A 60,948-nucleotide genomic window follows, 5' to 3' on the forward strand; every position below is an offset into this window, starting at 1 on the left:
TCGTATTGTGTTTGATGCCCCGGGTCGGGTCACTAATGCCCCTTCTCGTCTTCTGCAACTCCGGCAGGGAAACCGCAGTGTCAGTGACTATGCTATTGACTTTAGAACTCTGATGGCTGAGACTTCCTGGAATGACGATGCCTATAAGGCCGTATTCTATCAAGGTCTGTCTATTCGCATTAAAGATGATCTTGTCTCTAGGGAGTTCCCTGACCTCTTGGAAGATCTGATTGCACTATCCATTAAGGTGGACACTCGTCTCAGAGAGCATCAAGTAGAGAAGGAGCGTGGTAAAAGATTTCAACCCTTGTTGGCTCCCCGCTTCCAAAGACCTCTCTTGCATACTCCAGCTACTCAAGCTTCTACTTCTCCTCCGGAGGAACCGATGCAAGTTGGAAGTTCTCGTCTCTCTGAACAAGAAAGGTTCCGTAGACGGATGGCTGGCTTATGTCTGTATTGTGGCGGACAGTCTCACTTTGCGAACTCTTGTCCGGTGAAACCCACGAGTTCTGTTCCCCGAGGTATATCTAGGGTAACTCATGTAGGGGGCACTACTCCGAAGTCTCAAGAGAACACTCACAGGTTTCTCCTTCGTCTAGCCACTAAAACCATTGTCGGCTCAGCTTTCATTGACTCTGGAGCTGCTGGGAACTTCATGGACGCTCTTTTTGCCAAATACATGGAAGTACCCTTATTCCCATTGTCTACTCCTCTTCGTGTCACTGCCATTGTCGACAGACCCCTGGAGGCTGAATTTATCTCTATGACGACTGGGGAATTGCCTGTGCAGGTTGGGACGCTGCATAAAGAAAGACTATCGTTCCTAATTATTTCCTGCCCTTCTGTACCAATTGTTTTGGGTCTCCCTTGGCTACGCCTGCATAATCCCACCATTGATTGGTCCCCAGGACAGATTTTTCGTTGGAGCCCATTTTGCCAGCAGCACTGTCTTCCTGCTGAACCCCTCCAGAGGTTGAATATTTCTATGTCTGATCTGAAGACTCTACCTTCCTTTTACAGGGAATTCTCTGATGTATTCTGTAAGAAGTCTGCAGAATTCCTTCCTCCACATCGACAATACGATTGTCCTGTCGACCTTCTACCTGGAACCATGCCCCCTAGAGGTCGTACTTATCCTCTCTCTCCAGCAGAGACCACTGCCATGAAGCAATATATCCAAGAGAATCTCCAGCGGGGGTTTATTCGCCCTTCTTCTTCTCCTGCCGGGGCTGGATTCTTCTTCGTGGAAAAGAAGGATGGGGGCCTACGTCCTTGTATTGACTACCGGGGTCTTAATAAAATCACCGTTAAGAACCGGTATCCCTTGCCCCTGATTGCTGAACTCTTTGACCAACTGAAGGGGGCTACAATCTTCACTAAGTTGGATCTCCGTGGGGCGTATAACCTTATCCGCATCCGGGAAGGTGACGAATGGAAGACAGCATTCAACACTTGTGATGGGCACTATGAGTACCTAGTAATGCCCTTTGGTCTCTGCAATGCCCCCGCTGTCTTTCAAGAATTCGTGAACGACATTTTCCGGGATCTCTTGGGAAAGTTTGTGGTCGTGTACCTAGATGACATCTTGATTTTCTCCAAGGACCTTGCAAGCCATCGCTCTCAGGTGAAGGAAGTACTCTCTCGTTTGAGGAAGAACTCTCTCTTTGCCAAACTGGAGAAATGTGTGTTTGAAGTGTCCAAGATTCCTTTTCTGGGCTATATCATCTCCCCAGAGGGTTTCGAGATGGATCCTGTGAAAGTGTCTGCAATCCAAGAATGGCCCCTACCGCTGAGCACTAAGGCAATCCAGAGATTCATTGGGTTTGCTAATTACTATCGGCAATTCATTAAGGGATTCTCTTCTCGTATTGCTCCTATCCTAGCCCTCATCCGAAAAGGGGGTAAACCCAGCTCATGGCCCCCGCCTGCTATTAAAGCTTTTCAATCCTTGAAGGATGCCTTCACTTCTGCTTCGGTTCTCCGCCATCCTGATCCGGAGTTACCTTTCTTCATCGAGGTGGATGCTTCTGAAGTTGGAGCTGGAGCTATCTTGTCCCAAAGACATCCCTCTGATGGGAAGCTGCACCCATGTGCGTATTTCTCTAAGAAGTTCTCTCCTGCGGAGCAAAATTATGATGTAGGAAATCGAGAACTCCTGGCGGTTAAGCTTGCCTTAGAAGAGTGGCGTCACCTCCTTGAAGGTTCTTTGATCCCAGTCACGATCTACACAGATCATAAGAATCTTGAGTTCATTCAATCTCTCAAGAGGCTGAATCCAAGACAAGCAAGGTGGTCTCTTTTCTTCTCTCGATTTAACTTTGTCTTGACTTTTCGCCCTGGCTCCAAGAATCGGAAGGCCGATGCTCTGTCTCGAAGTTTCACTCCGGTGGATCGTACTCCTGAAAGACTAGAGCCTATTATTCCTCCTGTCAAGATCATCGCTTCCTTGTACCCTCAATTCGCTGATCAAATTCTGGCTGGTCAATCTTCTGCTCCTCCTGATACCCCCATTGGGATGGCGTTTGTTCCCTCCGAGTTACGTCTGCCCATTCTTCAACAGACCCACTGTTCCAAGCAAGCTGGACATCCTGGTCCAGAAAAGACTCTTGAACTCCTTCAACGTTTAGTCTGGTGGCCGACTATCCGAAAAGATGTTGAAGACTTCGTTGCTGCTTGTACTGTTTGTGCCACATCCAAGTCTAGCCATTCCCGCCCCAGTGGGTTATTGCAACCTTTGCCTATTCCCTCTCGTCCATGGACTCATTTAGCAATGGACTTCATAGTTGAGCTTCCTCCCTCTTGTGGGAACACGGTGATCTGGGTTGGGATTGACCGCTTTAGCAAGATGGCCCATTTTATTCCCCTGAGGAAGCTTCCCTCTGCTGTGGAGTTGTCTCAGCTCTTCATCCAGTATGTTTTCCGCATGGTTTCCCTGTGGAAGTTGTCTCCGACAGAGGTTCTCAGTTTACAGCAAAGTTTTGGCGTTCCATGTGTAAAGATCTGGGTATTACTCTCCAGTTCTCCTCCGCTTATCATCCCCAGACGAATGGAGCAGCTGAACGAGTAAACCAAGCTTTGGAACAGTTCTTGAGGAACCACGTCTCCCTTTGTCAAGATGACTGGTCTGATCTTCTCCCATGGGCGGAATTTGCCCATAACAATGCATGTCACGCTTCCACTGGAAGGTCTCCGTTCATGACGGTGTATGGTCAGCATCCTCAAGCCTTTCCTCAGGACTTTGTGTTGTCTGACGTCCCGGCTGCTGATGACCATGGTCTGCTATTTGGGCTGCAACCAAGTCGAACTTGGAGAAGAGCGCTCTGGTTCACAAGACGTTTGCAGATCGTAGACGTAGACCCTCTCCTCCCTACAAGGTTGGTGATAAAGTCTGGTTGTCTTCCAGGAACATTCGGTTGAAGGTGCCTTCTCCTAAGTTGGGTCCGAAGTTTGTGGGTCCATTCTCCATCTCGGAAATGATTAATCCTGTGGCTGTCAGACTTCAGCTTCCCCCTGAGATGCGAATTCCCAACGTATTTCATGTCTCTTTGGTGAAACCCGCTACCTCCAACCGCTTTTCTGTGAACCAGTCTCCTCCTCCTACTATCTCTGTGGATGGTCAACAAGAATATGAGGTGGAAAAGATCCTTGACTCCAGAATCTCCAGGGGCTCTCTTCAGTACCTCATCAAGTGGAAAGGCTTTGGCCCTGAAGAATGCTCCTGGGAAGGACACTCTGATGTTCATGCTCCTCGTCTTGTGAGGGATTTCCACTCCAAATTTCCCCAGAAGCCAAGTCCTGGTGGTCCAGAGGCCCCCCGTGAGGGGGGGGGGGTACTGTCACGATCGCCGCCCGGAGCAGGTCCAGGAGCTCCGGGCGGCGCGTCCTTCCCTGCCGGCGTCGCTCCCAAAATGGCGGCGCCCATGGCCGCCACGTGGGTAGCGGCGCTGGCGCAATGACGTCAGCGCGCCGACGTCGGCGCAAGGACGCCAATGACGTCACTATGGCGCCAAATTTGAAAATAAAAACGCTACCTAGATGCCAGAATGGCGCCCAAGTATAGGAATACTTTCCCTAAGTGTATCCTGGGTTCCCTGTGAGCTTCTATTGCTTATCCTGTTCATGATTATTATCTTGACCCTTTGCCTGGACTTTTCTATTATCTGCCTGCCTGTGAACTCTTGCCTGGATTCTGACTACTCTTTGGATTAACCCTTTGGACACCGCGACCTTGCTCTCTCAAGAGGGCTTCCTCCTCGATCCTGACTACCTCCCTGGAGGGAGCTCCCGGCTCCCTGACACTATCCCACAGTCACACGCCCTTCCCAGAGACTATTATCCACTGTTACTATAGACACCATCTCTCCCTACTATACCTGCTATCCCAAAGTCACACTCCCTTCCCAGAGACTATTATCCACTGTTACTATAGGCACCATCTCTCCCTACTATACCTGCTATCCCACAGTCACACTCCCTTCCCAGAGATTATTATCCACTGTTACTATAGGCACCATCTCTCCCTACTATACCTGCTATCCCACAGTCACACTCCCTTCCCAGAGACTATATCCACTGTTACTATAGACACCATCTCTCCCTACTATACCTGCTATCCCACAGTCACAGTCCCTTCCCAGAGACTATTATCCACTGTTACTATAGGCACCATCTCTCCCTACTATACCTGCTATCCCACAGTCACACTCCCTTCCCAGAGACTGTTATCCACTGTTACTATAGGCACCATCTCTCCCTACTATACCTGCTATCCCACAGTCACACTCCCTTCCCAGAGATTATTATCCACTGTTACTATAGGCACCATCTCTCCCTACTATACCTGCTATCCCACAGTCACACTCCCTTCCCAGAGACTATAATCCCACTCTTACTACAGGGTAATTTGTCCAGAGCTCCTTGTCTATCTTTTTACAGACAAATCCTAAGCAGCAGCTTAGAAACTCAATTAATTGGACTCATGCTGAACAAGGGGATAAACTTCCACTTTAAATATTATATGCCGACACCAGCGCCCCTTGTGGCCAAACATGAATACAGTCCCTCTCTGCTTTTTGGTAGTTCCTAGTATTTCAATTTTCAGCATGAAAGCTTTAGGAAAATGTCATTCTATTGAAAGATGATGATTGATTATTGTCTATTTTTTACACAGTACTGAAATGAATTTCTTTTCTCTCAGGCCTCCATGCAGATTTTCTCATGACACCGGATCAGAACAAAACAAGGCCGTGTTGAAGGCGCACGAGTATTTTGGATTTGATGATGATACACTGAAGGTCCTTCTTCTCCAGAATGATCACTCACTTCTGCCTGAGGTAAGAGAAAGGGTGCAAATAATTAACAGAATTCATATAAACATATTTTAGCTGTATATTGTAATTTACTTCAGTGACTTTCCTACCTCAAGATATCATGATAGTGGAAACCCTGTTGTAAGCGGCAGTCCTGTCCTGCTTTATGGCAGCTGATATTCTAGCTATCTGTATAACAGAGCATTCTGTCCCAGTGGCTGCACAGATCCTATCTGATCCCCATTGTAAGCAGCAGTCCTGTCCTGCTTTATGGCAGCTGAGATTCTAGCTATCTGTATAACAGGACATTCTGTCCCAGTGCTTGTTGGAGAATAAAGCAGAATAATTTGCTTATCTTCATTGTTGAATGGGGAGTAGCTCTCGTTTCATTCATACGTGTGATTTGGTAGCCAGAATTTTCAGCTCATAGCCCATTTTATTTCATGAAAATTGGTGGGTAAACAAACATTCCCTGAAGATTATACTAAGCTTTAATGTAGGAAAAAAAAGTCCACGTACCATCTGCTTCTTGGGTCAATAACATGCAGTCATTTATGATTTACTCTCCATTGTACCATGATTTTGTATAGTTCCCTTGTGTAAAGTTCCTGTTAATCTTGTTTTTAAAAAAAGCATATACTAACAACATATCAACAATGTATAGAGAGATCCCATAAAACTATGGCAGCATAGGTGTTCCCCTGTACTAAGCACAATTCAGCAGGATCAGCCCCTAAGTTTGCTCATAGTCTGTACAGAGAGATCCCATAAAACTATGGCAGCATAGGTATTCCCTGTACTAAGCACAATTCAGCAGGAACAGTCCCCTAAGTTTGCTCATAGTCTGTACAGAGAGATCCCATAAAACTATGGCAGCATAGGTATTCCCCTGTACTAAGCACAATTCAGCAGGAACAGCCCCTTAAGTTTGCTCATAGTCTGTACAGAGAGATCCCATAAAACTATGACAGCATAGGTATTCCCCTGTACTAAGCACAATTCAGCAGGAACAGCCCCTTAAGTTTGCTCATAGTCTGTACAGAGAGATCCCATAAATCTATGGCAGCACAGATATTCTTCATAGGTATTTATTTTCTCTAGGTGTGTGTGAAAAATCTGCATAGCAAATGTGATCAAGGAAACGGCTGCACTCGTCTCCATGTCTGCGGTTTCTTCACTCGCGGCGAGTGCAACCGGCACAACTGCAAACACTCCCACTGTCTCCTGGAATCGAGCACAGAATTGATAATGAAACAGAGCCGCCATTCTCTTGTCTCCATCGAAAATTTCCAGATGCTTTGTGTTATAAAGTGCAACGAGGTGCTCAATTTGCAAAAGGAGGAGGCTAAAGATGGAGCACAGTGTGGCCCTTCAGGAGCAGGAAGAGGAAGAGGCAGGGGAAGAGGGCGGGGTAGAAACCAGAGAACAAGAGGCAGGCCAGGTACTGATTAATTTTATTAGTAATAATGGTTGTATGTATTAGTTACATATAGTTTAAGAAAAAGGACATTGCGAAATGTTATGAGTATATAATTCCTTATAATACACAAAAGCCATGAATATCCTGTAAATTATATCCTTATAAACGGTGAGTAGTGATGTCATCAGTTATAAACGGTGAGTTCTGATGTCATTTCTGTCACATGACTCACCGAAACTTGTGTATTATAATAAATAAAGTACCCCCAGTTGCAAAATATGAGGATATTAGAAGTTACCTCGGAGTTTCCTGACCTGTATAAAAACACTCGGCCTTCGGCCTCGTGTTTTTATATGGTCATGAAACTCCTCGGTAACTTATAATATCCTTATATTTTACAAAAGGGGGTACTTTATTCACTATATAATACATGAGTGATACTCAGAGCTCCCTGTATAACTCAGCCTGCAGCCTTGTGCCTTTATATGGTCACAGAACAACCCCTCAGTGACTTCTAATATCCTTATCATTTACAGTAGGGGGTACATTATACCTTATAATACATGAGTGATACCCAGAGTTCCCTGTATAACTCAGCCTGCAGCCTTGTGTCTTTATATGGTCACAGAACAACCCCTCAGTGACTTCTAATATCCTTATCATTTACAGTAGGGGGTACATTATCCCTTATAATACATGAGTGATACTCAGAGCTCCCTGTATAACTCAGCCTGAAGCCTTGTGCCTTTATATGGTCACAGAACGACCCCTCAGTGACTTCTAATATCCTTATCATTTACAGTAGGGGGTACATTATCCCTTATAATACATGAGTGATACTCAGAGCTCCCTGTATAACTCAGCCTGAAGCCTTGTGCCTTTATATGGTCACAGAACGACCCCTCAGTGACTTCTAATATCCTTATCATTTACAGTAGGGGGTACATTATCCCTTATAACACATGAGTGGTACTCAGAGTTCCCTGTCCACCAATTTTTTATTTTGTACTTTGCATCCCGTTGTCCACTCTGTTTCTCTTGTGCTCGGCAGCATTGTGTTTGTACAGGGGCAGCGAAGACGAATAGAACTCCCCCAACTGGGGCCTGTATTTATATACAGTGGGCAAATTTGCACCTTGGCAGTATTGAACCCCAGTATGTTTTGGGAATCTCTTCTTAAAGGGATTGTTCACCTTTGAGTTCACTGTTAGTATGATGTAGAGAGTGATATTTGGAGACAAATTGCAATTGGTTTTCATTTTTTATTATTTGTGTTTTTTGAGTTATTTAGCTTTTTATTCAGCAGCTCTCCAGTTTGCATTTTAAGTAATCTGGTTGCTAGGGTCCACATTCCCCTAGCAACCATGCATTGATTTGAATAAGAGGCTGGAATATGAATAGGAGAGGCCCGAATTGAAAGATGAGTAATAAAAAGTAGCAATAACAATAAATGTGTAGCTGTACAGAGCGTTGGTTATTACATGGGGTCAGTGACCCCCGTTTGAAAGCTGGAAGAGTCAGAAGATGACGGCAAATAATTAAAAAATTATAAAAACTAATTAATGAAGACCAATTGAAATATTGCTTAGATAGGGCCATTTTATAACATACTTAAAGCGAACCAGCCCTTTCAAGATATACCAGGCGTCTCTATGTTTATAAAACAACATATTTCAGGTATGATCCATCGAAGTCATTGTTAGGGGGGTTCTTCTCTCTGTACCATATCTCACGTGATCAGGTATAAATGAACAATGTCACTCATTTCAGTGGTTTCTGAATTTTATATTTCGGAATTTTTATATTTATTAGGACACCGTCCCAGTAGAGGGTCCAGAAGCCACAGTACCCCAGGGAGGGGTGACAGTCGGCGCAGTACACCAGATGAATTGGATAGTGATGATGAAGACGGACTGTTTATTTCAGGATTGAAACAAGATGAATCAACTCCAATGTCTGGTCCAAGGTCAACCGCTGTGTCTACAACTTATTTCTCAGCATCACATCCCACCCCAAATACCCTACCTCAAATACCATCAAGATTACTGAATATAAATGATTTATCAATATCCAGTGGGCAGAACGTCACCAGCAGTCAAGAAAACCGTGCCCCATCTGGTTCCATATTGAAAACCAATATTGGCATGTACTTAGCTACTGGTGCCACATCTAGGGAGCAGAAAGTCAACTCTATGACCACCAATCCTGGCTTGTCTGCAAGCACCGGAACTACATCTGTGGCACAGAATTTCAACTCTACCCCTACCAATATTGGCATGTATTTACCCACTGGTGCCACATCTAGGGAGCAGAAAGTCAACTCTATGACCACCAATCTTGGCTTGTCTGCAAGAACGGGTACTACATCTGTGGCACAGAATTTCAACGCTACCCCTACCAATATTGCCATGTACTTGCCCACTGCTTCTAGATCAATGGAGGAGAAGGTCAACTCTACCATTACCAAAACTGGCATGTACTCCACCACTAGTACCACATCTGTGGGGCAGAAGGTCAACTCTACCCCTACCAATATTGGCATGTACATACCCACTCGTGCCACATCTATTGAACAGAAAGCCAACTCTATGACCACCAACCCTGGCTTGTCTGCAAGCACCGGTACCACATCTATGACACCGAATTTCAACTCTACCCCTACCAATATTGGCATGTACATACCCACTCGTGCCACATCTATTGAACAGAAAGCCAACTCTATGACCACCAACCCTGGCATGTCTACAAGCACCGGTACCACATCTATGACACCGAATTTCAACTCTACCCCTACCAATATTAGCATGTACTTAGCTACTGGTGCCACATCTAGGGAGCAGAAAGTCAAATCTATGACCACCAATCCTGGCTTGTCTGCAAGCACTGGAACTACATCTATGACACCGAATTTCAACTCTACCCCTACCAATATTGGCATGTACATACCCACTCGTGCCACATCTATTGAACAGAAAGCCAACTCTATGACCACCAACCCTGGCATGTCTACAAGCACCGGTACCACATCTATGACACCGAATTTCAACTCTACCCCTACCAATATTGGCATGTACTTAGCTACTGGTGCCACATCTAGGGAGCAGAAAGTCAACTCTATGACCACCAATCCTGGCTTGTCTGCAAGCACGGGTACTACATCTGTGGCACAGAATTTCAACGCTACCCCTACCAATATTGCCATGTACTTGCCCACTGCTTCTAGATCAATGGAGGAGAAGTTCAACTCTACCGTTACCAAAACTGGCATGTACTCCACCACTAGTACCACATCTGTGGGGCAGAAGGTCAACTCTACCCCTACCAATATTGGCATGTACATACCCACTCATGCCACATCTATTGAACAGAAAGCCAACTCTATGACCACCAACCCTGGCATGTCTACAAGCACCGGTACCACATCTATGACACCGAATTTCAACTATACCCCTACCAATATTGGCATGTACTTAGCTACTGGTGCCACATCTAGGGAGCAGAAAGTCAAATCTATGACCACCAATCCTGGCTTGTCTGCAAGCACTGGAACTACATCTGTGGCACAGAATTTCAACTCTAACCCTACCAATATTGGCATGTACTTACCCACTGGTGCCACATCTAGGGAGCAGAAAGTCAAATCTATGACCACCAATCCTGGCATGTCTGCAAGCACGGGTACTACATCTGTGGCACAGAATTTAAACTCTAACCCTACCAATATTGGCATGTACATACCCACTGGTGCCACATCTAGGGAGCAGAAAGCCAACTTTATGACCACCAATCCTGGCATGTCTGCAAGCACCGGTACTACATATTTGGCACAGAATTTCAACTCTACCAATATTGGCATGTACATACCCACTGGTGCCACATCTAGGGAGCAGAAAGCCAACTCTATGACCACCAATCCTGGCATATCTGCTACAACCACTAGAACTACATCTGTGGCACAGAACGTCAATGCCACCACCATTGGCATGTTTGCAACCACTTGTACTACATCTGGCGTCAACTCTACTACCAGCAGTCCAGGCATGTACATAACATCCTTAAATAAGAACGATCCAACCTTTTCATGGTCTTTTGGGCCAAGTGGGCACGGTCTGTAAATAATTTTTGGCTAAGTTAAGGTGGCCCTACCCAGGCCAGTTTATGTTTTCTGATCAGCCCACAGACCAGACAGAGATATAGTAAATCTCACCTGCAACAACAAAACATGTTCCCAGATATTGGGGAGACAATAGGAAAGCAGATGCAATGGAGTAAAGTGGTCAGAGTAAGACAATAGAAAGACTGTCGAACAAGAGGGAAGTCTTTAAATTATAAGTTGATCCAGGGACTAGTCCAATTGTCTTTGGAGTCAGGAAGGAATTTTTCCCCTTCTGAGGCAAATTGGAAAGGCTTCAATCAAAAGGGTTTGTTTGCATTCCTCTGGATCAACTAGCAGTTACGCAGGTTAAAATAGAGTTAAAAGGTTGAACTTGATGGACGTGTCTTTTTTTTAACCTAGTTTACTATGTAACTATCTTACTATTTAAATTAAGGGCCACAAAGCTGCAGTGTTCTGCAATATGTACTGTAGCATGGTTGCCACTTGTGACATCACTTCAAACTTCATTCCTTATTAGCTCCCTTGAGCCATTTATTTATTTGTTCATTTTTTTCACAGTGAATTCAGCTGTTTCCATCAATAAGAAGGAACCCGACCGGCATGTTGAATATAGCGAGATCTGTCTCCATCACATATGGAATTACTGCAGGCTCGGGAGTAAGTGACGTCACTTTGTGTCCCTGCTCGGTTACGGAACAGAATGACAATCACTCTTATTGTTATGTCTATACACTAGTTCAGTGGTAAGATGCTGTGGCTGATAACAACTACCTGCATCCTCTCTCAGCCACTCACAGGCTTGCAGTTGTAGTTCAACAATAGATGGAAGGGACCTTGTAGGGCAGTTCTTCCCTCCTACTGTTAAAAGAGATTATCATGATGTCGTTTTCATTTCTAAATTACACTGTTTACATTGTAAATAATTCACTCTACAATATAAAAATTCATTACTGAACCAGCCAGTGTATTTTTTTTAGTTGTCAGGTCATTTTGCCTGGTCATGTGATTTCAGAAAGAGCCAGTGCTGCACTATGGAACTGCTTTCTGGCAGGCTGTTGTTTCTCCTACTCAATGTAACTGAACGTGTCTCAGTGGGACCTGGATTTTACTATTGAGTGCTGTTCTTAGATCTACCTGGCAGCTGTTATCTTGTGTTAGGGAGCTGTTATCTGGTTACTTTCCCATTGTTCTGTTGTTAGGCTGCTGGGGGGGAAAGGGAGGGGGTGATATCACTCCAACTTGCAGTACAGCAGTAAAGAGTGATTGAAGTTTATCAGAGCGCAAGTCACATGACTGGGGGCAGCTGGGAAGTGGACAATATGTCTAGCCCCATGTCAGATTTCAAAATTAAATATAAAAAAATCTGTTTGCTCCTTTGAGAAACGGATTTCAGTGCAGAATTCTGCTAGAGCAGCACTATTAACTGATGCGTTTTGAAAACATTTTTTCCCATGACAGTATTTCTTTAACTGAACCATCTTGTGTCTCTGCGTTGTTACAGACAGGTGTGGTGAGATGCATTATCATTTGCCCTACCGCTGGCAGGAGAAACTGGGCGCTGAGTGGCAAGATGCTTGCTACATGGATGCTATGGAGAGGGCATTCTGCCAGCCTCAGAACGACAGGTAGAAGTTTATGCCAATACACTAAGCAGAGGATGTGTGTTTGTTGAACAGGAAATGGCATTTCCTACAGGGGCAAATTCACTAAGAATCGAAGTTGCGCCAGGCGCAACTACGCACACTTCGCCAGGCGAATTTTCGCCAGCGCTCCGCAAATTCACTAAAATCCGAAGTTGCGCACAGGGGTAGCGTTGATTCGTTATATAAAGCGAAGTTGCGCTAGCGAAGGATCATTTGCATACGGCGCGAAATTCAAATTTCAATGGAGGAACACGTATCAGCACTACAAATGCCTAGAAAACCTTAAAATCAGCAAATAAAAATTTTATTTTGCCCTACACATGTGCCCACTGTCTAGGTAAGTTGCCATGAGTCAGGAAATGTAGGGGGGAAGGAGGGGAGCCCCAAAAAAATTTCGATCTTTTTCAGCCTATCAGCCATCATGTAGAAAACACGCCAGCGTTTTTTGGGACTTAGAAAATTTTTTGACTTTTTATGAAACAATCCCTATCTACTCTATTGCGCTTCGCCAGGTCTGAGGTGGCGAAGGAAGTCTAGCGTAAAAGGTAGCGTTCAGTACACTGCGCAAGTTAGTGAATTTGCGTAGTTTCGTCGCTAGCGAAAATTCGTCTGGCGTAAGGTTGCGAAGTAACACTAGCGAAACTACGCCAGCGTTTGTTAGTGAATTTGCGCAGTAGGGAAAATGCCGAACGCTAGCGAAATAACGCTAGCGTTCGGCGCTTCGCGCCTTAGTGAATTTGCCCCACCTGGTGTCTTTGCAGTTATTTGGGGGTTGATTTTGCAACAATGACCTATGGGCCAACCTACATCCGCCGACTGTCCACGCCTTCATCGGCCACGAGATCCCCCGAGTTTGTCCTGACCACGGAGTGGATCTGGTACTGGCAGGACGAACATGGAACATGGATTGAGTACGGAAAATCCGTAAGTAAAAAGGATGCGACTTCACTTCAGTCTTCAACAGGCTCGGACTGGCAATCTGTGGGTTCTGGCAAATGCCAGAGGGGCTGATATAAGGTGCCATAGAAAGACAGTATTAAGTGGGCTGGTGGGGGCATCTGTGTACCTGAAATGTCAGGGACTATTTTGACTCTCAGTCCAGACCTGGTCTTCAACATTGAATTGAATACTATGTTCCTATGAGAACTCTGTGTTCTCCAGCCTCTTTGACTAGTTGCCCCCAAGCCTGGCATCATGGCTGTATGCCCACGGGTAAGACTAGACCCTCAGAGAGTTCTTACCACTTTGACTGGGAGTTTGATGTATGTGTGTCTTTTAACCACATCGGGGAAACGTTTGTCTTCTTTCCACAGAACACAAAGCAGACGAGAGCCTCAATAACATCACTGCACTTGGAGTCCAAGTATCTCACTGATCCGAACTCCGTGGTTCCGTTCCAGGCTGGAGGTCACTGCTATGAGATTAGCTTCAAAGGTGAGAAGTATTTTCCACCCCGCAATAACTTTTCCCTGCACAAGAGAAACTGCCATGATTTTAAAGGGATCTAAATCCAACCAGGCAGCCCAGAGAGCTGTTGGAAAGTTTTTGTCCCTTTATTATTTTTTATGATATAGTTTTTGTTTTCTAAATTACTCTATTTATGCTGCAAATAATTCACTCTACCATATTAAATTTAATTCCTGAAGGATATTTTTTTTTAGTTGCAGTTTGGACCTGGATTTTTTATATTTAGGGCTGTTTTTAGATGTACCAGGCAGCTGTTATCTTGTATTATGGAGCTGCTATCTGGTTACCTTGCCATGTTGTTAGGTTGCTGAGGGTGGTGATATCATTTAAATTTTCAGTAAAAAGTGACTGAAGTTTATCAGAGCACAAGTCACACGACTGAGGGCACCTGGGAAACTGACAATATGTCTAACCCCATGTCAGATTTCGAAATCAAATATAAAAAAAACAGTTTGCTCTTCTGAAAAACGGATTTCAGTGCAGAAATCAGCTGGAGCACCACTATTAACGGAGGCGTTTGGAAAAAAAACATGACAGTATCCTTTTAAGAATACAACCTTGGACTTCAACTCTACAGCAAAACTATGGCTGGGCTGAGCTGTGCAGTAAAGCCGGGTGTAATGGCCCTTTAAGTTGATTTTGGAACTTTCATTGTTCATTAGTTGTCTGCCGATGCAATTTGTCTTGTAGACATGATTCAGAAAAATATTGAATACAAGACCGAGAGGCGAATCCGCCGGAGACCCAAGTACCAGTCGCCTGAAGATGTACAGAAACTCAAGGGGACGTAAGTACCATAAATGGGGGGATTGGAAGAGGGGGGCTTGGGAGTGATATGCCTGTTGTTTAAACCCCCATCCAAGATTCAAATAAACTGGGTCGAACTGGGGTGTGCAAGGCTACCCCAGGGGTCATCACACCCCCTCTAGGGCCCACCCACTGCCAGCCCCACCAGCTACCACCAGTAACCAGTGCAGATTTGGAGCCCATTTGGCAAAGTGTTGGGCCCCAATCAGGCAGAGCCAATCTGCAACATTTATAAAGGCAACACCAATTCTAAAAGTTTATACTGTATCCCCTTCAAAGTGTGGCTCACCTTTAACTTTTAGCTTTTAGTATGTTGGGTTCTCTGAGGATTTATTAATTTTGATTAATATATTACATGAAGCAATCTACAGTGTGCGAAAATAAGATCTTTAAAAACTTTTTGTTGTTGCAATTTAGTATGTTATAGAATGGCCAGTTCTAAACAACTTTTCAACTGGTCTTCATTATTTATTTCTTATAGTTTTTTAATTAATTGCCTTCTTCTTCTGACTCTTTCAAGCTTTCAAATGGGGGTCACTGACCCCATCTAAAAAACAAATGCTCTGTAAGGCTACAAATGTATTGTTATTGCTACTTTATATTATTCCTCTTTCTATTCAGGCCTCTCCTATTCATATCCCAGCCTCTATTTAATCAATTCAGGGTTGCTAGGGTAATTTGAACCCTAGCAACCAGATGGCTGAAATTGCAAACTGGAGAGTGCCTGAATAAAAAGCTAAATAACTCAAATAATAAAAAATAAAAACCAATTGCAAATTGTCTTAAAATATCACTCTCTACATCTTACTAAAAATAAATCTAAAGGTGAACCAACCCTTTAAATCCATTGTAATTCTGCCAAACAACCAACAGAGAGCGCTGTGTCTGAGCTGTCCATTCCAACAAACTGTAACTGCTTATTACAACCAAAAGATGTCTCTGTCCCTGATACTGTAATATGCCCAATAAAGATCCATTTATTTTATTAGTAGGGACATCTATTGGTAAAAGCTGTAAATACACCTAAAGTGACATGAGAACAGTGATATCTGTTGGCTGCAAGGTCTCACTGCAAGTTTATTGTACAGTAAATTTGGGGACACTGCCACCACTTTGCAATATTACAATTGCAGTATGGGAATTTGTTAGTATGTGCCCACAGCAACCTGATACTTCTTCACTTCTCAGGCGTTTCAGACTTTGTAATAAATATTAACAAGGGATACATAACCTACAAATATTAAGCTGTTGTTGAACTACACTTTAAGCATTATAAACAGCTGCAAGGAGCCTCAGGTCTGCTTCCTCCTTGCAGGGGCCCCTTATCCCACTACCACCCCTCAGTTACACTCCCTTCCCAGAGACTATTATCTACTGTTACTATAGGCACCATCTCTCCCTACTATACCTGCTATCCCACAGTCACACTCCCTTCCCAGAGACTATTATCCACTGTTACTATAGGCACCATCTCTCCCTACTATACCTGCTATCCCACAGTCACACTCCCTTCCCAGAGACTATTATCCACTGTTACTATAGGCACCATCTCTCCCTACTATACCTGCTATCCCACAGTCACACTCCCTTCCCAGAGACTATTATCCACTGTTACTATAGGCACCATCTCTAGTCCCTACTATACCTGCTATCCTACAGTTTCACTCCCTTCCCAGAGACTATTATCCATTGTTACTATAGGCACCATCTCTCCTACTATACCTGCTATCCCACAGTCACACTCCCTTCCCAGAGACTATTATCCACTGTTACTATAGGCACCATCTCTCCCTACTATACCTGCTATCCCACAGTCACACTCCCTTCCCAGAGACTATTATCCCACTGTTACTATAGATACCATCTCTCCCTACTATACCTGCTATCCCACAGTCACACTCCCTTCTCAGAGACTTTTATCCCACTGTTACTATAGACACCATCTCTCCCTACTATACCTGCTATCCCACAGTCACACTCCCTTCTCAGAGACTTTTATCCCACTGTTACTATAGACACCATCTCTCCCTACTATACCTGCTATCCCACAGTCACACTCCCTTCTCAGAGACTTTTATCCCACTGTTACTATAGACACCATCTCTCCCTACTATACCTGCTATCCCACAGTCACACTCCCTTCCCAGAGACTATTATCCCACTGTTACTATAGACACCATCTCTCCCTACTATACCTGCTATCCCACAGTCACACTCCCTTCCCAGAGACTATTATCCACTGTTACTATAGGCACCATCTCTCCCTACTATACCTGCTATCCCACAGTCACACTCCCTTCCCAGAGACTATTATCCACTGTTACTATAGGCACCATCTCTCCCTACTATACCTGCTATCCCACAGTCACACTCCCTTCCCAGAGACTATTATCCACATGTTACTATAGGCCATAGGCACCATCTCTCCTACTATACCTGCTATCCCACAGTCACACTCCCTTCCCAGAGACTATTATCCACTGTTACTATAGGCACCATCTCTCCCTACTATACCTGCTATCCCACAGTCACACTCCCTTCCCAGAGACTATTATCCCACTGTTACTATAGATACCATCTCTCCCTACTATACCTGCTATCCCACAGTCACACTCCCTTCTCAGAGACTTTTATCCCACTGTTACTATAGACACCATCTCTCCCTACTATACCTGCTATCCCACAGTCACACTCCCTTCCCAGAGACTTTTATCCCACTGTTACTATAGACACCATCTCTCCCTACTATACCTGCTATCCCACAGTCACACTCCCTTCTCAGAGACTTTTATCCCACTGTTACTATAGACACCATCTCTCCCTACTATACCTGCTATCCCACAGTCACACTCCCTTCCCAGAGACTATTATCCCACTGTTACTATAGACACCATCTCTCCCTACTATACCTGCTATCCCACAGTCACACTCCCTTCCCAGAGACTATTATCCACTGTTACTATAGGCACCATCTCTCCCTACTATACCTGCTATCCCACAGTCACACTCCCTTCCCAGAGACTATTATCCACTGTTACTATAGACACCATCTCTCCCTACTATACCTGCTATCCCACAGTCACACTCCCTTCCCAGAGACTATTATCCACTGTTACTATAGGCACCATCTCTCCCTACTATACCTGCTATCCTACAGCACAGTGTTAGGCATGAGTGGAATTAAAATGTCTAATAAGTGGGGTTAAGAAATCTCTTAGTTACCAGTGAACCCTTTTGTTTTTATTTCTGCAGCACAAAAGAAGTACCAAGTAGTTCTCCTCTAAGGAACAGATATTACCCGTCAGATTGGGACATCTCTGCCCTGCCTGATAAAGGATATAAGGTATTTCTGAATTCCCTTTCTTTGGGCTACAAATAATCATTTTTACATGAGAGAAGTAGAAGCATGAATCTTTGTGATCCAAGAGCAGGTGTAATTTATATTGATATAATATGCTGTAGATATTGATATAATAGAGACATTTCTGCGTTTCTCCGCACAGTCCGTGCCTGTTTCTGAGAGTTCCCCTGAGTACACACAGATCCTCTGCCTCTTTAATAAAACTATGTCTGGCCAAACAGTGAAGATCCAACGAATCCAGAACAAGTCTCTCTGGGCGCTCTACCAATGGTACGTACCCCCCACCCCACTACCAGGCCCAGACTGGCAATCTATGGGTTCTGGCAAATGCCAGAGGGGCTGCTATAAGGTCCCATAGTCAGTAAGTCAGTATTTAGTGGGCTGGTGGGAGCTGTTTGGGCCTCTTTGTGGGCTGATTGGGCCTCTGTGTCCCTGAAATGCCAGGGCCTATTTTAATTCTCAGTCCGGACCTGCCCACTACCAACTAGGGCACCCACTGTACCCACTCCAACCTCCTTTCCTACATAAGTCAGCCCCCCAAAAGAAAGATAGCCTTAGGTCAATGGTAGATGGGGTTCCTTGGGCAGTAACGCATGGCAACCAACTCATCATCCAATATTCTGTGTTCTTAGGCAAAAGGTGCAGAAGCAGAAAGCAAACCCGGGGAAGGGAGTGGAAGAGAAGCAGCTTTTTCATGGGACCGACCCATCTCACGTCACTGCCATCTGTCACCAGAACTTTGACTGGCGAATGTGCGGCACCAATGGAACTTTATATGGAGATGGTGGGCCTTACGCTACAGCTAGAGGAATTAAAGGGGAAATAAACCGTGCACACAGGGTTTACTCAACACAAATGCTGCTGGACTACGAGTCCCAGCATTCCCCAGTGTATTCCCCAGGCTAAAGCATGATGGGAGCATTTGCCCACCCTTCTTCTTACTAACCGTTCTCTCTATTCTCTGCAGGGAGTTATTTTGCCAGAGACGCCTCCTACTCCCATAACTACTCGTTCCCTAATTCTACAGGCAAGAGAATGATGTTTGTGGCGCGGGTGCTGGTGGGAGACTACGTGACTGGTAACTCCGCCCTGAAACGGCCTCCGCTGAGACCTGGCAGCTGCACCCAATTCTATGACAGTTGCGTGGATACTTTGCTCAATCCTTCCATCTTTGTGGTGTTTGAAAAGGATCAGATTTACCCGGAATATCTCCTGGAGTATGAACCAAAGACAGAGGAAACGTCGTGCTGCATCAGTTAAAAGAACCTCAGACTTGGCTTTTGGGAAGGACCCTTTGATTTGCAATGTTATAAACATGTTAAATAACTGACAGCGACGGGAAAGATTTACTTAAATGTGAAAAAAAAAAATATCTGGGACTGAACTGTGGGATTCAAATTCTCAGGATAAAATAAGCAAATAAACAATCAAAGAATCCGTTCATAATTTAATTTTTTCAAAATATATCTACTGTATATATTTTAAAAAGTATTAACATAAAATCTCTGTTCTGTCCGAAACAGTTTTCTCATAATAAATGCCTTTTGGTGTGAAACAGGGTGCAGAAGGCGTGGGCCAGAGAGGGTTCTGGGTAAGGGGTCTTTATATACATATAGCATGTTGGCTGATTATTGATTGGCTGATGCATTTTTAGTGACAATCACCAGACCCATGAGTGCACCCATGGATTCATAGTATGAAGTGGAAGATTCCAAGCATTTTTATTTTATTGAGCAATATTGCTTTAAGGATACAACCATGATGTTGCTGGACTACAGCTCCCAGCATGCCCAAACCATTGATAATATATTGGGTGTATGCTGGGACATGTGTATGTGGTGGACATTTCAATGACATATTGGTGCTTCATTATATTGTGGGAGAAAAGCTGTTTGGATAAAACCATGTTCCTACCACCAAATATCTTTTTCAATGTCCATCAAGACATGTTTTTTCCAGAGAAAGACTTGTCCTATTCCTAACAACTTTGCAGTTGGTCTTCATTTTTTTAGTAGTTTTTTTTTTTGATTAGCCTTCCTCTTATACGTCTTTTCACCTTTTAAATGAAGGGGGTCACTGACCCCAGCAGCCAAAAGTATATTGCTCCATGAGGCTACAATTATATTATCGTTACTTTCTATTCCTTATCATTCTAATCAGTCCCTCTCCTATTCATATTCCTGTTTGTTGTCGAAACACTGCCTGGTCGCTAAGGTAAAGACTCTAGCAACCAGATAGCTGCTCAAATTCCAAACTGGAGCCGAACAAAATAAAAAAGAGAAATAACTGCCAAAAAACACAAATAAAAAATAAAAACCAATTGCAAATGGTCTCAGAAAAACATTCTCTACATCATAATAATCATTCTACCCATATGCTAGATAAGAGGATGTCTGGTTTTAGTCCAGAGAGCCTGATTTTTGTTTTTCAGGTGAAGACTTTCCTGATTTGGAATTCTGGACTGTGAGTAAATGACGTAGCGATCAGCCAATCGCCAAGCCATAGCCCTGCCTCTAACGTCACTACCGGACTCAAACCCTGGTCTCCTTCCTGCCCCCCCCTTTATCTACAGTTCTTTGGTCTGACCCACAACACCCCTGCATCATACATGGTAATTCCTTTGTTTGCATCTATAGCCTGGAGTATTGCACAGAGGGGTCTTTCCAGTGCTCCAGTGCAATTATCTAACGGAGCAAAGCGGGCTATTTCTGGACCTTTGCAGTCTCAGGAACGGCCATGCATTCCATTGCTCTCAGTCTTTGCTCTAGTTACCCAGCGGGGTCTGATCTATCAGTTCATAAGGGTCTCTGTAATTTGTCCCTAATCAGGCGTCGTAGGGAAAATGTCCCAGTTGTAAAGCTCACGCAAGTGGGGGATCCTTAGCCACAATCCCACTGCTTCTCTGGCATCTAACATAATCCCATCACCTCCCAAATCCCAGACCCAGAAAACCCAATTCAAGAAACCTCAAATTCACACTGTAATCCCCTGTATTGTTCACACTTGTAACACCTCTATTGTTTATACCCCTAAAACCCTGTACTGTTCACACCTGAGACCCAGACTGAAACTGACCACATTGTTCACCTGTTCACACTTGTACAAACTTCTGGAGGGGCACCAGCACTTTGTCACTGTATGTAGTACAATTTAGAGTGGTCATGATAGGTTTCCCTGTCTCCTGCTCTGTTCTGCCTGCCCTATGCTCCCTGTGTGTACCATACTGTGCCAGCCCCATGATCCCTGAGTGTGCCATACTCTGTCTGCCCTATGCTCCTTGGGTGAGCCATACTATGCTTGTGTGGCCCATAATCTGCCTGTCCTGTGCTCCCTGTATGTGCCATACTCTGCCTGTCCTATGCTCCCTGTATGTGCCATACTCTGCCTGTCCTATGCTCCCTGTGTGTGCCATACTCTTCCTGCCCTATACTCCCTGTATGTGCCATACTCTGCCTGTCCTATGCTCCCTGTGTGTGCCATACTCTTCCTGCCCTATACTCCCTGTATGTGCCATACTCTGCCTGTCCTATGCTCCCTGTGTGTGCCATACTCTTCCTGCCCTATGCTCCCTGTGTGTGCCATACTCTTCCTGCCCTATACTCCCTGTGTGTTCCATACTCTTCCTGCCCTATACTCCCTGTATGTGCCATACTCTGCCTGTCCTATGCTCCCTGTATGTGCCATACTCTGCCTGTCCTATGCTCCCTGTGTGTGCCATACTCTTCCTGCCCTATGCTCCCTGTGTGTGCCATACTCTTCCTGCCCTATACTCCCTGTGTGTGCCATACTCTGCCTGTGTGTGTCCTTTTCTGCCTGTGAAACACAAGCCTGGTATTCATTCTGGGGGTTTGTTAGCATTTGAAAAGAATTGTTAGGGGGCCCCTAAGGTGTTTAATAATGTGCTGGGGGGTTGTGTTATCCACAGGGGAGGATGAGACATATGGATTTAAGGGTATGTCTTCATATGACAACCTTTTTTCACATTTGATGAGTGATATCTCTGCAGTGAGCACCAACCATTTGTTTTTTGGTGTGCTACCACAATTAATGTGGACATGGTCTTGTGGTAACATGGGCAGGGCCGGATTTACATAACGGGCGCCCCTAGGCCTTCTGCCATTTGTCGCCCCTGTCCCCTCCCCTTTATACATGCAAATTTTGAGCAATGGGGATTGGCGCATGGGAAATTTAAAAAATTATTGTATCTCCAGTGTTTTTGAACCAATGTAGGTGTGGTTGGCCAGCATGCCGCCCCCTAAAATTCTGGGCCTAGGTGGCCTTTCCACAAATCCAGGCCTGAACATGGGTGTGGTTTAAAGTGGGTGTGGTTTAAAAACAGGGAGTGCTCAACACTGGCTTCCATTATTGGCCCTCCATCATGTAGGCCAGAAAAATTCCGGCCCTCTCTACCACAGAAGTTGGACAGCACTGAGCTAAGACATCACTTCCAATAGCATAAGCATGTCCTGCACTTGGCCAATTTACTCTCGGACATCTCATATGTGTAACAACTGGTCAATACCATTTCCTATCTCCTCATCATCAGATTCTGAACACTCAGCATTGTTAGCAGAGAGCTGATCTGAACTGCATGTGCAGCTTCTCTGTAAGTAGGGTTGCCACCTTTTCTAGAAAAAAATACCGGCCTTCCTATGCTTTTATGGTTTTTCCCTATACTTTACATTGCAATCATGCAACGTTTTTACCGGCCCGGTGACAACCCTATCTGTAAGTGAGCACAGACACACCAATTTATGTGTGAACAGTAATTTGGTTGTTTTATAGAACTCAGCATAACATAACATTTCTGCAACAGGAACTTTTCATAGAGAGCATACACAGGAAGAGGAAGAAGAAAAACACATTGCTAAGCAACAATAGACCCTCCCTGCACCCCTTCTCAACAGTATGGAGTATTCCACAAGATTCATTCTTTCAGTTTCTCAAAATGATCCTTGGGCAATGGTTTGGTTAATGCGACTACAACCATAGTCTCTGTTGGACAGAACTGCAATTCCATGATGCCCTGATCTTGAGAGTCCCTCAAAAGGTGATATTTCACATCAATGTGTTTTCTACACTGGTTCACCTTTTCTGTTAATACATTCTTGGTGTCTTCCAAGAGTAGGGTTGGTCCGTGTATGTCCATACCCAAGTCCATCAACTTTTTGACAAGCGTGTGCTGCGGCAATATATGATGATAAGACTACTGTGGCTTGTTCTCTAGTGGTCCAACATATGGTGCCTTTTCCAAGTTGAAACAAAAATCCTGTAGTTGACTTGCGATCTTTTACATCACCTGCCCAGTCTGCGTCTACATAACCAGTTAACTTTGCTATGCGTACTGCTGGCAATTACAGCTTCTTATTGATAGTCCCTTTCAGGTATTTTATGATACGCTTTACCGCATTCCAATCACGATGTGATGGAGTTGAAACCCTTTTGCAAAGTATTCCTATTGCTGCTGCAATGTCTGGTCTTGTCACTGTCGCTATGAACAACAATTTGCCAACAACCTTTTCAATATTGGTGGTTGTCGGTCAACAATTCAACTTCCATAGGCGTTTTCATTTCCTTTGATTCCTCCATTCCACAATAGGTCATCAGTTCTTGAATTTTATTTTTCTGATTAAGTAGGAAACTTCCATCCTCGTCTCTCTCAATTTGTATTCCAAGGTAATATGTGACATTTCCCAAATCCTTCATTTCAAAGTTTGCCTTTAGTCTTTGAACAATAACATCTCTGTCCCCTTCTTGCTCATAATCAGGCCCGGACTGGCAATCTGTGGGTTCTGGCAAATGCAAGAGGGGCTGCTATAAGGTCCCATTGAAAGTCAGTATTTAGTGGGCTGGTGGGGGCTGTTTGGGCCTCTATGTGGGCTGATTGGTCCTCTGTGTACCTGAAATTCCAGGGCCTATTTTAATTCTCAGTCCGGACTTGCTCATAACAGACTATCAATCAATATATATATCCATCTGTTGGTTTCTTTCTTACTATAAAGACATGGATCTGCCTTGCTTCTGGAAAATCCTCCATGTAAAAGGATTTACTTTCTCATTCCAGGCTCTGGAAGCTTGTTTAAGCCCTTATAGGCCCTTCTGAAGCTTGAATACCAAATCTATGGTTTCTGGATTCACCAAACCAGGTGCATGTTCCATGTATAGGTCTTCATCAATTTCACCATAAAGAAATGCAGTTTTCACATCTAGGTGTCTTACTTGGATACCTGTGCCATACACAAGAGTGTTCTCACAGTTGTATGTTTCACTACTGGAGCTAAAGTTTCACCATAGTCCTGACCAAATTTTCGCGAGTACCCTTTGGCGACTAATCTAGCCTTGTAACGCTCAACGTCTCCATTTGAATTGTATTTCGCTTTAAATATCCACTTACAACCTATTGCTTTGTGACCCTGAGTCAAGGTCCATGTTTCATTTTTGTTCAAGGAATCAATTTCCTCTTGTGCTGAAACTTGCCATTTTTTGGCTTCGCTTTTTGGTAGCGGATTGATCTCTTCCCAGGAGCTTGGTTCAAATATTTCTTGTGTGTAAGCTTTGTAAGAGTATCTGGGAGCAGGTTGACCCTCGCAGTTGTTTCCTCTGTGACATTTCGTTGTTGAGATGTACTATGTGAATTTTCCATCATGTGCTTCATAGAGTCACTTGTTTTGGCACGTGGTTCTACCCCTCCTGTCATAGACATTGTCTCTTCAGAAGATTCAGGTATCATGGTTTTTTGATAATTAAGGGGCAGATTCACTAACTTCGAGTGAAGGATTCGAATGAAAAAAATTCGAATTTCGAAGTATTTTTTGGGTACTTCGACCATCGAATTGGTTAAATTTGTTCGAATTCGAACGAAATCGAACGATTCGAACGAAAAATCGTTTGACTATTCGACCATTCGATAGTCGAAGTACTTTCCCTTTAAAAAAAACTTCGACCCCCTACTTCGGCAGATAAAACCTACCGAAGTCAATGTTAGCCTATGGGGTAGGTCCCCATAGGCTTGCTAAACTTTTTTTGATCGAAGGATATTCATTCGATCGTTCGATTAAAATCCTTCGAATCGTTCGATTTAATCGATCGTTCGATCGAACGTTTAGCGCTAAATCCTTCGACTTCGATATTCGAAGTCGAAGGATTTCAATTCGAGGGTCGAATTTCGAAGTATTTTTAACTTCGAAATTCGACCCTTAGTGAATCTGCTCCTAAGACTCGTTAAAATATACGCTGCGGCTTAGGGGTATATTTATCAAAGAGTGAAGTTAATAGTGAAGTTCCGCCACTAGAGTGAAATTCCACCACTCTCCATTCATTTCTATGGGATTTTTATAAGCGTATTTATCAAAGGGTGCACTTTCACTTTCACCCATTGATAAATACGCCTTTCAAAATCCCATAGAAATGAATTGAGAGCAGCGGAATTTCACACTAGTGGCGGAACTTCACTCTTTGATAAATTTACCCCATACAGTCACTTTGCAGGTTTTAGGATTTAGAACTCTGTAAGCTTTACTTTGCTCATTGTATCCAACCAATACACTTTGGGGCCGATTCATCAAGCTCGAGTGAAGGATTCGAAGTAAAAAAACTTAGAATTTCGAAGTGTTTTTTGGGCTACTTCGACCATCGAATGGGCTACTTCGACCTTCGACTTCGAATCGAAGGATTCGAACTAAAAATCGTTCGACTATTCGACCATTCGATAGTTGAAGTACTGCCTCTTTAAAAAAAACTTCGACCCCCTACTTCGGCAGCTAAAAGCTACCGAAGTCAATGTTAGCCTATGGGGAAGGTCCCCATAGGCTTGCCTACGTTTTTTTGATCGAAGGATATTCCTTCGATCGTTGGATTAAAATCCTTCGAATCGTTCGATTCGAAGGATTTAATCGTTCGATCGAAGGAATAATCCTTCGATCGTTCGATCGTAGCATTTGCGCTAAATCCTTCGACTTCGATATTCGAAGTCGAAGGATTTTAGTTCCTAGTCGAATATCGGGGGTTAATTAACCCTCGATATTCGACCCTTGATGAATCGGCCCCTTTCTGTAGCTCTGTCTCCCAGTTTGTGGCATTTTTCACTTGGAATATGCACATATGCCTGGCAACGATAAAAATCGTTCGACTATCGTTCGACTATATCTCTTTAAAAAAAAACTTCGACTACAATACTTCGCCAACTTAAACCTGCCGAATTGCTGTTTAGCCTATGGGGGACCTTCTGTGTGTTTTGCTAAGTTTTTTCAAGTCGAAGGATTTTTGAGGAAAATCGTTCGATTTGAAGTACAATCGGAATATGATTGTACGATGCATAAAATCCTCGACTTTGAATTCGAATGTCGGATTATTCTATTCGATGGTCGAATTTCGAAGTTTTTTCTACTTCGAAATTCGACCCTTGATAAATCTGTCACAGGATTGCGCTGGAATTTGTTTTTGGATTCTGCTATATACTTCTTGAGTTTATCCAGTGTTTCACTTTTGCGCTTCATTAGATATACTTTTGTGTATCTGGAGTAATCATCTATGAAAGTCACAAAATTCTTGTTTCCAACTGGGGGTCTGTGTTCTCATTGGTCCACACACATCACTTTGGATCAACTCTAAGGGGCTGATTCACTATGGGTCGAATATCGAGGGTTAATTAACCCTCGATATTCGACTAGGAATTGAAATCCTTCGACTTCAAATATCGAAGTCGAAGGATTTAGCGCAGAAAATTTGATCGAACGATCGAAGGATTATTCCTTCGATTGAACGATTAAATCCTTCGATCGAACGATTAAATCCTTCGATCGAACGATTAAATCCTTCGATCGAACGATTAAATCCTTCGATCGAACGATTAAATCCTTCGAATCGAACGATTCGAAGGATTTTAATCCAATGATCTAAGGAATATCCTTCGATCAAAAAAACTTAGGCAAGCCTATGGGGACCTTCCCCATCGGCTAACATTGACTTCGGTAGCTTTTATCTGCCGAACTAGGGGGTCGAAGTTTTTTTTAAAGAGACAGTACTTCGACTATCGAATGGTCGAATAGTCGAACGATTTTTAGTTCGAATCCTTCGATTCAAGTCGTAGTCGAAGGTCGAAGTAGCCCATTCGATGGTCGAAGTAGCCCAAAAAAACCTTCGAAATTTGAATCCTTCACTCGAATTTAGTGAATCAGCCCCTATGGGTTGATTTGCCTGGCTCTGACTTGTTTTAGGTAGTGGTTACCTTGTTGCCTTTGCTTTGATGCAGCAGATGCATTTCATGATTGTATTGCATGGTGAGATATCCATATCAGAAGTCATATTTTTGTTTAAAAGTTCATGTATTGCATCTGGTTGTCTGTGTCCCAGATGCCTGATGAGGCAATTGAGTGGCAATTTAGCCTTGTTTTCTCCACATTTGAGATCATACAGGTGTCTGCTGTTCCCTCAGCCAGGTCCGGACTGAGAATTAAAATAGGCCCTGGCATTTCAGCTACACAGAGGCCCAATCAGCCCACATAGAGGCCCAAACAGCCCCCATCAGCCCACTAAATACTGACTTTCTATAGGCCCTTATAGCAGCCCCTCTGGCATTTGCCAGAACCCACAGATTGCCAGTCCGGGCCTGCCCTCAGCTATCATTTCTGAACCATTCTGAATTGTGCATACTTTGCCTTTAAAATGAAAAGAGCACCCTGCATTTGTTAAACATTTCACTGATGGGAGGCTCCCCTCTAATTCTGGAACATACATTACATCCTTCACTAGTATATTAAGTTTTTGTCCTGTGCTTGTGACACAGTTCACATAGCCTTGACCAGTTCCTTTTACACTGATGTTGTCCCCATTTGCAAGGAACACGTTCTCATTTGTCTATTTAATAAAAGAAATGGTTATCACTTGTCATGTGACTCGTTGCTCCTGAGTCAATACACCAGTTTGATGAGCAGTTACCTTGAGTAAGCTTGAAACATTTAAAGGGGGGAAATTTGGGGTTTAATAATTATATCAGACTGTGAGGCTCACACATTTCAATGTTGTGAAAGGTTATAACTAGGGATGCCCAACACAGCTGCCTTCACCTATTTCAGGGTACCTCCAGCCAGGTCCGGACTGAGAATTAAAATAGGCCCCGGTATTTCAGGAACACAGAGGCCCAAACAGCCCCCAACAGCCCACTAAATACTGACTTTCTATGGGACCTTTATATTTTGCTAGAACCCACAAATTGCCAGTCCAGGCCTGCCTCCAGCTATGCCTGCCTGGCCACAGGTTAAATCAATACAAATACTGGTATTGTGCTTTGTGCTGTTAGGTTGTGCTTGGCCTTGAAGCTATAATTGTTAAAGGGATACTGTCATGGGAAAAAAAAAATTTCCAAATTGAATCAGTTAATAGTGCTGCTCCAGCAGAATTCTGCACTGAAATCCATTTCTCAAAAGAGCAAACAGATTTTTTTTTATATTCAATTTTGAAATCTGACATGGGGCTAGACATATTGTCAATTTCCCAGCTGCCCTAAGTCATGTGACTTGTGCTCTGATAAACTTCAATCACTCTTTACTGCTGTACTGCAAGTTGGAGTGATATCACCCCCTCCCTTTTTCCCCCCAGCAGCCAAACAAAAGAACAATGGGAAGGTAACCAGACAACAGCTCCCTAACACAAGATAACAGCTGCCTGGTAGATCTAAGAACAACACTCAATAGTAAAAACCCATGTCTCACTGAGACACATTCAGTTACATTGAGAAGGAAAAACAGCAGCCTGCCAGAAAGCATTTCTCTCCTAAAGTGCAGGCACAAGTCACATGACCAGGGGCAGCTGGGAAATTGACAAAATGTCTAGCCCCATGTCAGATTTCAAAATTGAATATAAAAAAATCTGTTTGCTCTTCTGAGAAATGGATTTCAGTGCAGAATTCTGCTGGAGTAGCACTATTAACATGTTTTCCGATGACAGGATCCCTTTAAGGTTTTATTCCCTTAAATAAGCCACATTTATGAAATTGCTGTTTTCAGATGTTATCCATCAGGTTATGTCCACCTCCCAGCAGCCCAATTTTAGGAGTACACTCATATAGGGACCCCAGACAAGAAGGCCCCAAATATTCATACTCTGGCCAAGCTTCATTTCGTTTGCAAGTAGGGATATTCAAGAAATAAATTAAGTTCCTCTCCAGAGGATAACACTTCCCGGAGAAACAGTAGACCATTAAACCTGTTACATGATGTTAGTAACAAGCCATACCCAACCTCTACTGCTTTCTAAATTCTTTATCTGCCAGACTACCATCATTTTAAACTATAAAGAGTTTAAAATGATATATATATATATATATATATATATATATATATATATATATATATATATATATATATATATATATATATATATATATTATTCATTATGGGAAGATGGCATCAAGATATTAAGCCTTTCCTTGAAACTTAAAAGAATGTGTAATTTTATTTTGTGGCGCCCATAGTTTCTTTGTATCCTGGAATTCAAGTTCTTCCTTAAAGATCCTTTGGAAAAGTCAATATGTCATGGCCCCTATTTATTTGGACTTATATTCTTATGTGCACAGGTGCGGGCATGGGGAAAAACACCAGACATGAGTCCCTTCTTAGTTTCTAGCTACACCACCCAACAAGTGTATTCCCCCATAGCTAAGCTACATATATATATATGGTTTGGAATGTAATAGGGACTGACACACACACACACACAGGACTGGAGAACTTGCCGTGTGGATTTAATCTGCCTCCTTATTATCAGCCTTGCGTTCCGAAAGAAATATTCCTCTCTAACGCCCAAATATCCCCATCTCACCCTCGGTTGGAATGTCGTAGCCCCTTCTCTGTATAGACAGTTCCCTGTCTGTTGGAATTTAATTCCCCTTGTCTTTTTATAGCCCCCATAGTTGGAATAAGACTCAGTCCATCCCCTAGCTCTCCCCCCTTTACTCTGTCCCCCAAATCCCTTATTTAGAATGAAGAGCCTCCTTCTGTTCCTCCCTCCCAACTGGCTCACAGCTCTTATTCTAAAAAATGTTCACAATAAAATAGCAATAATAATAATAATGTGTGTGCCTATAACCCCAAATTCTACCTGCACCTCCAAATACTCCCCTGTTCACCTTGTGCTTCAGTTTCTAATGTCCCTTTGTTCCCCCCCCCTTTCTCTCAATGTCCTGTTCCATTTCCTCAGTTGCGCATTTCCCCAGTCTTTCTATTCCTCCCTCTCTCCCCCCTGTCTTTCTTCCTTCCCCCTCCCCCGCCCCTACCTGCCAACTCCCCTCCCCCTCTCTTCCTTCCGCCCCCCTCTCTCTCTTTCCCCCTCCCTCTTTCTCCTCCTTCCTCATTTCCCAACACAGTCTGTGTAACATGAGCTATTTCCGGGTACATCTTCTTAAAGGAGCCACACAGCTGCCTCTCTATGATCCTGTCTCAGAGAATGACACAGCAACCTAACTCCCGGCTGCTCTGTGTCTGGCCTCATGGTCATGGCGTTAACAATTTAAAGGGCATTAACCCCCTGGAGTGCCTAGTAGGCAGAATTATTAGTAAGTGGCAGACCAAGAGTTAAATAATGACACTTGCCCTTAAAGCTTCAATGTGTCCCTTAGGAGCCAACAACATCATGACACTAGAGAAACGCCATTTTGTGCTGTAACTGCCGGTGCGTGACGTCATTGCTCATGGTGTAACAATGTATCAAGTTCTTTACTAAATCACTTGTAACAATGTCTCCGCTTCCTCGCAGCTGGGGAAGGAACAGGTGTTCAACTAAATATCTCCCAGCATGCATAGCTGCCCTGAGGCCTGGGAAATGACTCAGAATACATTGGCAGAGGGTCCGTCACAAAGGGCCCATCCCCCGTTCATCAGACATGACATAAACAAGTATTCCAAATATTTTTGTTAGGCCACTACAATGGGTTCTATATGTTGCTCTGAACCCAAAAGCTAGCACTTTATTTAGATCCCAATCCCCTTGCTATTCTTATCCTAACAATGCCCCCCACATGCATATTTGGTATTTGCAGTTCAAGTGCCCCCCTCCTATTTCCCTAAGCCCCCCTCTCACCTTTCCACCATAACTGTTCACTTCCTAATTTTCTTCCCAGTTCCCCCATTGTCCCATATACTCAGTATTGTATTCCCTCCCCCCCTGCTGCATTTACTCTTTACCCCTCGTCCCATTCCTGGTTGCTTCCCCAATCCCACTGTGCCCTTCCTCCTCTGCCCCTTCCCAATCCCCCTACACGCTTTGTGCTGCATTCCCCATTTTTGTGTTTTTTTTTTGTTTCTCATTTCCTCCATCTCAGTCCCCCTACCCTTCTCCCATCCCCCATCTCATTGCAGCCTGCTTTCTTTTCTCTCCAAGGCATTTCCCTGTATGGGCTCTGTCTGCTTCCTGGTGCTCCTGTCCCTTTAAGAGGCAGTGCAGAGTGCTGGGAATTCACGTCAGATTCAGGACTTGCACACTTTAAGATCAATGAGCCGGAGGGAGGAAGGGGGGAGACTCACTTCTGCCTTTAGTTTCTCTCTTCCAGGAAGGAAAACAGAGGAAGAAATCCCCCAGAGCAGCAGAGACAGCAGAGACAGAAGCAGAGACAGAAGCAGAAGCAGCAGTTCCACTCTGCCCAAAGCAACAGGATCCAGTTGTCCTGCTGGGAGAAGTGCAAGGAGAGCCCCCCGAATTCCCAGCAGCTGCCCCCCTGGACTACAATGTGCTAAGTTTTTGTTTCCCAGAGGGGGAAGGGGGCTCCCCCCCTCGCTACACCCCCCCTAATCCTTAAAAGAGCGACTCTGTTTCCTGGAAATGTCTTCAGCCCAGTTTTACATTAAGGTGAGTGTCACTCTCTCCCTCTGTCTCTTCCTCTTCCCTTCCCAGCATGCACAGTGTTTCTACGAGAGTCTCTGTGCCTGCAGGTTGGGAAGCCTGTGCCCCAAGCACCCTTACACCCTTTACACATTTCAATGGGCTAAATATTATGCTGAGGGTTAACCGCCGGTACAGGCATCACACAACGTGTATCACCTGTTTTCTTATTTGTCCTGCACTGCTGAAAAACTTTTTCCCATAACACCCATATGTACCCTTACTATGCGGTATAGTGAGTGCTGTGTGGATAAAGCTGCTTCATTGATATAAAACAGCACTAAAGTAGTAAATACAATGCTCGGCTTCCTAGCACAGGTGGTCTCTGATATACCCTAACAGTATTCTCTATGTATATGTATTATTATGGTTTTTACCTTTAGCCGTTTTTTTTTTAACTTGTTCATTGCCGTTAAAGGGGAACTCCACCTAAAAACCATTTTTTTTTTTTTTGCATAATGAAGGTATAAAAACAGCCAGACAAATGATGCATTAATAGCAATTACATCCATTTCAAGCCATTAACATGTTTATTAAGTATATGGGAAAGTTGCATAGAATTAATTGAATTTGGGAGGGGGGACATTCCCCTTTAAAGTGTCATGACACTAATTAGGTTTTATTTCCTGTTCTGCGTGTTTGTTTCCGAGATGGATAAATGCTTTGGGCCTTTAAGTGAGTGCATCGGCCACAGGGGCAGCTAAAGGGTTAAAAAGACTGAGCACCTTGGGGGGCAATACCTACGACCCCCCTCTATCCAAGTGGGTTTCTTTAGGTTTGGGAAAGGGTAGTACTGTATATGCTCAAAGGATTGATCAGTAATCAGTACATACAACAGTCAGGGCAGCATGAGCAGATGTTTCTAACCCCCAAGAGCTTTCAGTTTAAAAAAAAACTGCCCACCATGACCCACAGCAGTCACATCACCTGCTTTCCTTCCATTTACTGAACTACATCTCCCAGCATCCCCTGGCAGTCAGAGGCCATCATTCCCTAATTAGGAGACAATAAAAGCTGGACATCTGATTAGATTTGCGCCAGAAAGAGTTAACCCTATGGCACATTTATGTCACGGAGAAAGAGATTTCCACCTATTCTATTGTTGAAGTGTAATTACTCTCTCTCGGCTGCAGCTTTAAGGAAGAAATTTCCATTTCCTGGTTAAAAATAAGTGTTGGCACAGTGTGTGCCCGCTCTTCCTCCCTCTCCTGTACACACAGTACCCAGGGTAATAAACTGGCTGGGGGGCAATTGCTTCAAGTGCAAGTGGTTCTGGTTCATAGCAGCACTAGTGTTAGGGTAAGTAAAGGGACTTTTATTCTGACTACCCAGGGCCACAGGGGCCCAGATGTTGAGAGTTGTAGTTCAGCAACAGATGGAGGGCTGCAGGTTGGACATAACAATCTTTCTCTATAGACTGTTGCCCCATTGGGGATCATTTTCTCCAAGGTTTATTTATTTTGGGCCTTTAAAAGATTTTGCTATGCAGTAAAGCTGGCCGTACACCTTGACTTATTAGGGTCAGGGTCAGGCTCACTTTTTGACAACTCACAAAGTTGCAAATGACGCTACTGCTTCTATGTGTGATGTCACTTCCGCCATGAGTGACATCACAGTGACCAGCGTTTGACAACTGACCCCCACCAGATTAATTCAGGTACTCTCTGGCAGTGGCTTGAGAGAGTTTTGATTTTTCTTTAAATTTTTTTTTTTTTATATATATATAGTCACCCGAGGGACACCCCCTTAAAGCTCCGACCGTAGGCACAGGCCACTCAGGCGCCTATATATAAATACAGCCTTGGGTCCTGACCTAATGGGAGATTCAAACCTGCCAATAGATATCTGGGCTGATATATAGTGTTACGGTCACCATCTTGTACATCAGTTTAGGGCCCCAAAAACATTGCAAATAGGACATTTCTCATAAACATTAACTACTTATCAGACAGGACCCCGCTGGGCCCTATATACCCCCAGGGCCACCCTGACAGTCACAGGGCCTTCTTAGTGTATAGTTACACCCCTGTTTTTCATCTTCTAATACATTTCTGGTGTAGAACTTTCCATTTCCATGCTCATTCCACCAACAACTTGGCAACTTCTTATCCTTATATTATACATCAGGGGGTTCTACTTCCTTCCAGTTCCCACTGAACTGCACCACGGCCTGTGCAACACCGCTGCCAAATCATTGAGCCTTTGCTTTGTGAATTGAAGGGGTGGTTTGAGCTGATGGGACTTGCCCAGTTTCTATAAATATATAACTTTGCCTTTAACATCTTCAAAACATCCGCTGACCTGTAGGGGAGTTTCCGTGCCATGGAGGCCAGATTGGCGCAGGGTCAGGTTAATTACTAACTCCTGTGGGATTTTCCTACTCCAGCACCCGGTCCAGCACCCAGATAGGAAGGGTGAGTAGGAGATAAGGTACCTAATTAATTCTAGGGGCGTATCCAAGGTCATAATTAAAGGTTGCACAAGTAGCTGATGGCCTTGGTCAGGCCCACATGGCACGGAACCCCTCAGTGACTTCCAATATCCTTATAATTTACAGTAGGGGGTACATTATTCCTTATAATACATGAGTGATACTCAGAGTTCCCTGTATAACTCAGCCTGCAGCCTTGTGTCTTTATATGGTCACAGAACAACCCCTCAATGACTTCTAATATCCTTATCATTTACAGTAGGGGGTACATTATTCCTTATAATACATGAGTGATACTCAGAGTTCCCTGTATAACTCAGCCTGCAGCCTTGTGCCTTTATATAGTCACAGAACAACCCCTCAGTGACTTATAATATCCTTATAATTTACAGTAGGGGGTACATTATCCCTTATAATGCATGAGTGATACTCAGAGTTCCCTGTATAACTCAGCCCACAGCCTTGTGCCTTTATATGATTACAGAACCCATCAGTGACTTCTAATATCCTTATCATTTACAGTAGGGGGTACATTATCCCTTATAATACATGAGTGATACTCAGAGTTCCCTGTATAACTCAGCCTGCAGCCTTGTGTCTTTATATGGTCACAGAACAACCCCTCAGTGACTTCTAATATCCTTATCATTTACAGTAGGGGGTACATTATCCCTTATAATACACGAGTGATACTCAGAGTTCCCTGTATAACTCAGCCTGCAGCCTTGTGCCTTTATATGGTCACAGAACAACCCCTCAGTGACTTCTAATATCCTTATCATTTACAGTAGGGGGTGCATTATCCCTTATAATACATGAGTGATACTCAGAGTTCCCTGTATAACTCAGCCTGCAGCCTTGTGTCTTTATATGGTCACAGAACAACCCCTCAGTGACTTCTAATATCCTTATCATTTACAGTAGGGGGTGCATTATCCCTTATAATACATGAGTGATACTCAGAGTTCCCTGTATAACTCAGCCTGCAGCCTTGTGCCTTTATATGGTCACAGAACCCCTCAGTGACTTCTAATATCCTTATAATTTACAGTAGGGGGTGCATTATCCCTTATAATACATGACTGTGCGTCTTGTTGTATCTCACAGAGGCCATAAAACTTTCCATTCTTGTTGAACCTTAGAGCTAGGACATAAAAATGCCGTTCCTGGGATGGTAAATATCTATTTGTTTTACTGACCTATCTCTGATATTTTCTTTTACACACGTTTAGGAAGAGCCCCTTTTTATTTTTGTATTGTAAAAGTAAAGCAGTTTAGGTTACTCTGCTTGAGATGCGCTTGCTTATCCCTCCAACGATATCCCATCTGTGCATTTATCTGTTGGACACTTATTATTGATATTTACATCTCTGCTTTCTTCCCATAGCTTCCATAAAACTGATATTGCCTATGTTTGCAGATTCAGCCTTGTAATACCAATCCATTGTTAAGGGCTACAGACTTCCTTATCGGTGATGGACAAGTCAATGCAAAATTCATCTGCACCCTTCCCTATCCCTCCGTATCCCACCCAATCCAACCTGGCTAATCTCCAATATTTATAGGCCCACTCCTGACCCGCCCATCTCTGATGTCACAATAGGGGTGTGTCAGAGCAGGTGTATGCCTATAAATACAGGCTAAGGGAGGTGGAAGTTGGTCTCAGGTGAGGTGAGTAGAAGGACGTGTCTAGCCAGAACTAGTATATCTCCATGATATATATATATATATATATATATATGATAGATATACATAGATGTATATCTCCATGATATATATATATAGATATATAGATATATATATATATATATATATATATATATATATATATATATATATATGATGTATAGATACTGTATCTATATATATATATATATATATATATATATATATATCTATATATATATATATATATATATATATATATATATCTATATCTCTCAAAAGGAAGTTGTTGTTTGGCAGATATCACATGATCCAGGTGTGTAAGCACAGACCTGGGTGTGATAGGAATGCAGATACAGCAGGAGATACAGTGTCACATGATCTGCTCCTCCTCACCCATAAAATGTAATATAGGTGCTGCTGTGCCCTGCTATAGTGAGGATAATCAGGGCAGACAAGGCAAGAGGTTCTCATTGGTTAATGTCACCCAATGAGTGGGCTCAGCCGAGTGTCCACTACAAGGGGTGGGTACCGAAGAGTAACCTGCATAGGGAAAGTATTTAAAGGGGTTGTTCACCTTTGAGTTAACTTTAAGTGCAACATAGAGAGGCATATTCTGAGACAATTTGCAATTGGTTGTCATATTTTATTATTTAAGGTTTTTGAGTTATTTCGCTTTTTATTCAGCAGCTCTTGCATTTGCATTTTAAGCAATCTGGTAGCTAGGGGGTTCAAATTCCCCTTGCAACCATTCAATGATTTGAATAAGAGACTGGAACATGAATAGGAAAGGAAAGGACCCTACTAGAAAGATGAGAAATAAAACATAGGCAATAACAATACATTTGTAGCCTTACAGAGCATTTGGGTTTTGTTTTTTTTAGATGGGGTCAAAGGTGCCCATTTGAAAGCTGGAAAGAGTCAGGCAAATACAGTAATTAAAAAAACTATAAGAAATAAATAATGGACCAATTGAAAAGTTGCTTAGAATTGGCAATTATATAACATACTCACTTGAAGGTGAACCACCCCTTTAAGGCTGGGGTTAATAGAAAGCATTTTCCGAAGCTGGGACCTGTGATGTCATACAGCGTCCTGACTAGAGTATCCTGCATGCGCGTTACACAGCCATAGTTTGTGGCTAAAGGCATGACTTGAACTTGGAAATTCCCACCTGCCAAGTACAATCATCTTGTGTGGGCATCTCCTTATGTGCAAGGAGCACAGCTGCGGTGTAGGCAGAGAGGAAAGGGGGCAGGTTTAGATATAGTAATATCTGGGATTACTATGCAGATGAGCCACCCGGAGCCTTAGCCTGCTGACTGCCATGGGTAGGAGGCTGTAATAATGGTAATTTATTCGGTATATTGCTGCTACACTCACATGAGGTGCCGTACAGGAGACTGACTTTAACTCAAATCCAAACTTGATTTCAGGCTGTCTGACCCCCAAGCAACTGTCAAGCTACTAGGGATGCACCAAATCCAAGATTGGGTTCGGGATTTGGACAGGATTCGAATTCAGCTGAACCAAATCCGAATCCTTATTTGCATATGTAAATGAGGGGCTGGGAGGGAAATTGCGTGACTTCTTTGTCACAAAACAAGGAAGTAAAAAATGTTCGGATTCAATTCGGCCGAATCTTTCGCGAAGGATTCGGGGGTTCGGCCGAATCCGAAAGTGTGGATTCGGTGAATCCCTACAAGCTACAGGTCTATGGCTAATCTGGTGCCTGTATTGATTCTACTGTGTCACAATTATTTTAAAAATCTTACTATTCCTATTTATAGCATCGTTTGACATTTTCACAACATTCCAGGATGTCAGAAATTTGAAATCTGGGTGCCGCGGTGATCCTTTTTTTTTTTTTTTAGTGATTCTACATATCAAATTTGATATTTAAAATGCTCTTTGGTCTCCAGGGTCAGTGACCCCTCTGCTTTCTCTTAAAGTGGTTTAGGGGACCTTTGATATGCTTCAAGCCTTCAGCATACACCCAAGAAACCATCGGTGCCCAAGAGCTACTTGCAGTGGCACGACCACAGTTATTAAACTGATAGGAACAGATGATACTGAATCATCCTTCCGAGTCCTACCCGAAGGCATGGGCTCCATTGCCCAAGTGTCCCAGGCACCACCCGCGGACAGCATGAGCGGGTGGGGTTTGGACTCCCCTTCGCCAAAGATAGGGGGAGTCCCATCTACCCTGGGTTCTGTAGAAGCTTCCCCCAGGGATAGTCATGGCCTTGGGTCCAGCCAAAGGGACTAGGACACCTATCCAGGGTGCTCAAACCAGGCACAAAAAAGGTGCTGGAGAGTGCAGACCCCATGGTCCACAGAGGGGACCCCGTTAATTACCCATTCCCCAACACCTCCCATCCGTTTCACAATCCCTTATTCATTTACAGATAGCAGTGGTACAGTTCTGTGCTCAGCATTCGCATTCGCCCCCCCCATAATTGGAATTCATAGCTAACTTAAAGTATAGAATGGCTAATCTTAAGCAACATTTCAATTGGCCTTTTTTAAAATTATTTGCCTTCTTCTTCTGACTATTTCCAGCTTTCAAAAAGGGGGTCGCCGACCCCAACTAAAACAGTTGCTCTGTAAGGGCAGAGACACGCGGTCAGATTCGGAGAGATTAGTCGCCCGGTGACTAATCTCCCCCACGAACTGCCTTCCCTGTGCTTAGTTTTCCGAAGTCGCCCAAAGTTTCCTCGTGAGGAAACTTCGGTCGACATTGGAAAACGAAGCATACGAGTGCCAGCCCGCGAGAAGCCCCATACTGCCGGCGAGAAGGCAGTTCGGGGAGATTAGTCGCCCGTGTGACCGCATTTCTCTCCCCTACACATTTAATGTTATTGCTACTTTTTTTTACTCCACTTTCTATTCAGTCCATCTCCCATTCATATTCCAGTCTCTTATTCAAATCAGTGCATGGTTGCTAGGGTAATTTCAACCTTAGCAACCAGATGGCTGAAATTACAAACTGGAGAGCTGCTGAATAAAAAGCGTCAAAAACAACAAATAATAAAACATGAAAATCAATTGCAAATTGTCTCTACATCATACTAAAAGTCAATTTAAAGGTGAACAACCCCTTTTAAATACACTGTGAGTTCCGACTGTTGCCAACCGTTCACTGTTTAGCTTTTGTGCAAAGGAAAACACTTTACTGTTGGTGAGGGGAATTTCCCACTCAGCCTGGAGCAGATTTTCACGAAGAGCTGCCAAGTTTTTGGGTTTTTTTATATATGCATTTCAACACATCGCTCCCTAAAGCACAATCCTGTTACAGAGGATTTACCAATTTATTCAATTACTTCAATAAGGAGCACGTGTCCCAATGTTGTGTTAAATAGGAAAAAAAGACTGTTTTAAAGGGGTTGTTCACCTTTGAGTCAGCTTTTCGTATAATGTAGAGAGGGATATTCTGAGGCAATTTGCAATTGGTTTTCATTTTTTATTATTTGTGGTTTTTGACTTATTTAGCTTTTTATTCAGCAGCTCTCCAGTTTGCAATTTCAGCCATCTGGTTGCTAGGGTCCAAATTCCCCTAGCAACCATGCATTGATTTGAATAAGAGACTGGAATATGAATAGGAGAGGGGTTGAATAGAAAGATGAGCAATAAAAAGTAGCAAAGACAGAGCATTTGTTTTTTAGATGGGGTCAGTGACCCCTATTTGAAAGTTGAGAGTTGGGAAAGCAAATACTGTAACTAAAAAACTGAAAAGAAATTAATATTGTAAACCAATTGAAAAGTGGCTTAGAATTGGCTAATATCTGCCATTAGTTCTTCTATTTCTGGGACAGCCCTGCAGTTTAGGGCAGAGGTTGTAGGGCAGTGATCCCCAACCAGTGGCTCGTGAGGAACATGTTGCTCCCCAACCCCTTGGATGTTGCTCTCAGTGGCCTCAAAGCAGGAGCTGGTTTTTGAATTCCAGGCTCGGATAAAGCTTTTGGTGGCATTAAAACCAGTTGTACTGCCAAACCGAACCTCCTGTAGGCTGCCAGTCCACATAAGGGCTACCAAATGGCCAATCACAGCCCTTCGTTGGCATCCTCAGGAACTATTTTCATGCTTAAGTTGCTCACCGGTGAAAAAGGTTGGGGATCCTTGTTGTAGGGTATAGTCATATTGGATGGATCTGGAAGCGATTTGGGCAGATCGGGTGTAACCAATAACATCCCAAATTTGTATTCTGGAATGTCGCTGGGTATGTGGCTAGAGTCTTGTACTTGATTGTTTAGAAGCACAGCAACCTGTATTTCCAGATAATATAATCTATCTTATATACCCACACAGGAATGAAATAATAAAGTCTAGTAACCCATAGCCACCAATAAGGGGATAACATTTACCACTGACCTGTTTGAAAGCAAACCTTTTGGTTATAGGCTTGCAATAAATTTGTAGCACAGCTTCCCCAATTGGATCCTTTTATTTAAGTTACTATTGTTTACACCAGCCAGTCGGGGGCAATTCTAGCCAATAGGGGAACCCAGCTGCGGTTGTTTGTATTGGTTTCATTTGAAACGGTTTCCCGAGAAGAGCGTAGATGTTTCATAACCGGTTCCTTCTGCCGGAAATACTACCCTTTCTTCCCTAAATTCAACAGATAAGGGGAAGTTAATTCAGCAGTTAATTGTATTCCTGCTGGCAGCCCTCCCTCCAGGTCTTACTTTCATTTCTCCACAATTTGGACTCTCTTGGTGTATCTCTTGCCAATTGCACACTATATAATACAGGTATGGGTCTGTTATATGGAATCCCGTTATCCAGAAAGCTTAGCTTAACAGGAAGGGCTCTCCCATAGACTCCATTTTAATAAGTTCGACATAAGGTATGGAGATCCAAATTATGGAAGGGCACCTAATCCGAAAAACACAAGGTCGCGAGCAATTTGGATAACAGGTCCCTTACCTGTAATGAGTTTTTGAAAGAAAAATTTAGTAAAATGATGGATAGTACAGGTATGGGACCTGTTATCCCGAATGCTTGGGATCTGGGGTTTTCCGGATAATGGATCTTTCTGTATTTTGGATCTTCATACCTAGAAAATCATGTTTTGCTTCCAATAAGGATTAATGATATCTTAGTTGGGATCAAGTACAAGCGACTGTTTTATTATTACAGAGAAAAAGGAAATCCTTTTTAAAAATTTGGATTATTTATAATGGAGTCTATAGGAGACAGCCTTTCCATAATTCGGAGCGTTCTGGCTAATGGGTTTATGGATAGTGGATCCCATACCTGTATAGTATTTAGCAGAATGTGCCAATTGGGCCATTGGTCATGGGTCTATGAATTTTTGCATTCCTCACTTCCTTCTGTGTTTTTTGGGCACCGTAACTCTGCCTTCTGAACAGGATGCAAGGGCAAGCTAAGACTAAATCTGGTAATGCAGAATCTACGGCATGTGGAAGTCAAGTCCTAGATTCTACAATGGGTGGCCGGTAAATAGTTAAAACATAAAAATTCAAACCATGCCTGGGTTTAACCCTTCCCAATGTGTGTAATGTGCGCCGTCTTAAATGCAAAATGTCACCAGGAAGCTGGGAGGGGTAATTATTTTTAGCTAGGATGAGTCGTTTGTTATTTCTTACTACTGAGTTGCACGGTAACCTTTAAGGCCTACTTCTACTGCGCAGGAAAAAGAATGCAACCCACTTGCAGCCAGGCCCGGATTTGTGGTAAGGCCACAAAGGCACATTTTTGGGGGCGGCATGCCATCCAGCCGCCTGTGCTTTTGCGCCAGCGTGTGGTAGTGCGGGCGGGCGATAGGACTGCGCGGAGCGCACGGCCTAGGGGCGCCCGCCCAGCGAATCCGGCGCTGCCTGCAGCTGCTCAGCAAGACCCTCTGTCACATGACCATTATATATACATACATAGAGATATGGTATGGGAGCCATTATCCAGAAACCCCTTATCCAGATAGCTCCAAATTACGGAAGGGCCGCCTCCCATATACTCCATTGTATCCAAATAATCCAAATTTTTAAAAATTATACCCCTTTTCTCTGTAATTATAAAACAGTACCTTGTACAAGATCCCAACTAAGGCATTATTAATCTTTACTGGAAGCAAAACCAGCCTATTGGGTTTATTTAATGTTTATATAATTTTCTAGTACATTTCATGTATGAAGATCCAAATTACGGAAAGATCCGTTATCCGGAAATCCCCAGGTCCTAAGCATTCTGGATAATAAGTCCCATATCTGTGTGTGTATGTGTGTGTGTGTGTATATATATATATATATATATATATATATATATATATATATATATATATATATATATATATATATATATATATATATATATATATATATATATATATATATATATATATATATAAATAAATGTCCAGTTAGTACCCGCACTCTTTCCTTTACAATTTCGTGGGTGCAGCGGTCAAAATAAAAATATGTAGCCTTCAAGAAGGACCAGCACTCCACTTGTTCAGGTGATCAAAAAATCTTTTATTTCACATCAAGCGTGTATCCAACGTTTCGGCCCACATTGGGGCCTTTATCAATGTGGGCCGAAACGTTGGATACACGCTTGATGTGAAATAAAAGATTTTTTGATCACCTGAACAAGTGGAGTGCTGGTCCTTCTTGAAGGCTATATATAGATATAGATATAGATATAGATATAGATATAGATATAGATATAGATAGATATATATATATATATATATATATATATATATATATATATAGATATATATATATATATATATATATATATATATATATATATATATATATATATATATATATATATATATATATATAGAACTTGTATATTAAAGTTCACATGGAACCCTAATCATTGACAAACAGGATGCTCCTGCTAAAATTAAATAGTGTCATCACATAATTACAACCATATTATCATAATAATGTTAATTTTTTTTTTTTTTTTTTTTTTACAAGCTGTAAAGTATTGGCCAATCAAATTACACTTGGAGGTTCAGGTTTAGTTCAAGTTCAAATGCATTAGTACATGAGCAAATGATACTTTCTGCACGGGCTCATATTTGTTCAACCAGTTTGGTCAGTTCCTGTATTGGGCTGGATCCAGTACCGGGGTGGAGTATAGACTCTCCCAAATTGACCCTTTCAGTTGCCGTGCAGATCACCATTGGCAACTAGTTGTGAGATCATTGTATGTTGGGGAAAGAAGAATTTTACAGGGGGAGGAGGAGGAAGCTGGGATGTGTAAAGTAGGAAGGGTGAGTAGTCAGGCAGAAAATGTGTTGTAGTGACGGAAGGGTAAGTGAGATGTGGGAGGGTCACAGCTACAGAGTCTGATTGGGTTACAGTGAGGTTTCGGAAGCAAAGACAGGTGCTGCTGAATCTCAGTTTCCAAGATGACTGGAGGTGCTGGGAATTGTAGTTCAGACACAACTGTAGCGCCATATGTGATCAACCAGGGGCGTAACTATAGAGGAAGCAGACCCTGCGGTTGCAGGGGGGCCCAGGAGTGTAGGGGGCCCAGTAACTAGTTACGCCACTGTGTTCAACCTTACAGTGGAAAATGGGAATGCTCGGGGGTTGTAGGCCAGAAACATCGGGTAAACCGATGGTAGAGCAACGGAGTTATGGAAGGTTTATCTCCCCTTTAAATGATGCAGAATGGCAGCAGCCACGTGAGTGAGTGGGGCATCAGGGAGGTGCCTATAAAGGGTTAAAAAGTAAAGGGAACCATCAGGAGTCTATATAAAGCCACATTGGCAGCTGCCACAATATTAAAATACCAGGAAAGAAACAAGTTCTAAATTAAATTATTCCAACCCCGGGAAAAGTACAGGGCGAGAGCCAAGGGGGCAGGTACATTGGTAAGGGGGGGCACAGGCTAGGGACCAAAATCCCACACTCCAAGCCAGGGAGCAATTAGGGTCCCCCCCACGTCCTCTGATCAAACATGATTTATTATCATTATTCCAGGACTGATCTATAGAAATGCGTTTTTCATTAATATGAATCTAATTGGACTATTATTACTTTGGGTTGATTCAATCGGGGATTAAGTCTCCTTTTTGTAGTTTTTTTTTAGTAGGTTATAGAATGGCCAATTCTACGCAACTTTTCAATTGCTCTTCATTATTTTTTTTTTGTAGTTGATGAATTATTTGCCTTCTTTTTCTGAATCTTTCCAACTTTTAAACAGGGGTCACTGACCCCATCTAAAAACCAAAAGCTCCGTATGCATGTATTTCTGTAGCAGCGATCCTCCTCTGTCTTCACGTGCATGCGCAGTAGAACGAAAAGCTGAACTTTAACTAAAAAGTCGTCTATTTCATTCAACTGCGCATGCGTTTGCCCCGGGAAATTTAAAGAAAGAAGAAGACGGAAGTGGATCGCTCCGTGGTGCTCGCTGGTATAGCCCCGGGCTGGTGCAGTTTTCTGCTGATAGGAGCACCAGCCCGGGGTTTCAGGTAAGTCAATACAATCACTTGGGGGTGCCTAATATTTGGCACCCCCAAGTGCACTAAGCCTTTCCTTCTCCTTTAACAGGACAGGCCTTTGCAGAATGCAGCCGGAGTTGTGGCAGATAAGGGGCCTATCTGGTTATGACAGGGCATGGCTTGGGGTAGATCAGGGGTGTGCTCTAACTTGTGCCACTTTTTAATAACTTGTGCCAAATCCAAATCTTGGCAGTATGTGACAATGGATATGACTGCCCACAGTGTCAGGGAAGGAAATGAATCTCACTTGTTTTTTAGAGGAAGGTCTATACGTTTAGTTTTAACTCAGTTTTTCTTGTGACTTGTGTGTTTCAGCAGGAGCAAATATCGTACTCCCCCCCAGACTGCCCTGTGCAGAACTGCACCACCTCCTCGCCCTCCCAACTCCATGCCTCGGGGCCACGTAGGTACAAGATGGAAGAGGAAACTGTCAAGCTGCCAGCGCATCTACGTAAGTACCTTCTCCCCCCCCCCCGGGGTCGGACTGGCAATCTGTGATTTCTGACAAACGCCAAAGGGGCTGCTGTAAGATGCCATTGACAGTCATTATTTATTGGGCTGTTTGGGTCTCTGTGTACCTGAAATGCCAGGGCTTATTTTGAATCTCAGTCCAGACCTGACTTCCCCACTTCTCATTGTGTAATAACTTTTTTTTCTTTTGTTGAAAGCCCGAGGTCATGCTTTCATCCACCCAAGTGCACAGTGCAAAAAAGTGTGGGTGCCCCGATGAGTCCTAAGGCATGGGCTCCAATATCCAAAAGCCTCAGGACAAAAGGCACTAAAGGTAACCAGAAAGATGGGTTCACCTTCACCCGAAGGGGAAAGTGAGACCCCCAAATCCCTAATCCCCCTGGCACAAAAGGTGGTGTGCAAGGGTCTTCAGACTCTCCTTCGCCTCACAGCGCCTTTAACCCTGGGTTCCGCCGAAGCCTCCCCCAGGGCACCAAAACTAAAAGTGCAAGTGCATATGCCATACCACATGTAGGGGGCACTACGTCTATGGCTTTCATGATGCTTTGGCTCCTGGCCAAATAACTAGTGATGCCGACCCTTATCAACTAGAACTTGCTACAATTACTTATATACCTGCACCGGCCCATCTCTGATGTCACTGTCATTGTCATCTCCCTACCTGTGTGTTTGTGGGCTGGCCCATGGGTCACTAGTAATAACCACCAATATTAGTATTTATCGTATCCTTGCAACTCCCTGCATCTTACTGCCAGGGTCACTAAAGCCTGAACCTGAAATTCTAGTCTCTGTACGAGACTGGGTGTAAAGCAGCGGTGTCATACTTGAGTAATTAATACTCCGAAATACCCCAGTAGATCCTTTTGGTATGGTCAGACGACTTGGTGTAGTACAACACCCTAAGGATAGTAGTAAATGATTTTATTATATTGTTATCCCACATATTCTGCAGGGCGGTATATCGCCACATACAAGGGATGCAGAGGAGCCTGCTTATTTAAGCTTCTTATGTTTATGGACATCCCTGCACCTTAATGTTTTTTTAAATTGCCAGTAATTAAAAGGAAGAGTTGCTAAATTAAGACCAGATTCAGGCAACTACATTAGGCAGTTGGTAGGATTTTCCCACTCGCAGCTGCACTCAGAGGTCTGATTTTATACACCGTCTCAACCCCCTTACCCTGACCTGCCCCAACATGATCCCTGTCTGTGTGCCTGTGAGTATCCCCCCCCCCCATATAGTTACTATGGTGCAGTCGGTGCTCTCGGCTAAAACTCCCAGCTTCTCACAGCTGAGCGTCTATACACAGGGGATTTCTCATGAATCAAAAAAAATCACATTGCGCAACCCCCATGGGAAATTTTCTGCATCACATTTGTGTTATTTTGGTTAACTCCTCGCTGTGCAGACGGGTTTAGACTCCATTATAAATTGTAGTTGGGAAAAGAGGATGCAGAAATTTTTAAAAAAAAATCTATTTATGCCTCTATTGATCTATTGATCCCAATTAGAGCTGCACCGAATCCAGGATTCGGTTCGGGATTCGGCCAGGATTTGGCTTTTTTCAGCAGGATTCTGCCCGGCCGAACCAAATCCTAATTGGCATATGCAAATTAGGACGGGGAGGGAAATCGTGTGACTTTTTGTCACAAAACAAGGAAGTAATAAATGTTTTCCCCTTCCCACCCCTGCAAATTCGTATTCGGCCAAAATCTTTTGCGAAGGATTCGGAGGTTCGCCCGAATCCAAAATAGTGGATTCGGTGCATCCCTACTTCATTATAATTGTAATCGGGGAAAGGGGGTGCAGAAATTGGAAAAAAAAATCTATTTATGCCTTGATCCCAATAAACAGTCAAAAAACTGATTCTGGAGTTTATTGTAGGGGATTACCGGTAATAGAAATAACTGCACCTTTTTAATAAAACTGTCCCTGTTTATTTAAAGTCCTGATCGACACGGAGCCCATCTGTGTAATCAAATATACAGTATGTGTGTGGTTTGTTTTTCACTACCTTTATTTTATGGCAGAAATAAATGTCAGCTATAAATGAGACACCCTGTTATTATTTTTAATTGCCCTGATACACACATTGCAGTATTGGCCGGCTCGTACCAATGTACGTGGGTGGATTTATTTACAGCATTTTACAGCTTGGGTTACCTTGACTTGTGTTGCTACGTCACTCCTTTAGAACCAGATGCATAATGCATGGCTGTACAGAAACCAATCTAGTCTTGCAGTATGTATCGACATTAAAGAGAAACGAGGCTTCCATAAGATCCTTCTAAAGCACTCCCCAGTAGGCATCCCTATGAGCTTGCAGAGGAATGCTGGGAGTTGTAGTCCTCCATATGGAAGCGGCAACTGGAGGTCTATTACTGCTGACTTGTAGTCCGGACAAGCAGTGGATAAATTGTTAAACACACACAGATACTTTTTATAATAATTACATTTACAGTGTATAATGGCGAGTTGCTTATAATTTTCTTTCATAATGTTTTATATTTTAGCTTGGGCAGAGTTCCCCTTTACATTAGATCAGTAGCCTCAAAATGTATTTTGTTGTCCTGCAGCAAAACATGGGTTAAACTGCCTTGCCCTCTGAGCTTGGGGGAAATTTCCTATTTGAGGAACTGGGAGCAGAAGGAATTTCCTGCGTAGGTCTCTGAGGTTTCCTGTCATCATCTTCTTGGAAGGAGCCAACGGAATCAGAAATTTACCCCCCCCCCATAGTTTAACCCATACATTGCTACACAGTGCTATAGTGGGTGGTTTTTCCATTCTGTAGTCTACTATTCAGGGTATACTGTCCCAGTGGCTGCACAGATCCTATCTGATCCCCATTGGAAGCAGCAGTCCTGCCCTGCTTTATGGCAGCTGAGATTCTAGCTATCTGTATAACAGAGCATTCTGTCCCAGTGGCTGCACAGATCCTATCTGATCCCCATTGTAAGCAGCAGTCCTGTCCTGCTTTATGGCAGCTGAGATTCTAACTATCTGTATAACAGAGCATTCTGTCCCAGTGGCTGCACAGATCCTATCTGATCCCCATTGTAAGCAGCAGTCCTGTCCTGCTTTATGGCAGCTGAGATTCTAGCTATCTGTATAACAGAGCATTCTGTCCCAGTGGCTGCACAGATCCTATCTGATCCCCATTGTAAGCAGCAGTCCTGTCCTGCTTTATGGCAGCTGAGATTCTAACTATCTGTATAACAGAGCATTCTGTCCCAGTGGCTGCACAGATCCTATCTGATCCCCATTGTAAGCAGCAGTCCTGCCCTGCTTTATGGCAGCTGAGATTCTAGCTATCTGTATAACAGAACATTCTGTCCCAGTGGCTGCACAGATCCTATCTGATTCCCATTGTAAGCAGCAGTCCTGTCCTGCTTTATGGCAGCTGAGATTCGAGCTATCTGTATAACAAAACATTCTGTCCCAGTGGCTGCACAGATCCGATCCCCATTGTTACATCACTGCAGGATTGAAATATGTCCATTACATTTATCTATATATATATATACTATGTGTGGCTCCTTGTGTCTCTTTAACAAGAGTTCAAGGATTATATATCCCCTCTCTTTGTTGGAAATTTTAATTTTTTTTATAGAAGAAGGAAAATAGTTGACTTATGACACATTCTGTCCATTTCATCACTTGTGTGAAAGTGACTCTATTACTTTCTCCCACTATAGAAAAAAAAAAAGATTTAAAGGGAAAGTTCACTTTGTAAAATAAAAAGATGAATGGCTCCTTAGCTTGAAGGGGTTAAATACTGTCCTGTAGCCAAGGGACAGAATGGCAAAGTGCAACTACAACAATGGTTCCTATGTGTTTTTTTGATCAGAAGTGATCAGTGATAAGAAGGATGAAGAGTCAACCCTTAAATTCTGTTCAGGGCTATAGAGAAACCATTTTATGACCTAGTAACTAACATGCTGGCATACATATATAAGAATCTCATGGCACAAATTGCCAGCTCACATAAAGAGTCGGACGTGTCTGCCAGAGTGTATTCAGATGGGCCCCAGCCTGTGGCAGTTTCTGTCAACCCATTTTTTCTATATTGATACTCAGAGCTGCCATCAGAAAACATGGGGCTCCATACTAGCTGGTTACCAGGGCACTCCAACAGGCAGCCCCATTGGTTACCTGGTCAGCTCCTCTCTCACAAACCTTCCTTTCACAGCTCATAGATGTCATTTCATGTCTCTTGGGGCTCCCACTGCCATGGGCAGTACCCTCTGATGGTGGCCCTTTTGATACTTGTTGCACTTGGCACTGGGTACAAGTTATCAGTGTGAGAGTGGGCTCTTGATGTCAGGTTCTCTGGTGGGCCCTTGACGTCTGGTTTTCTGGTGGACTCTTGATGTCAGGTTCTCTGGTGGGCCCTTGATGTGGGGTTCTCTGGTGGGCCCTTGACGTCTGGTTTTCTGGTGGGCTCTTGATGTCAGGTTCTCTGGTGGGCCCTTGATGTGGGGTTCTCTGGTGGGCTCTTGATGTGGGGTTCTCTGGTGGGCTCTTGATGTGGGGTTCTCTGGTGGGCTCTTGATGTCAGTTTCTCTGGTGGGCTCTTGATGTCAGTTTCTCTGGTGGGCCCTTGACGTCTGGTTCTCTGGTGGACTCTTGATGTCAGGTTCTCTGGTGGCTCCTTAATGTCAGGTTCTCTGATGGGCCCTTGATGCCAGGTTCTCTGGTGGACTCTTGACGTCAGGTTCTTTGGTGGCTCCTTGATGTCAGGTTCTCTGGTGGCCCTTCACGTCTGGTTCTCTGGTGGGCTCTTGATGTCAGGTTCTCTGGTGGGCCCTTGATGTCAGGTTTTCTGATGGGCCCTTGACGTCAGGTACTCTGGTGGGCCCTTTCTCACATTAATCACATTTGACAGTCTTCTATTATAGGAGCTGAGTTACTGCTTTGGTTGCCCCCTTTTTAAAGGAATTGTATTTTTAGTTGTGCCCTTCTACCCTTCCCTTTAACCGACTTATCTATCATGTCTCCCCAAATTTCGATGAACAAGGGGCCTTGGATTTTGAATGCATGCGCATGAGCCCAAATCCTACGTGGGGGGATGGGGAGCACCTTTTGGGGACAAGAAATAAATCCCTAGAGGCTTGGGCTGATCATAGTACACAGTGGGTACTGGCTACTGTTTTTTTTTTTTTTTTTTTTTTTTTTCAAAAGGGGAATTTTCAATGTCAAGAAATGTTCTATGTTGTGACAAAAAGGAAGCGGCTCTTCTGTTGGCTTCCCTTTGTCTTTGATTTTTACAACAGACTGACACAGTTTTTACTTCTAGGCAAATAGGATGAATTGCAGAAGCCCACAGAAGCCTGGGCAGAATGGGACAGTTATTTATACCCCTGACCAATGCTTAAAGAACCCCGGGGCAATAGCATAAGGGATGGCCACATCAGTCAAAACACCATTCCCTGCCTGCAGCCATTTTCTATTGTAAAACAAGGGCATCACTTTGTTCTGTTATGAATATTTATTGTTGCTAAAGCCACACAAGTGTTCTTCGTTCCTGTTCGAAGGGGAAATTGTAAGCAACTTTCCAATATTTATTTATTTTCAGTAATTGCAAAGGAGTCATTTAAGTAATTGCTGCACTGCTGATTCTGACTTTTGAAACAATGTAGGAAAAAGCCAGCTCTCCCCCAGCTAAGACTCTTCTGCTGCATTGTTTCAAGAGCCAGAAGCAGCAGTGCAGAGGAGAGACAGGGGCGCTGCATTCGGTAGCACTTTAGTTGCTCCAGAATAATTGATGAAATTGGGTATCGCTTTCTGAGTTATCTGCCGTATTGTTGTCCAGAGACGAGTGGCAGGCATGCAAACGCTCGCGAGTGCTCAACACCCTGCTCGGGAAACCCGCAACCACAAGGCCAGACCTGCACTGTGTGATAACATGTTGGAACAGTGTCTGTTTGACCACAGGAAATTTCCTGCACTGGAGTCACAATCTTCCTGCGGAGATGAAATATGTTGTAGAAGATGCAATGCATTGCTGATGTGACAGTCGTTTTCTGGATGGTTTAACCCTAAATGTTATTGAGTCAATGTTGGCCAGCTACTAAACAAAAGCAGTTTTCTGAAGGCAACCCCAAGATGTTTTTGACATAAGATTTCTCATATAAAGAACATTTATTTCACAGAGGAAGGCATAGCTTAAATATTCAATGAAATCTGGGGGACAAAATAAGTCAACTAACCCACTGCACGAAACATGAAGTATTTTTGAACATTGCTTGCTTACTCATGAACATGACTGGTTGGACCTTCTTGGGATATCCTTACTCATGAACATGACTGGTTGGACCTTCTTGGGATATCCTTACTCATGAACATGACTTGTTGAACCTTCTTGGGATATCCTTACTCATGAACATGACTGGTTGGACCTTCTTGGGATATCCTTACTCATGAACATGACTTGTTGAACCTTCTTGGGATATCCTTACTCATGAACATGACTTGTTGGACCTTCTTGGGATATGCTTACTCATGAACATGGTTGGTTGGACCTTCTTGGTGTATACTTACTCATAAACGTAACTGGTTGGACCTTGTTTGGATAAGCTTACTCGTAAACATGACTGGTTGCACCTTCTTGGGATATGCTTACTCACGGACATGACTGGTTGGACCTTCTTCGGATATGCTTACTCACAAACATGACTGGTTGGACCTTCTTGGAATATGCTTACTCATGAATATGACTGGTTTGACCTTCTTGGAATATGCTTACCAATAAACTTGACTTGTTGGACCTTCTTGGGATATGTTTACTCATGAGCATGGCTGGTTGGACCTACTTGGGAGACATTCTCTCGTGACAATGGTTGGTTGGATCTACTTGGGAGACCTCCATGACTGTGGCTGGCTTGATCTTGATCTGCTTGTATCTATGGCTTATTGCAGTAAAATAATTTGACTGGAAAGATCTTTTTCAAAGAGATTCATACTTGAACTAAAACATGGCTGGTAGGATCAACATGGGAGACATTCCATCGTGAACACTACTGTATGTTCTAATACGTGTAAATTTGTTCTTGAACATACGTGGGAGATGCCCCTTAATGTGGCTGGCCAAATCTTCTTGGAAGAAATTCATTCTTGATCATGGCTAGTTGTACATGGAAGACACTCACTCATGAAACTAGTTGGCTCTACTTGGGAGACACTGGCTTGGTCTTTTTGTAAGAGATTCTTTCATGAGCATGTCTGGTTTGATTTACCAGACACTCATGAATGAGTCTGGCTTGATCGTCTTGCAAAAGATTTGTTCATGAACATGTGGCTGCCTAGATGGTTTTTGGAAGAGACTCATTCTTGAACATGGCTGGTTGGATCTTTTTTTGTGAGGTCAATGTGGTGGTCTAGATGTTTTTGTAAGAGACTCGTTCTTGAACATGGCTTGGACTCTTCTTGAGAGGCACTTATTAGTAAGCATGACTGGTTGGATCATGAATGCAGATGGGTTGCGATTCATTCATGAATGAAGTTGTTTTTTTTTTTGAATGACACTTGCTCATTAATGTGGCTGGTTGAAACTTTTTAGAATAAACTTAATGGTGAACATTTTTCTTCAGGCCTTTTTGGAATCACAAGATGCTAAAGCTCCATTGGTGCATGGAGCGATTGATTGCTTCCTTAGTGATGAACTGTTCTAAATGATCCTTCCATGTCAACATTTTTGATGCTCCAGTGTGCAAGATTGGTAGTCTAAAGCCAGTTTAAGCTACTCACTCACCAAATGCAGCTTACAGGGTAGCACCCACTCCAAACAGCAGTTCCATTCTCCAATACTTATTTAATATTTATTCCTGGTGGAAATATATATATATATATATATATATATATATATATATATATATATATATATATATATATATATATATATATATATATATATATATATATATATATATATATATATATATATATATATATATATATATATATATAAGCTGGTCCTTGCCCATTCTGGCTTCTTGCTGGTTTTCTGACCTCCCTATAATATATCCTAGCCAAGACCTGAGTCACACTTGGCCTGTTGGTTATATATATCTTAGCTCACGTTTACATCCAAAAAACTAGGTGTAGAAATCAGTGCTCCTGTGTGAAAACCATCTGTCAGTATTTGCATGTGGCACATTATGTTCCTATGAATTTAGATATAGGTGAGATGATTAAAGGGAAAGTAACAGTAGGATTAAATTACACTTTGTTTTTCAAGGAATAGAATACATGGGCATGGGTTATTCTTCACAGGTCCTACATATTTATTAAAATAAGTGTGAGCAGTTGATTGGCTGGTCTCTCAGGCTACCTGAGGTAGGAAGAGTGAGGTGACTGCAGATGCAGTAGGGCAAGATGGAAGCCCAAGGCAAAGATGGGGGGAACTAACTCTTAATATCTGTGTTGCCCAACCTGCAGCCCCTACACTGGAATAAGGGATAAATAAGGGTAAAAATATGGGGTAACGCACTGTGCTATTGCACAAGTTGGTCCACCGTGTGACACTAATGACAATTTTTGTGTCTCCTCTAGGTTTGCCTCCTGTGCACTGGAGCAGGGAGGACGTGTCCCAGTGGCTGCGTTGGGCTGAAAATGAGTTCTCTTTGCGCCCCATTGAAAGCAACACCTTCGAGATGAACGGGAAAGCTCTGCTGCTGCTAACCAAGGAGGATTTCCGATACCGCTGCCCACACTCCGGTAATTAGTACTATTTACAGTTATTTTTATCTACTTTATATTATTATCCCAACATATAAATGCTAAGGCTAACATTACACCAGGAGGTTTCTAAACAGGTATTCTATCACAGAAACAAGGCCAACTTAAGGTACTGGTGGGTTTTGATGTCTGTACCACCATAATCCAATATTATACACTCACAAGGTCCTATTGGTGGGTCACCAAGTCTTGATGGTCCCTGGACAAATGCCACGTTTAGTATCAGTATGGGGCTCACCAGAGAACATAACAGTCAGAGCCCACAATGCCATAGTATGCAGGTTGTAAAAGCTTCTGGTGGAATTAAGAATGGACTAATATGAATGTATCCAGGCTAGGACCTGGCCCACCAGGAGACATTCCAGTTCTCTGGCAGGCCAGTCCACCCTTGGCCTCTATTTCCCATTTGTTAGAGAGGTCAAGGGTGAAGAAACCCATTTATTTGCTGGTAGAAATTTGCCCACCTGGTGTGACATCAAACTAAGGCTCCAGGCAACCAACCCTTTAGATAAACTATTGTACCTTTTGGATGGCATTACCTACTGGGCATCATCAACATTACCCTGGACAATTATATTTTCTCCAGCTGTAAAGGAATGGGTTTAGCAGCCCTACCTATCTACACACTGATCGATCTTCCTTGCTTTTATTAATCCTACTCATATTCATGAGAGTCATGACTTGAGGTATCATGGTGGTTACTCTTGCAGGTGATGTCCTCTATGAGGTTCTTCAGCACATCCCGAAGCAGAGAAAACCTCGACTGATTCATTCCGCTCTTTTTCACACTGGAAACTCCCTTCATGACCAGTCGGAAGCCTTGATATCCCAGAACCACCATGATGGTAAGTCTCATTGGTCCAGGACCGTTCCCATCCAGCTGGCATCTTGCTGTTGTTCTTAGCATCAAGAACGAAACCAACTCATTAGAGTTCATCTATATCGGAAAAACCTGTTTTGGGTGGAGCTGTAGGGCAGGCTATGGTTATAAAAAAAAATCGCAGGGAGTGCTGCAGTCCCAACTGGTTTTCAAGGTTGCAAACCCTGTTGTAAATGTTAAGAAGAGGGTAGAAAGAGTTCAGCGTGTCCCTGATCATATCAAGGTGGAAGGTCATAAACCACATTGCAAAGATTCTCTAATATTCACCATTATTATTTTAACATGACCTATGATCTTATGAACTTATGATCAAAGCTAGTTAGATATATTGTATGTCACTATAGCATATGACTTTGGTTGCTTTATAAAGAGAGAAGTTGAATATATTCATCATTGCTGTCTTTCTTGCTACAGATCACCATTCAACAAGACCTCTTCGAACCCCCTCCCACAGCACCCCGCTGAATACCCCAACTATAGAGCTGCTTCATCGCTCCCGATCTCCTCTTGCCAATCACCATTCTTCCCCAGATCCAGAGTCCCGCCCACTGCGGTCACCAATGGAAACCCCCCTAGGTCGGCCGTCCCCCGTGGATCGCTTGCACCGCCATGCAAGTGAAAGCAACCATCACACGCAAGAGTCCTACCCTCTGTCTGTATCTCCAGCTGAAGCCAACCATTGCCCCTCAGAGCTCATCAATAAACCCAACAGCCCACGACAAGAAACCCCACGGGTCATACAGTTGATGCCAAGCCCCATTATGCACCCACTGCTCCTCAACCCGCGGCACAGCATGGAGTTCAAACAGCCACGACTCACGCAAGAAGAGGGGCAACAGCGAGAAGGAAAGCCCATGAACCTGTCCCACCGGGAAGATATGGCTTATTTGAACCACATGATGGTATCTGTGTCCCCCCCTGGAGATCATGGCATGCCCATAGGCAGGATAGCGGGTACGTGGTCTTATCTGTCTCTCTGGGGAATCAAATGGTAGACATTTGTCGTGCTATAGTAACCCATAGCAACGAAGCAGCAGTATGAATGCAGAGAGGGATGAATGAATTGTTGACTGCCTTTGCTGCAATGCCATATACTGAGGATGTTAGCGGAACTTTCTTTCTGTTCTGTTCATTTCCACTGGCTGCTCCACCTAGTGGCACAAGGCAGAATCTCTACATAAGTTATGGGTTGGGCTAAAATTTAGTTTATAAAAGTATCTTCACAAAAAAGTTTTTAGTGTCTTTAACCAAGATGAGCAGAGCATCGCAGCCTTTCTCCCTTCATTTGTGCTAATTGCAAATGCAGAGTGTTGGCAGCCGGAGCTTGTGTAGCTATTTCCCTGAGGTCCGCTCTCTTTTCTGCACAGACTGCCGCCTACTCTGGGATTACGTGTACCAGCTCCTGTCTGACAGCCGATACGAGAATTTCATCCGCTGGGAGGATAAAGAGTCCATGGTGTTCCGAATCATGGACCCCAACGGGCTGGCGCGCCTATGGGGAAACCACAAGGTATAAATCATGGCTTTCCACTGTATCTTTATCATTGTATTATACTTCCCACCTACCTGGCTTCTCAATTAATCTGATCCCACTTTCCTCTGATTCACTCCTTGCCTGCTCTCCTCCCCCGCCTGGTACCCTTGCTCTCTTTCCTTGGTACCCCTGCTCTCTTTCCTCTGTACCCCTGTTCTCCCTCCCGGTACCCCTGCTCTTCTTCCCCGGTACCCCTGCTCTCCTTCCAAGGTACCCCTGCTCTCCTTCCCTGGTACCCCTGCTCTCCTTCCCTGGTACCCCTGCTCTACATCGCCGGTACCCCTTCTCTCCTCCCCCGCCCGGTACCCCTGCTCTCCTTCTCTGGTACCCCTGCTCTCCACTCCCAGTACCCCTGCTCTCCTTCCCCGGTACCCCTGCTCTCCTCCCAGGGTACCCCCCTGCTCTTCCTATTCCCTGCTAATGTTTCTCCTTCTCTCCCCCCCTCGGATAAACAACAGAACAGGACAAACATGACCTATGAGAAGATGTCACGGGCTCTGCGCCACTACTACAAATTAAATATTATCCGAAAGGAACCTGGACAGAGGCTCCTCTTTAGGTAACAGATCACACTCACTTGCCGCTTCTTCTTCTCATTCCTTCTTCTTGCCTATAAAGAAAGAAAGTGGGGTAGAAACCATGGAACATAATTTATGGTTAATAAAATATATAGCAAACACTGTCATTTTTCCTTTGTGTACTTACAATAAACCCACTCACACAAATCTGAATGTCTGCCTAATAGGGATCTAGAGCAATGTTGGGCTCCCCCTGCTGGCAATCACTGGTATCATCTATGTTGCAGCGACATAACAGGGTCTGTTCCCCTTTAAATGTGATTATATCACCAGATTCAGTGCTTTGTCTGGGTGTTTGCTGCCTTTAAGGGTCAATTAAATAAATATATATATTTTAGGTTAATAAAGTGTTAGTATATGGTGCACTAATCTATATTTCTGGACCCCATGGCTCCTGCCCATAATCAAGAGCGATAGGATAGACATAATGAATCACAAGCCTGTATGCCTGTCTATTAGAAAACAATAGCGCTTTACATTTCTTATTAGCAGACATTGTGGTTAGTGATTGGTTAAACTTGTATGCATACCTAATAAACTGTGACAGACAAGGGGAATTGACTACTGCTACATTGCTTCAAGAGTAGATGTAGTCAGGACCAGCAGTGCAGTGAAAAGGAAAATATACATTCATTTTTCAGTACAATTAAATGAATGTATATTGGATAACTGTTTAAAATGAAAGGGGTTATTAACCTTAAAATTTAATTGTAGTACGTTGACAGCATAATTCTATTATTTACTGCAGTTGGTCTTCATTTTTTTTATTTTGTGTAGCTTTTTAATGATTTATATGTCTTGTTCATAAGCTAAGAAGCTTGGAATTTTAGATCATTATCTGGTTGCTAGGCGTTAGTTGAACTTGCAACCAGGAAGCTCGTTTGGAATCCACAGAAGATGAGTAGGAGAGGAACCTGAAAATATCCGTTAGCACGAAAAATAAGAATAGCAGTAAAGCTGAAGCCTAACTGGTTATCTGTTTTTTGTTTCTTGTTGTTGTTGCCAGGGTCAGTGACCCTCAAAAATCAGACAGCATTTACAGCTGCAGGCTGGATTTATCCAGAATAGGAAGGCTAATAATTCAAAGACCATTGAAAGGGAATAATGAAGACCAATTGAAAGTTGCTTAGGTCCCTCTAGAACATATTAAAATGTATTGTAAATGTGAACGCCCTGTTTAAATGTGTCGTGGCATTTTGGGTGGTTTACACCCCCATTAACTTGGTAGAACCATTTTAAGATGTGATGGTCTTTCTGCAGGTTCATGAAGACCCCGGAGGAGATCATGAGTGGGAGAACAGACAGACTTGAGCACCTGGAATCTCAGGAGCTGGATGAGCAGATGTACCAGGAGGACGAGTGCTGAGTGTCATACCCAGAGAGAGGCAACGGCTCCTGGCCAATCAGATGCGAGAGAAGGATGGGTTTGGAAATAGCTACTTTCTACTTGAACCCCAAGAGCATAGGTGTATGCCGAAGCATCATTCATCCAGAGGTCCAGTCTGAGAAACTCTGTGGATGGATCCAGAACCAACCTGGAGTTCCAGATCCCTTCCTTATCTTCTTACATCATTGCGCCAGCCTTATGACATCACTTCCTCCGGCTCCCGCAATTGCACTAGAGACTTTAGAACTATGGTCTGTGACTTAACCTTTACGATGCCACTTCAAGCTCTGACACCACTTCCCGTTCCTGTGGATTGAAACTTCCTACATCAAAACCTCCTTTATGGCATCACCCTCTGATGGTGACATCATCGTTAAACGCATCACTTCCTTTACCTTTTACGGGCTGCGCCATAGTTCCTGGTCATTGATAAAATCGACTCTTTTTTGGTTTGTTTTTGTTTATTTTTTTAAATACAAAGACCACTGCAGAGAAATGACAATGTATAGAAGGGGTAAATTTGATTGGTTGTTAAGGGTATTTTCTTTTATGGAAGTTTTTATTGTTTTCCTTTATGGTCTTGTCTTTCTAAGGTGTTTTTTTTGTTTGGTTTTTAAATAGTTAATTCTGAAATGAAATGAATTTGTATTGTAAAAAAACAAAAAAAAAAAACGTTGCCGTGGTGATTCCAGTAGGGTGGGAACGATCCCAGGGGGGCGGTAAAAAAGGGTGGGGCTTGACAGACAAAGGGGTGGGGTGTGATGTCAAAAGGGGTGGGGTGTGACATCAAAGGGGGTGGGCCGTGGCCTGTGATTGGCCAGGCGGAAAAAAAAAGGTACGTTATGAGCAGAGCTGGGCCAAGGGCTATAGTTAGGGATATTACAAATTTACTGGCAGCTACATTGCCCGTAAATTTGTAATACCGGCCCTGACCTTGGCAGGTGTTTTATCGGCTAGGCCGGTAAAATACTGGGCTGCAACCCTACCCGGAGATAAGTCAGGGTCAGACTGACCTCCCAAAGGAGCTACCTGAGGGCCCCAGCCAGAAACAACTTTAAGAAATCTCGGGCACCGCTTTGGAGAGTTGAAGCTACAAGTGGGGAGTTTTAGGTTCACTTTAAGGGTAAGTTTCCCTAATGTCCTTCTGGTACCTATTAAAGGAGTGGTTCACCTTGAAATTTACTTATAGTATGTTATAGAATGGTCAATGCTAAGCAACTTTTAGATTGGTCTTTGTTATTTATTTTTTATCATCTTTTTTTTTTTTTTTTAATTATTTGCCTTCTGACACTTTCCAGCTTTTAAATGGGGGTCACTGACCCCATCTAAAAAAACAAATGCGCTCTAAGGCTACATGTTTATTATTATTGTACTTCATATAATTCCTCTTTCTATTCAGGCCTCTCCTATTCATATTCCTGCGTTGTCTTCAAATCAATTCATGGTTGCTAGGGAAAAAAGTGCAAAAAACACTGGGGCAACATAAACCATGAATTTCAGAAAAGATAATATTAGTGCCTTGAGGGCTGCCCTTCAGAGCATTGATTGGGGCATTAAGCTTTCAGCTAAAAACACAGAACAGAAATGGTTATAATTTAAAATGATATTAAATTGTTACTGTTCTCAATTTATTCCCTTAAGGAGTAAATGTTGAAGCTTAATATAGAAGTAAAGAAGTTAATAGGAAAGAAGAGAAAGGATTTTATAAACTACAAGCCTGTTGGGACAGAAGCTGCACTTAATGAATATAAACACTATAATAAATGTTGTAAATCGGCAATCTGGAAGGCAAAGATTGGAAATGAGGAGCTCATCGCGGCTGAGGCTAAGACTTACCCCAAAAAGTTTTTTTTAAGTATATTAATACTAAAAAGATGTGGGTTGAGAGTGTTGTTCTTTTAAATAATGGTACCAGTATGGTTGTAACAGATACAGAAAAGGCAAATGTGCTAAATCGGTTCTTTTCATCAGTGTATACAATAGAGGAGTCTGAGTTCCCAGGCTCACTTCATAGCTGCACTGATGGCTCAGCTCAATCTAGTCAGTGGCTGACTCTGGATATGATTCATAAAGCTTTAATAAAAATTAAAGTAAACAAGGGTCCAGGGCCTGATGACATACACCCCTGGGTTCTAAGAGAGCTTAGTTCAGTTTTAGCCCCTATTTCTGATTTTCTCAGATTCACTTTCATCTGGTATGGTGCCTATGGATTGGAGAAAAGCTGATGTCAGTCCAATATTTAAAAAGGGATTACGATCTCAGCCTGGCAATTATAGACCAGTAAGTTTGACATCTGTGTTGGGCAAATTATTTGAAGGCTTGTTAAGGGATCACATTCAAATTTTTGCCCTAGTGAATGGCATTATGAGCAGCAATCAGCATGGCTTTATGAAGTAAAGGTCATGTCAGACTAATTTAATTGCATTTTATGATGAGTTAAGTAAGATGCTGGACAGTAGGGGGGCAGTCGAAGAAGTAGTTTGGACATGGATAGAAAACTGACTACAGTATCGGGTACAGAGGGTGGTTGTTAATGTTACATTCTCTGCTTGGAGAAAGGTTCTTAGTGGGGTCCCTCAGGGCTCGGTATTGGGGCCACTTTTATTTAAATTGTTCATTAATGACTTAGTGGAGGGTATTGTAAGTAATGTATCAATGTTTGCAGATGACACAAAACTATCCAGCCCAATTAATTCCATCCAGGATGTGGCACTTGCAACAGGATCTTGACAAACTGGCAATCTGGGCAGATAAGTGGCAGATGAGATTCAATGTTGATAAATGTAA

The 60,948-nt window shown here is 43.2% G+C and overlaps 2 protein-coding genes across 2 annotated transcripts in view; both read left to right on the top strand.

Annotated features, from left to right (window-relative positions):
- The window catches only part of LOC108704375 (zinc finger CCCH-type antiviral protein 1-like), a 24,280-nt gene extending 4,719 nt beyond the window's left edge, over window positions 1-19,561 (top strand). Inside the window, exons 2-13 of the mRNA XM_041585909.1 lie at window positions 5,198-5,333; window positions 6,411-6,750; window positions 8,542-10,767; window positions 11,405-11,503; window positions 12,348-12,471; window positions 13,251-13,413; window positions 13,803-13,923; window positions 14,647-14,743; window positions 18,016-18,106; window positions 18,267-18,394; window positions 18,757-18,908; window positions 19,092-19,561. Of these exons, the coding sequence (XP_041441843.1) occupies window positions 5,198-5,333; window positions 6,411-6,750; window positions 8,542-10,767; window positions 11,405-11,503; window positions 12,348-12,471; window positions 13,251-13,413; window positions 13,803-13,923; window positions 14,647-14,743; window positions 18,016-18,106; window positions 18,267-18,394; window positions 18,757-18,908; window positions 19,092-19,384 (3,970 nt within the window). The 3' untranslated portion in view covers window positions 19,385-19,561. The remainder of the gene's footprint in view (window positions 1-5,197; window positions 5,334-6,410; window positions 6,751-8,541; window positions 10,768-11,404; window positions 11,504-12,347; window positions 12,472-13,250; window positions 13,414-13,802; window positions 13,924-14,646; window positions 14,744-18,015; window positions 18,107-18,266; window positions 18,395-18,756; window positions 18,909-19,091) is intronic.
- Window positions 19,562-31,081: 11,520 nt separating this feature from the next.
- Window positions 31,082-58,745, top strand: etv6.L (ETS variant transcription factor 6 L homeolog). The gene is made up of 8 exons (XM_018240882.2): window positions 31,082-31,963; window positions 44,890-45,025; window positions 53,597-53,761; window positions 54,493-54,627; window positions 55,077-55,616; window positions 56,030-56,172; window positions 56,655-56,755; window positions 58,035-58,745. The coding sequence occupies exons 1-8, from the start codon at window positions 31,937-31,939 to the stop codon at window positions 58,138-58,140; spliced, it is 1,353 nt and encodes a 450-aa protein (XP_018096371.1). The 5' UTR covers window positions 31,082-31,936; the 3' UTR covers window positions 58,141-58,745.
- Window positions 58,746-60,948: the final 2,203 nt, after the last annotated feature.

This window comes from Xenopus laevis, chromosome 3L, assembly GCF_017654675.1.
Source record: "Xenopus laevis strain J_2021 chromosome 3L, Xenopus_laevis_v10.1, whole genome shotgun sequence".
Lineage (NCBI taxonomy): Eukaryota > Metazoa > Chordata > Amphibia > Anura > Pipidae > Xenopus > Xenopus laevis.

Bases quoted from the DNA above. Each gene is read 5' to 3' on its own strand.
- etv6.L (XM_018240882.2), top strand. From the start codon at position 31,937: ATGTCTTCAGCCCAGTTTTACATTAAG. The intron at 45,026-53,596 runs GTAAGTACCTTC...TGTCTCCTCTAG, and splicing joins CAAGCTGCCAGCGCATCTAC to GTTTGCCTCCTGTGCACTGG. The intron at 56,756-58,034 runs GTAACAGATCAC...GTCTTTCTGCAG, and splicing joins GGACAGAGGCTCCTCTTTAG to GTTCATGAAGACCCCGGAGG.